Source organism: Varanus komodoensis, unplaced genomic scaffold (assembly GCF_004798865.1).
Source record: "Varanus komodoensis strain SLA01 unplaced genomic scaffold, ASM479886v1 scaffold52, whole genome shotgun sequence".
NCBI classification, from domain to species: domain Eukaryota; kingdom Metazoa; phylum Chordata; class Lepidosauria; order Squamata; family Varanidae; genus Varanus; species Varanus komodoensis.
The window spans coordinates 1656008-1727703 of record NW_025336114.1 but is presented as its reverse complement, the minus strand read 5'-3'; the positions used below and the strand labels follow the sequence as shown (position 1 = coordinate 1727703).

The 71696-nt window shown below is 42.6% G+C and overlaps 3 protein-coding genes across 7 annotated transcripts in view; 1 reads left to right on the top strand and 2 right to left on the bottom strand.

Annotated features, from left to right (window-relative positions):
* Positions 1 to 16619: 16619 nt before the first annotated feature.
* Positions 16620 to 41900, bottom strand: E2F1 (E2F transcription factor 1). Of its 4 annotated transcripts, none has more exons than XM_044447583.1 (7): positions 41621 to 41900; positions 34008 to 34098; positions 32184 to 32403; positions 29075 to 29227; positions 27502 to 27616; positions 25854 to 26058; positions 16620 to 19228 (listed from the first exon to the last, which is right to left on the bottom strand). In XM_044447583.1, exons 1-7 carry the CDS (start codon positions 41846 to 41848, stop codon positions 18975 to 18977), a joined length of 1266 nt encoding a protein of 421 aa, XP_044303518.1. In that variant the 5' UTR covers positions 41849 to 41900; the 3' UTR covers positions 16620 to 18974. The 4 variants fall into 4 exon arrangements, with proteins under 4 accessions (XP_044303518.1, XP_044303519.1, XP_044303520.1 ...); XM_044447584.1 differs by having other exon boundaries at positions 16620 to 19225; XM_044447585.1 differs by lacking the exon at positions 41621 to 41900 and adding an exon at positions 39511 to 39690.
* A 10062-nt stretch (positions 41901 to 51962) lies between these two features.
* Positions 51963 to 62592, bottom strand: PXMP4 (peroxisomal membrane protein 4). 2 transcript variants are annotated; one of them, XM_044447582.1, is made up of 4 exons: positions 62444 to 62592; positions 60360 to 60422; positions 57916 to 58114; positions 51963 to 57119 (listed from the first exon to the last, which is right to left on the bottom strand). In XM_044447582.1, the coding sequence occupies exons 1-4, from the start codon at positions 62554 to 62556 to the stop codon at positions 56856 to 56858; spliced, it is 639 nt and encodes a 212-aa protein (XP_044303517.1). In that variant the 5' UTR covers positions 62557 to 62592; the 3' UTR covers positions 51963 to 56855. The 2 variants fall into 2 exon arrangements, with proteins under 2 accessions (XP_044303517.1, XP_044303516.1); XM_044447581.1 differs by lacking the exon at positions 62444 to 62592 and adding an exon at positions 61060 to 62353.
* Positions 62593 to 69531: 6939 nt separating this feature from the next.
* The window catches only part of ZNF341 (zinc finger protein 341), a 30639-nt gene continuing 28474 nt past the window's right edge, over positions 69532 to 71696 (top strand). The window contains exon 1 of the mRNA XM_044447481.1: positions 69532 to 69596. Coding sequence (XP_044303416.1) covers positions 69566 to 69596 — 31 coding nt within the window. The 5' untranslated portion in view covers positions 69532 to 69565. The remainder of the gene's footprint in view (positions 69597 to 71696) is intronic.

The following is a 71696-nucleotide window of genomic DNA, read 5'->3' as shown; positions in this document are numbered from 1 at the left end:
ATGGAACCATTTGAAAAGCATTAACAGTAAATCCTCGATCCCACTGAAAATCTGCTCATATGCTGTCCGATCCCTGTGAGTACAGCATATCTTCACATGGTGCTGCAAAGGTGACAACGCTGATTCCAGAGGGACCTTCCTGGGCTGAGCATTGCTCAGTCTTGAAGCAACCATGGAGACCCTCTCCCTTGTGCCATCCTTTGAACGTCCCTCACAGAAGGCCCTTGGAGACCCTCAGATGTTGATGGGTGCCGTGTATCATAGTTGCATACTGGGGGAGCTCCATCAGGCATGGCGGTCCCAAGCCATGTAAACTCAAACCCAGCACCTTGAGTTGGGCTTGGCCACCAGTGAAAGCAAATCAGTGCAGTACATTACATTCAGAACTTTCAGTTCCTCTCTGCTATCAATCTGGCCACCCCATTTTGCACAAGTTGCCCCTTAAGAGCCATAATCAAAGGACAGACAACATGGAGCATATTGTACTAATCTCAAAAAGCATAAACTTCCAAAGCCAGGTTTGGGGGTTGTAGTCCAAAGCGAATGGAGGACACAAGATAGGGGAAGGCTGGTGCACAAACACCATTAGCTAACAGTAGATGACAACAGAGGTGCATTAGCCATTAAACAGCAGGGCCTGGGCCTGGGTCTGGGCCTGGGCCAAGTGAATTGCTGCCAAGGTATTAACAGATGTTTGATTGTCATATTGCCAGCAGTGCGGTGTAGTGGCCTTGGGCTTAGGAGATCCTGGACCAGTTACTCCCTCAAAGGTTTGTTGTTGTGTGAAAAAAATGAAGTGGAATGAAAAGAATCATCAAAGTCACCTTAGGTTTCTTACAAGAGGACAAATGGTAGGATATAAAAAGAATGATAAAAATGATATATAATTAAAAGATTTAGGCTGTATATTAGGAAAGATTCCCAAACTAAGGATGGTTAATAAGTTGGAGGATGTTGAATCGCTCCCTTGGATGCTCTCAAGGGAAATCTTACTAGATTTCCATTGGCTCTGACTGTCAGTCTGTCTGTCTGTCTGTCTTTCAGTCTGATAGCAAAACTGTACATTATCGAGAAATATAATAGTAAATTAGCTAAATGTGAACAAAGCAAATGCCCTACAAAGGGAATCTTCGTGATTATGCTGAGTCAGCCCTATGCACATTTACTTAGAAATAAGTTCCACTTACCTGAATGAGAATCAGTGCCAAGGAAGCATATCTGAGCCTTTCAGATGGTGTGTGTAAGTTTAGAAAAGGAACTCAAAGTCCATTCCAATGAACATGGGTTTTATATTTGCATCAAGTGCTAATTGAAAACAAAGGTTATTTAATTCCCACTTTTGAATTCTGTCCCCTCAGTGGAATGAAGGGAAGTAATCATTCAAGACAAAACAGATGATCCTGCTATGAAAAAAGCAAAACAACAATTTTAAAACAAAGTTATATTCTTCAGCACCATTAAAAGCACCAATACGTTCTCTTTCTGACTGACATTAAGGGGTAGTGGCTTGAATACCATACCGAAGAAGCTTTGTATTTTACCAGGGTGTAATGCAGGAAGTCCCAAAGAGCTCCACGGCAACACAATTTGGAACCTGAAATGAAAGCACCTTCTGTTTGGATTCTACTTTTATCAGACCACAGCATGCCTACAGGGATATGATGTCCCATTGCATGAAATGTAATACCTGTAATACAAATTAGTCATTGACAGAACACCTGTCTTGCCATATGCTCCCACATGAGTCAATTCCAGATAGAAGGTATCTTGAAATAACATTTCCCACCATGGAATTCACCCTAGTGCTTCTCACTTCTGTGCCTTTTAGATTGCATATTCGAAGGAGTTGCTTGCATGAGAAATTTACTACAGGTCAGTGACAATTTGAGGAGCATATTTTGTTTGTTCATTCGGTATCACACCTTTTTTCCGTGATGGAACTCAAGGTGAGCTCTGCAAGCTTCACAGGTGGTTTCTCATCCAGACACCAAACCTGCTTGACTGTAGCAATGTCAGCATGGTGTGCCTACAGATCTAGCCAATGGCTAGACAATGATCTAGCCAATGACAAGATGCAAAAGTACTAAATAAGCAGCATCAAATAGCTTCTTCGGTATGGTATTCAAGCCACTGTCCCTTAGTGTGAGTCAGAAAGGGAATGTATTGGTGCTTTTAATGGTGCTTTCAATTGTAAAGCTCTCTGTAAGGGGACTAGGGGATCAGTATCTAACAAAATTTGCCTTGGCAGTTCAAATGCTTAGTTTATAAAGGATGGTGGTGGGGAACAATATTCCTTCTCTGAGTGTAAGCTTACAATGATGCCGGTTATTGCTTCACCCGATACTTAATTGTAAGGCTGGTTCTTCGACGTAAAGTAGTTAAGTTTAGAACACTTGTAATGATCAGCAAATACCAAACAGAAAAAAATGCATATGGATTGTGGGATTCCACCAATGATTCCTCCTCCTCCTCGCCTCCCACCTTCTTAGAGGTGGACAAAGAATCAGGCTAGGCTGAATGCAGGTGCTATATTGATTAGGGGAATTCGGATGCACGGTCTGAGTCTCAGGTGGTTGTGGGAGGAGAACCACTGCAGACAATACTTGTCCAGATGTGTCCTAGGAGAGAAAGAGATTTAAAGTAGGCTTTAGCAAGGACAAAGATTTAACAGACCTGGATCCTTAAAACATCCTTTGCCTTGGCATCTGTTGTCCTGGAGCAAGACAAAGTCATCCCTGGCTTCATCACAGACTCTGCATTAAAGTCTTTCCTTCAAAAGAAGCCCATCTCTTACTACAAAGCTTGGTGGAGGAGGCTGCATCTTGGTTAGGCCTCCAGTTAGGCCTGATTGGGCTAGAGCAGTTGGTTCAAATTCGAGTTCATTGTCAGGATTGGGGGTGAGGTGGCTCTTGGTCCTGCAGGGTCCTAAGTGCCAAGAATAGTTTTATTATTTATATATATATATATATATATATATGTATATATATATGTATATATATATGTATATATTTAGGATATGTCTAGGCTGTCCATCACTTTCATCTCTGGACGGCTTATTAGCAGTGATGATGCACCAGAAGACAGAAGTTTGTATAAGATCAGCTTCTCCTTTTGGGGTAATTCTTCTTATATGGCTAAGGCAGCCCTGCTTGAACAGGGAAGGAGAAATTGGAAACAGAAAAGAAAAAGCCTCCACCCTCAGACTGCACCGTATACACCATCAAAAGCTCAGCTCAGCTTTCAGGCCATATCATCTCAGCTCGCTGAGGCTGCCTGTGCCTTTAGTGCTTCCTTATAATTCTGAGCGAATGCCCAAATCCCTTTTTATCACACTCCCTTTTTTAATTACATGCTAAGCCTCAAGCATACAGACTGGGCTCTGTCAACTGTGTCCAATGCATTGCAGAAAATTGAGACACATTTTGGAAACTGAAATTAAATGACTTGAGTGATGATGAAAAGTGTCAGGCTGTAGGTCCCGAGGCGGACAATCAGTAGTCACAACGGATGTCAGACAAACTTGTGCAAAGGCAGCCCATAAGCATACAAAGCTTGTGTGGCACTGCTTGGGGTGGGAGGGCAAACGCCACTGTACTGCTTCATGCACTTTCCCCACTGGCTAGCCTTCCCATGGCTTGCTTCCCACCCATCCCCTGGCAAGTGTGACAAGACCCGAACTTCCTCCCAAGTCTGAACCGGGAGAGGGAGCTGGGTGTCATCTGTGCAACTCAGGTGCTCTGAGAGACTTAAGAATCACATCTCATCTCCAGCTCCAAGCCTGGTGTAGGGAAAGGAACAAGGAATTCTTGCCAAACCTTTATAACAGTTCTGACAATGGCTTGCCTTGATTCGGTTGCCAAGGCCTCTCAAAGTCATAGGTGCCTGTGCTTTAGGCAGCCACACCAGTGCATCTGGGGACAAGTTGGCCCCCAAACGTGCCTCTGTCAAGTAGCACCTCTCATCACTCAATAAGAGCCTGGGCACATTGCAATGTATGCACCTAGGCAGGCCCCTGTGCAGAAGTTAAGATCACCATATGGAGGTCTGGGATGGAGCAGCTGACCTGAAACGTCCCCTGCATGCTTATGTTTGTGCACACACTGAGCAACTGTAGGAGTCTAAACTCTAGCCACAGAGTTCTTCCACTAATGAACATGGCAGGATGCTTGCCAAGTTCTGCATCCCCTTATTTGACCATTGATATGAAGCTTAGATGTGGTTTACAATCTCATGACATCCCATCCCTTCACTACATCAGACGCTTAAACTTAAAAACTTAATCAAAAACAGATTCATAAAGGCAGGGTATTTTTCCACGCAGATTGACTGCAATGTCTTTTTTTCAGTGTCACACCCATGCGAACTCAGAGCAAAGTATATAAATACATGCATCCCTTATGGATGGCTAGGGAAGTCGACTCAGCATCTTCAAAGGATGGGGAGTTTACACAGAGCAGTAACATTTTGGGACTTGATCTCTGGCTGTCAGGGTCACAGAGAGCCACAGATCTGACCGTGCAGCATCATGACCAGTCGCTAATCAAACAACTGTCATTATGATGCAAGAAGGCAAGGCCCCTTCACACACACACACACACACACACAGTTTATCGTCCATACTAGACTCTGCCTGTAAACATATGCTAAAGGCCTATCAAGAGGAAGTGGGTGGATGCAAGGAGCCTTCCCCAGTTCCCGCTCATAAACTTTTCTCTTCTTCCCTTTTCTACATCATGAGTCATTGTCTCAGATGGAGCAAGGAATTTGTTGTTTTAAAGCAATGCTTACTTTAGAGTGAAAATGAAGCACATTGCTTCGAGATACAGATTTAAAGTATTTGACTTTTGGCCCTCTGAAAACCAGAACAGAGGGGTGGGCTGGTTGTTTTGAGTAAAGCAAAGTTCATATTACCTCCTCCATAGTGGCTTTCCAAAGGCAAGTTGAAACGCGGCAGTTGCAGTGGGCCTTTGAAACGCGGCTCTTCTTTCCATCACTTCCTGTTATTTTCATCTGCACTGTTACAAGTTTCTTCTTATGGTGTTGCATTATTGCCGAGATTAACCACTGAGGTACTTTCATGATGGCTACTCACAGGAGTAAAGAACAGTGGTGTTCTTTTGTGTTAGGGGGAGAAAGATCTAACTGGATTTCCAAGTATACATCTGCAAGCTTCTGATCTCTACTCCACCCAACTCCCCTAAAGACTCTTAGCACACGCTTTCTCAGTAACTTGATCAAGAATGAAGGCATTAAGAAGGGATAGAGTAAGATTAACTAGAACCCCTCTCCTGCCTCAGAAAACCCAGATTTAGGCTGCGGTCCTCTGGTCACTGAGCACTATTAAACCTAGTGGGTCTTACTTCCGCAGGAACATTCATAGTTTTGCAATGCTCTTTAACCAAGAGCTTAGGTTTATTAACAAAACAAAGAAGACAGAATTTAAATCAAGGGCATAAAGGGTGAGATAGCTCCACCATCTACCTGTGCTAGCTGATGGAAGGTTATATATCTTACATGCCTATAGAAGATCCATAGTAAAAGGCAGTAGTTCTGATGCCAAACTTCTCCTCTGCTGTGCTGGCATAAGATGTGACATGGGATCCAAAGAACAGAGCTCCTGGTAGCTGCAGACTGAATAGGCTGATGCATATTTATAAGAACGTTGACTGTCAAATTGACATAACAGCATAACCTCATTTAGGAATGAGCCTGCACTATAGGGCATATGGAAGGGCAAGTCTGGGGGTGTCAAAGCCAACATGTGACAGTTTCTGAGGTGAAACAAAGCTCAGAAGGGTAGCAATGTACAATCTGGTTGCTTAGAAATTGAGACATTCAGATACAGATTTACAGAGAATGATATCCATTCCTATGATTTTGTCAGATCCACATAATATTTAAAAGCAAGGCAAATTGCTTTTAAATATTACACATTGTTCCACCAGTGAGATTTTGTCAGATCCACATTTCATGGAAACCAGTGAAACTGAAATATATACAATGACATTCTTAAGTCTATTGCTTTCAATGCAACATTTGAATAACTTCTTTAGAGTGCCATGTTTATTCAGAGATTTCCTCTGAGTTCAATAGGACTTATTTCCATCCCTAATAAATGCATTCATAAATGATAGTGGATAGAATGAAGTGGGTGGAATGAAGATTTTCACATCAACTCTAAAAGTGAGGACAGCCTTAAATTTTGCTTCTGGAGCAACTGGCCTAAAGCCCTTTAGGGATCATTTCCTACCCAGCACAGCTATCTGGGGAATACTAACAGTTGTAATCCCGTTTTTCTGCCTAAACATGCATGGGATTGCAACTGTAATCTATCGCTGGAGGTCAGCTATCTGCATCAGGAAAAAAAAATGCAGGACAATTTTCCCAATGGGGAAGCTCGGTTTCTGCTTTTGCTGCACACCTGGTATATGCATCTGCAGAAATCACATACTCTTTCAATTCTTTTATGGCTAGAAATTCTATAAAATTGTCCCTAAATTATACATAGAATGGTATGTGCACCAGTTACTTTGTTAGATTAAATCCTTTCAGCTACTTGAAAGGATCCCAATTTTCAGCACTGAGTGGCCTCCCATGATGAGTTCTGCATATCAGACAGAGCCGTGAAGCAAGGAAGATGCACCACAAAGCACTCGTGGTTTATTCATCATCTCAGCTGTCTTTTAGCTTTCATTATTGATGATCACATTGCACAGTGTGCCTTTTGAACATGCAACAGTATCTTCCTGCGAAAGTCATGGGACACAGAGAGCCCTGAAAACTACCACCCAAAAGGCAATGCTTTGCTAAGCAGAATGGGAAATGGATTGCGAACCTTGACCCTGACATTAAATATGTAGTGTGCACTTGATCCCTTCTTTCATGGTACCCACAAGAGTGTCTGAAATTCATTAATCCATGGTTCCAGTATTCACATACCCTATACTGAAACGATACCCACACTTCTACCTGTTGGAAAACAGCTGAATTTTCTCCCTATTATGATCTATTGCAACACTTGAATGTCATTGACATCTATTCAGAGGCAGTGGTTTTGCCATCGGAAAATTAATCATCCAATCTGACCTTCAGCTGGTTCTGTTTGCATAGCTATTCCTTTTACACGACCATTATTCGTTTCAAGTTAAAAGTCCTGGCCCTTTTGCATCACTTTTTGTTTGCAGACACAATGCACCAGTCTTCTTCAACCTGGAATTACCTTTCTCAGCATCTCCCAGCCTGGTTGGGAAAGGCTGTAATGCATTGTGACATGCATAGTCTTACTTCTGCACAAAAGCTGAGTGCAATTCTAAGCATATCTACTCAGAAGCATGCCCCTTTGTATTCAGCAAAGGCACAATCCTATGCAGTCTTTGCCTCCTGGCTCCTCCTGCTCTGCAAATGTGCTAACAGTTCATTTCACATTAATATGGAGACTCAAGGCTGGGTTTTGTTTTGCTTTTGTAATAAAAGTGGCAACCCTCATTTCTTCCTGTCTCTGGCATACCCAAGTGGGTTGGGTCTGCATTGGTGGGTCGGGGTCTCCAAGTGGGTTTGGGTCTGCATTGGTGGGTCGGGGTCTCCAAGTGGGTTTGGGTCTGCTTCAGCCAGAAGAATTAACTATCTGATTATTACCAGTCTTTTCAACCAGGGTAATTGATATAAACAAAATTCAATACATGGACACATAATAACTCTATTATTCTATAATTCTGTGAATAATGATCCATAGGTTGTTTAAACCATAGGTTGTTGGGCCTGCATTGGTGTGAACAACTATGCTGCCTCACCCATGCTCATCATTTCTGCTTTGAAAAATAGCCCAGAAATGGGCATTGTTTGAAGCTTCATCCAAACTCAGCACTGTGAGTTAAGGAACAAACAATGCAGTTTTTACCCATGGTTCTAACCCAAGAACAAACTCTGGGTTGTTCATCACTCAGCATCACTAGAATATTTGGTTTAGATTTGTATCAATTAATCCAGGAATGGGCATTCCTGGGTTGACTCCTAAACTGAGGCCAAAGAAGAGGCAGCTTGCTCTGAAGCAGAGCTGCCAATTCATGAGTTAAACAATTCAGGAATTGGTACTATGTTCAAACCAAGCCAATTTCTCCATTGTTTAACTGACCTCCAGCATTCCAAATTGGGCTGCATGTTTAGACTTGCAAGCAACTGTTACAGCAAATTTTTGATTAATTGCTTGCAGTTCCAGAACTTCTGAATCATCCCTGAAAAATATGAATCATTCTGATACAAACAGCACTTTTAATTATCCCAACATGCATTTGTTGAGTTCTTGGATGTTTTCTTTGTTATCATGTTTGCATTAAGGAACACATCAGTACTTTCATGGTTAAACCTATTCTTTCTTTCTAAACCATCTCCAGCAGTGAGGATTAGAACAAAAGGCTAGGGTTGCAATTCTGTACGTGTCTAGGTAAGCCCCATTCATGTCAGTGGATCTGCTCCTAGATGGCCTTGACATATAGGACTGAAACCTAAGGCTGCAAACCTAAACATTCACTAGGAAGCCCTAAGGCACAGTCCAAATCAAGTTCAGATAGAAGACAGGCCTTGAACTCCTAGCATGCCCATAAGATGCCCCCAGATCTCCAAGTTCTGAGATTTATGGTTTGTGCTGTAAAGGAGGTGGGAATTGTCAAGTGGCAGCACAGAGAGGCAAGGAGGGAGTCTCATGCAGAGGTAGAAAGGATGCTTTGCAAGGATGACTCAGTTTCAGTTTTGGACTACCGTAGTTAAAAGGGTCATTTAGTAGATGATGGGAAAACCATTGCCAGTCAGGATAGAACAGACCTTGGACTAGATGGATAAATTGTCTAAACTGCTCTGAGAGTTTCCTAAAGGTATGAGATCCTTAAAGCAGAAGTTTCCAAAGCATCCAAATATTTTAATTTATAGTGTTTTGATCTGGGCTTCAGGCTTCTTAGGAGATTGAATTAGAAGTATACGGGCAGCCAAAATGCATGCAGTAGGTGCTGCAGTTCATATATACTGCCATTCGCTCAACCTACCTGTCCCCTTCCCTACAATGTTCCTTGCTTCCCTGTGCTACCACCTGCTGGAATTGCCGCTCATTGCACCTGGGTTCCTTGCATTTTACATGAATTTTGCTGTAAGGCAAAGTTTTTAAAAATCCCCTTCAATTCGCATGCGCGTGCACGTGTGTGTGTGTGTGTGTGTGTGTGTGTGTAAGCACCAAAAGTCAACCAATTTTTTGACCTCTCCTTTCTAAAGGGACAACTCTATTCCTGCATTACAAACACACACATACCATATGTATGAACAAGGCTGGATGAAATGTGAGTCACAAACTGTTTTGATGTACAGCCCCCATCAGCCCTAGCCAGCACAGCCGATAGCAAGGGCTGATGGGAACAGTAGGCCAAAACAGCTGGAGGGCTACAAAATTCTTCATCCGTGTTCAAAACAGAAAGCTGAGATGAGGTTATTATTCCTATTCTCAGCATGGCCACAGATAAGCCAGCCTTCCCCAGGCTGGTCTCTGCCAGATGTAGAAGTGTAATTCCCCTAATTCTGAGCCAGCACAAACACTGCACTTTCCTTGCTATTGGAAGCATTCTGGGCTTTATCTGTGTATACTTCTCACTATGTTTTGTCCATATTAGGATGCGATTAAGATGTGGATGTGACCATTTGCACTCAGCACACTTTTATGATCACATTTGTCGTGGGTGCCATATTGCGGCCCAGTTTTCCTTTTTGCTTCTTCCTTACTATAATAATTCTGTTGTACTCACTAAAATACACTTTCATCTAGAATGTGGCTTTAAATGAAAGAGGTATAGCACCGAAACATTTCTTAAAATATATATTTTTCAAAAATGGTTCTGGTCTTAGTATGGCAGCAACAACACCATTTTTAAAAATCAGCATTCCTTTTATGTTATGCCACTATAGCACCATCACACAACATTAGCATAATAGCATTATAATGTTAATGATGGTGCAACACACTATATTAACGCTCCCTTAGAGGGAGAACTAATGTTCTTTTTAGTGTTATTGTGCTGCAACATGGCAATATAATAATGCTAAATGTCAACCTTAAAAAAACCCTGTTCAGTGTCATTTTGGTAGTGACCAGAAATGTTCTTTTTAATCAGTATTTTAATTAGGAATATGGTATCATACCATTATATTTTTAATTTTAAAAGCATCGCTAGAAAACATTATAGTAATAAATATCAATTATAATAAATAGAAATGGGCCATGAAATTGCAACCACAATTTTAGAAGTCCCCTATAATTAAGTTAGTATTTAAGGAAAAAGAAGCCCGGCATCAGAAGCAGCTATTTTTTCAGATGAAGCATCGTATATACTAACAATACACTCTGATGCTGATATCTATATAGTCAAAACAGGGCTACTGACAACAATGTCAATACTAAAGGTAGGTTTGGTTGAAGATCTGTGGAGATCCCACATCCTGCTGGTCTCCAACAACAAGAGGCCCCGGGAGTTGCACCTCCATTACACAATTTCCACCTGCTTGCTCACCTGCCTGCCACTCTGGGCCAGACAACAGAGGTGGTGTGACGGAAACAGAAACAGAAGATGCTGGTACTGGCTGTTTGCCTGTCAAGTGGGAACCATGGTGAGTGAGATTGCAAGCAATCCTGAGATGTTCTGTAGGGGACGGGATAGAAAGCTTTTAATTAATTAATTAATTAATTAATTAAGATGGAGCACTAGGAGGTGAGGTGGCAAATGGTGATGGGAACATACATCTGCCAAGAGAAGGCGTGTTGTGGGTGTCTTGCCCCCACTCAAAAACCTGAGCTAGCTAGCACTGACCAAAGCACGAGAGGGAGAGATCATTGTGATCAAGGGAATTCCAAGGTTGAAAGGCATAGCAAACATGTTTAGGGTGGGCAAACTTTTCCCTGCTGCAGGTCACATGATGGTGGCAAGCACAGCTAACTCAGTGGGCCACTGGTTTCTCTCTTAACCCGTCTTTCTAATGCCGCAGTGGGCTGCCGTGTACCTCTTGCCAAAGATGTGAACGAGTTGCACAGAGAGGGCTTTTGAAATTAGGTCAAGGGCTCTATGTTGCTAGCACTACTTTAGGGAAAGCAAAAAGGGGCAACAGCTTCTCCTTCCCTGAAAACAGCACATGTAGGAATGAGCATGTTCTAGTGCCACAGAATGCTGAATGTGCACATGCACACATATTTGGCACGAGACAGCCAAGCATTCGTAAGCTGTCTGAAAACGGAGCACTTCATTCTGCAACACCTTGTTGCATGTCTCATTTGTAGTTCAGGAGGTTCTCCTGCCCAGGCATTCCTAACTTCCTCTTCATGTACAGCCAAGAAAGGTAACCAGTAGCGCAACCTGCTCAACCTGCTCTGCAAGAACATCACAGTATTAACACCTAATGCAAAAGGATACCATTTAGGATATCCTTTCATTTTCTTTCATACCGTCCTTTCATACCATTCATTTTCTTCAAGATGTCCAGAACAAAGTAAAGAATTGGCTTTCTCTATTTTGACAATATTTGCCTTTTGCACACATTGTGTTATAGTTATGTCCCATCAAGTTGTCTCTGACTTACAGTGACCCTATGCATGAATGCCCTCCAAAATGACAGCCCCGCTCAGCTCTTGTAAAGTCAAGGCTTATGGCATCAACCCATCTCATAGCTGATCTTCCTCTTCTGCCTTTGACTTTCCTTAGCTTTAACAACTGCTGCCATGAGTCTTGTCTTCCCATGATGTGTCCAATTTACAACAGCCTCAGTATCCCTATTTTTTGCTTCCAGAGAAGGTTCTGGTTTGATTTAATCTAGGACCACTTGATCCTCCCTGTTGGTCCAAGGTATTCATAAAGCTCTCCTCCAGTAACATCCTTTGAACACAACAATTCAAAATGAAATATGTTATATTACAGATACTTCACAAGTTCTAGGGCTGGCAGACAGTAAGGAAGGTGAGGGAAGGACGATGCTGCTACACAGCTACATGTAAAGAGCCAAATACAGAAATCACCAGCACTGTAAGGCTAGGGATGTGCGAGGCATCCATCTGGGGGTGAGAACCCATTGGATTTTCTGGGCTCGGCTCCTGGGACTCTAGTGTGCTTTGTTGAGGCACTCGGTAGGAGTCCCTGTTGAGCAAGCCCCACATGCACATTCGCATGAGTCCAGCTCCACGTGCTCTGCAAGCAGCATCCCTCTTCTGGGCTACATGCAGCAGCCTTTGCGCTACTGCATGTGATGTGGAATTAGGCAGTTTGTGCGGATCTCAATGGGAAGAGTGTTCCAGGCAGCCACTAAACCAGGGGTCCTCAAACTTTTTCAACAGGGGTCCAGTTGAAAGGTGCTGGTGACGGGCGTGGGCCAGTGCAGTGGGCCGGTGTGGGGGCGGGGCACGCGCAGAGATCGTTTTCTCTGAGCGAGTCCAAAATGATCTCTGCACGAGCAAGCCGCTGCCTTGCCACAGGTGTGTGTGCACGTGGCAAATCCAAAACCTCTGAGGTGGGCTGGATAAATGGGCATGGCAGGCCGGATCTGGCCCGCGGGCCATAGTTTGAGGATCCATGCAGTAAACAAACAGCATCCTTCTTCTGTGCCTGTTTGTGCTACTGCACCTGACATGGAAAAAAGTTGCCCGTTGCACAAATTCATCCCACGAGGCTTTGCACTTCCTCCCGACTCTTTTTCTAAGACCAGGGATTCCACCAAGTTTCATCGAACCCTACTTTAGACGATGAAGCATGAGCAGACATTCTGCAAGTATGCTGCATCGTGGTACATCAGGTCCACCAAGGTTTCCAGTTCTGCCTTCCAGGAGTCCTTTCCCCATAATTACTGATTATTGGGTGGTTTCTTAGCTTTTGTGCAGATTTTTCTCCATCTGAAAAGGTTGAAATGGCTTTCCTGAGGGCTAATTACTTGGAGTGGGTGCTAAGCTAAAAGATGCTGGGATTTTTAAATTATTTTGCATTTCAGATATGCCTCTTTCACACACCCACTACTAGAATACGGCTCCCAATAGCTTCTTTGAAACTGAAAAGAGCTCAGAAGTTGAAACATGTTCAGCATCCGTTCTATTCCACCACCACAATGTCACAGAACCCCATAAATCCCAGGCAAACCAAATTTATTAGGAATGATCATTTGTTTTCACCTTATTGCCTTTTACTCCTTGTCTCCATGTATGATTTTCTCTCCAGGTCTTTTCCCAGAAGAGGTATACAAAGAAATAAATCACATACAAATGTGCATAGTTTTATAATACACTGAAGAATTTCTCTGCCCTTAGGGAGAGTTTACAGATCCTGGAGAAACTGGCTTTCCAGAGTCATCTGGTCGGCCTCCGAGAAACTGAATGCTGGATAGACAGCTTTTTTGGTCTGTTTCAGCAAAGATCTTCTTATGTCTTTAATCTGGATTAAACAGTCTCTTTCCACAGATGAACCTTGAAGGGAAGCGGAAATGAATGCAGAGGCTTCGACACTATTAGGACAGAGAAGTTATTAAACACAAATAGCTCTGCAGTGGTCACCAAGCAGTCATGAAACAGAACAGGCATTCATGAGTCAAGAGAAAATGGAAGTAGAAATATTTATTAAAACTAAAAGCACAAATCATGAACAAGGCTTGTTATAAAAAAGGCACACACAGAAGTGCTTTTCCCTCAGTGTTCAGGCACTGGGATGTGCAGCAGTTTTTGCAATGCATCTACCTGCATGGATGCTAAAGGACCCAGAGCTCCTGGCTGGGCACTTACAAAAAAGGTGCAATCCTTTACAAACCACCCTGATATCCCAGCAACCTTTAGCCACCCCCAACAAAATACCATCGCTTTCCAGGAGATTCCATTATTCCTCAAATTAAAACATCCATCCTGGGATGTGTACCACTTCTTGGGGTTGAAGGTACCCTTCTCCTCTACTGTGTTTTCAATTTTAATAAAAGAACTCAACAAAAGTCAGTCCCCACTTGGACTTGGTCCAGGCTTTTCAATGGATGTAGTTAAAGAGGCCTACAGAAAGAAGACAACCCATGGACAATTTCCTTGCTCCAGCAGATCAAGGTTTTCAAAGCTATTGGCATTATGTGCTGTACTAAGTGCTGGCCATTTGGGTTAGAAGATCATGATTGATAGCAGCACCCTTTTCTGCAGCTGCTTCTAGGCATCCATGCTGAGATACAACATTCCTGAAATATCAGATCATGGGCTTACCTGGATCCCACGTGTTTCTTCACTACACTAAGAAGCTGAGTCTCCCCCTTGCCAACGGCTTGGAGCTTCAGGCTAATAGTCTGCGGGTCACCACTACAATGGAAGAGGGCCTGCAGAAGAGCCACCTTTCAGTCGATCCTTCCACAATAAATATCAACTCGCATAGCATACACTCTTCTCACAGCCTGCCTGTAATGTGTATCTCCTTTATATCTTTACCCCGGTTGAGCCACTTGTATTTCTGCCTTTCTCTCTTCTCAGAATACAGAGGCTGGGTACAGAATCCAGTGCGCTATTGTTGCTATCACCTGTAGAGCCAATCACTCTCCCTCCCATGAAAGTCTTCATAATACCCATTATGTTCGGGGAGTACTTTAGCATAGAAAATGCAAAACCTCAAAAGGGATTAAAACCTCCTTTTAAAAAGGGGGAGCCTGATTATCAACCACTTGTAAGTTTATCTGTAGAAGCAAAGTGAGTGTGAGACAGTCATCGAGAAGTAATCTGAAAAATAATCCTTGGATACCTTCTGCTGCAGGTGGTGTAAGAGTGAATCTGGAAACTTGAAAATGGAGCACTTTTGATGCAAAAATAAAAAGCTAGCAGCCTTATACCATAGGTAAGACAATTTAATGAAGACCATGTAATATGGGTGGCATATTTTTGAGCATCTGGAGATTTGTAATCCGCAGCTCCATCCCAGATAGCCACGAAGTGCTCCTTACATTTTGGTAACAGTCTGAAAAGCGAAATTCACTTGACAATTACCTAAGTAGTAAGGAGAGCTGCATGATTTATGGCTGCTCACATTTCCTGGAAACACAACATGCTCCGACGGCACAGCATGCGTGCAAGATGTGTGTTTCCACCCATCCATAACAGAATATTCCAATAGTTCCTTCAGCAACACTGAGAAGTGCTGTTCACAGGAAGCATCAGAACGTTCCATTTGGTCACATGCTCAACGGATGTTTTATGGGACCAATTTATTCCAGGTTTTTGTAGTGACCACTTTGTGACTGTGTGCAGGAGCAGGGATTAAGAGAATCACTCTCCCTTGAGGAAAACGGTCAGGCACTTCATATGAACAAGGAAGTGTGTGTTGTCAGCAATGGGGCAAGACCTGGAACCTCCCTAGGAAAAGCAACCGCACACAGAATGGATACACCACAGGGAACTGCTAGGTTCAAAGTTGTTTACAGCAGTGACTAGGACTAAGAGCAGCAGTAACTCCTAGAAGGTTCCAGAAGAGATGGCTTTGGACAGGACAGGAGTTCCCTGTATGTAGCCTAAAGCAGTGGAGGGCAATACATGCCACCCATGGCTTGAATGCTGTCTCATACTACTGAAATTTGGTAGTCCTGCAGAAAAAATTGGCAACATGCCGCTGACATTTGACGGTAAACTTCTAGAGACTTGAAAATGCCAAAATCACTTGCTTTCAAGCAGAACGTGACCCTTTTGAGCCTCCATAGTAGTTTGCCACCAAATTTCTGCACAGCAGCAGCAGCCAATTATTTTGCTTTTGTGGACAGTGTGGTGGCAAGAGTGTGGCCTCTGGGGAGGGCCTGAGAGCTAAAAATCATCCCCTTGAACAGCCCAAGTTGTCCATCCCTGAGCTAGAGGAAAGTGACTTATGCAAGTGCGACCAAGTCCTTGCATTGCTTGTTCTATGAAAGAGAAAAAAAGGCCAACCAAGGGTAAAGATGTAAAGAGACATACCATGTTATCCATTCCAAAGTAGCAGTGGGGAGGAAGAACAAAGCCCTTAGCAGTTGTTCCGAAGAAGCCTCATTACAGACGTTCAGCTTGCAGTATGCTATTATTAAGAACTGGGTCAGTCAGCGGTTTCTCCTTGCACAACAGCGGCACAGCCTAGTCAGTCATTCTGCAGCACTGAAGGCCACAGGGTTACGGTAGGGATCCCACAATCGTACTGAGCGAGTGGGTGGAGTCTATAGGGTAGGCACGCTGCCCACCTCCACTTTTATGCAAAGTTTGCAGCCCGATTGCATTCTGATCTGAGGGCACATGCCTTATTTGACAGCCAGAGAAATTCCAGTCATGGAGAGATCCAATTTTTCTGGACAAGGGAAAACATTTGACCTTCTAGAGCAGTTTAATGTAACCCAAGACCAGTACCACCAGAACAGCTTTCCCATTCAGGCAGGCCCATGTAGCTTTGTTTCCTCCGAGAATAGCCCAAATGGAAAGCGCTGTTCCACCAGCCTACCAATGCCATAAAGAGTTACTAAAGCTCCCCCATCTCGTCCCCCCTCCCCTACACATACACACCCTACCCCCACCCCCATTACAGTTGCCTTTTTGTCAAGCAAGTGAAGCCCCTACAAAACAGGAACACCCTTTGGTGAGTTCCAGTAACTGAAGTAAGCAGTATTTATTAAAATGAGAAGGCACCTAAGAGAGAACAATGAACTTCACCTTGTTATATGCTAGGTACACCTCTCAAGATGCAATTCTATGCATGTTAGACAGGACAAAAAGGCCTACAACTCCCAGCATGCCTCAGGCATTTTTTTCCTATCTAAACATGCACAGAATTGCACCCTTAGTCAAGCTGGCAACCTCCACCCCTTTCATGTTTTGCTAAAGTCCCTTTCCTCTTTGCTTTCTCACATCTACAACTACTTCTCAAAATGGATACATCCAGGACACAGCTACACCATCTTCAGACTCATGTACTAGCCCAGTACATGCCCCCCTCTTTCTCTTTCTTTCTTACCCACCCCTCAACATCCCCAAAAGTTTCTCTACAAGATGAATCTGCAGTCAATTTTCTAACAATAAATAGCATTTCAATACCGCAATCTCATCCAGTCATACTCCATCACACGGATGGGACACTCAGCAAGGTCTTGCTGTTGGGTCAAACAGCTCAACTACAGACATACCAACTACTCATTTCCAAAACACTGTTCTTCCATTCTCAGTTGCTAGGTTAGCTATTCTAACAGGGTACAATATGGCCTTTTCCCACATGTCTGGACATGCAGGAGTTCCACTTCATGCAGCCTCCTCCTCAGATACTTTCCTTACCTTCCAGGAGCACTGGATGGAGCCACATAAATAATAAATAAATAATATGAATTTGTGACATCCGGACAATCCCGCAGTGCTTAGCACGGGGCAGTGTGGAGACGGAAGTCAGTATTTTTGGCTTTGCTTCACAGGGAAGCCTATGAACAGAAGACTTCTTGTTTTGCAGTACAATCCGGGCTAGAGTCCCTCGCACTTATGGAGACTAGGAAGCCACACTGCCCCTCTCCTGATGAAGCAACATGCTCTTGCTAACTTCGCTCCCTAACTCAAGCAATGTCCCATCTGTCTTGTCGACCTTCTGCTCAGAGATAAGGGCAACCAAACACTCTTGGCCACCTAGCCAGCTACTTCTAGAAATAATAATTAAAACCCCACCCCACCTCCAGATATGTACATATTCCACCAGGAGGTGGGAGGATCAGAAACCTTCCAAGAAAATATGTATTGGGGAGATGGGGGGAGCCCAAAATAAATAAATAATCTATACAGAACTCTCCTTAAAGCTTTATCGTGAGAACCTCCAAGAACAAGATTCTCATGCTCTGTGCTAATATCCAGAAACAATTCAAACCACCATTGTTGGGGGCCTTGTATTCAGAAACTCAACTTGCCTTCAACCAGGCATTTAAAAAAATTAAGAAAAAGACCTTCTTCAGCACGTCTGATTATCCATTTTGTTTCATTAACTTAAGCGGCTTCTTTTCATGAAAAACTCTCTCTTGGTGCCAGCCTGCCCGATCCCAGTTGCTTAGCCTCCCTTCCTCAACATGGCTCATTATTTCGTGACTCAACTGCAAATCTCAGGTTTACATCTTGCCAGCAAAGAGAACTTCTCCCATGCCTGAACAACGAGTTGTTAATGCCTCAAGGCCAGCTGTCAGAAAGATCTGATCTCAAGGACGGCAGGGAGTTGGGTTCTTGCTATTCCTCTTGAAAGTACTGTTCCTGTCTTGCTCTCTTGCAGCTGGCTAAGGGAACAGTGTCCCCCTCACAGTAATACCCAGAGTATTGTTGCCTTGCATCCTGAATGAAGCTTGGCTGGGAGAGGGACAAAGGGACATGCATTTCTCAGAAAGAGAGCTCCAGACAGCCATGTCTTCCACAGCAAGAGGAAAATCTTTCACTGCAAGGTGAAAGCAGGTAAGCAGATGACAGGATGGGGGCCTGAAACAATTATGAGTGAGAAATCAGGGAAAGGAGTGGTTGAGCTAGAGTAAGTTAGCTGTTGCTAGGGCAACAGCTTCACTAGTCTACCCCATAGTCAAAGCATGGCACCAGAGGGGCATGGCACCTCTACCCCACTGTCTCCTAGTCACTACCTCTAGGGGCTTGGGTCTGGCAGGCTCAAGGTAGTTGAGCCCCAAGCTGGCCCCTTACAAGGTCACAGAGAGGGGACAGCAACATTCACAGCAGCAATCAGCTTCACAGCCACCTTCCTCAATCACAGGGAGGTGGCCAGAAATAGGCAGCTGCCTCTAGGATCCAAATCCCTCCACTGCCTTCCCAGCCCCAGCCTCCTGCTTGCTCCCCTGGAATCCGTTCCACAGCACGCTGGCCCCAGAGGCCACAGCCGGCCTTGCGATTACATTCAGATGTCAACTCTGAGAGGATACCCTGGAGTGGGGGCAGGGTCAGCCGAGTGGCACTCACTCCCATCCCCACCTCCATCAGAGGATGCTCAGAAATCCAAGGAAGTAAAGTCTCCAAAATCACAGTCAAAGAGCTCGCTGATGCCTTCACCCTCCTCGAGCCCAAAGTGATAGTCCTGGGTCTGGGGGGGTGAAAGAGCGATGAATTCGGAAGGCAGGAAGCTTGAGAAGTCGTCCTTGCCTTGGTGGAGCAGGGCGTCCACGCAGGCCAGTGGCGAGAGGTTCACGTCGTCCCCGGGGCACTTCAGAGGGAGCGTGCTCTCTCCAGGCAGGAATGGCTCTGCTGCAAGAGAAGGAGGCAAAGGGGGGCTGTCAGCTTGCCTGTGCAGTCAGGGCGCGTGCACACAGATGCCGCTCGCTCCGAGTCGGTTAGCCCGGCTGAACTCTTCCACACACAACCACCGCAGCAGGTCTCAAGGAGCCTCGGCCATGCCCTCTCGCTCAACCTTGCAAGCAAGCACACGGAAGTGCCTGGGTCACAAGATTCCTCCTCCTCACACAGCTAGTGTGGTGCAAACGACAGAATGATGGGCTGAGGCTTGTGTGATCTGGGCTCTAGCCTCCACTTTGCCATGCAGCTCCCTGGGTGACCTTGGGCCAGTCACTGGCTTTCAGGCTAGCCAGCCTCACAGGAGCATTGTGATAAAATAGATAGGAGGAGACTCACGTGAGCATCTTGGGCTCCTTGCAAGAGGAAAAATGGTGATGGATTTCTGCAACACACATATATTTGCTTAGGGCATTCGGCAAGCTCACATTCATGCAGTGCCGACTGGGAGGAGGGGCGAGCCTCCCCGACTGCTCCCTCTGCTTTGCATTTCTGTTAGACACTCGCCTAGCCGCAGCATCTCTGAGCAGCAGGGAAGGAGACTGGAGTGGATCTGGGATCTCTCACAGCCTGGCTGTGCCAGTCTCCTCCCCTCACCACCCCTCTCCAAGCTTGCTTTCCTGACCTTGGAGAGTAGCTGGTACAGCTCCTTCCATGCTGGCAGTGAGGAAATGGGGGTCCCGGGGCCAAGAGTGGAGAGCAGTTTCCAACCTTGGATCTGGGAACCTGAAAAATCCTAGGACACCTCAGACAATGTTTACAGGCTGTGGACTCATTCATTTGCATCCTCACTGTCATCACCACCACTGTATGCTCCCTTGGGAGGTTTCTGCCCTGAAAGGCAGCCAAGAAATGTTTTATTTTTAAAAATGGATTTATTTGTTTTTAAGTGTTTAAGTTAATTTAGGAACGGAGAGGTTAAGTGAATGCAGCAGGCTGAGGGACAACACCACCCCTGCAATCAGCAAAAGCTTCTCAGCACACTCACCTAGAAGACATTTTTGGGTGTCACAGGTAGACAAACAAGTAGCTTACACTCCTGCGCGTGCTGCTGACTTTCTTGAACCGTTCATGGGCCAATGTGTTTCCCTGAAGGAACTCAAAGCTCCACGGGCTGCCATGCCCATCTCCCACTATTGCACAATTCCCATTTAGACCAGTGGTGGGCAACCTGGATGCTGCAGGCCTCCAACTCCCATCAGCCCCAGCCAGCATGGCCAGTGGTTGGGAACCATGGGAGCTGGAGTCCAACTCTACTTGGAGGGCCACAAGTACCCCATCACTGGTTGAGAGGCAACTGCCTCTGATATGCAGCCAAGTCTGGCTAGTGAGCCAAGTACAGAGTCTTGCTGTTACCATAAGGCCCTGATGGTTTGGGACCAGGTTACCTGGCAGACTGACTTCCCTGGCACAGAGCTGTGCAGTCATTATGGTCAATGCAGGAGATCTTAATGATTGTACCATGACCTGCAGGTGCCACCTTGCAGCAACCAGCAAGCAAGCCTTCTCCGTGGTGGCACCCATTTTATGGAACAATCTACCCCATGGAGTTCAGGAGTTGCCAAACACCTATTTGCCGAGTTGCCAAACACAGGTGCTTTAGACACCTATTAAATGCCCATTGTTTTACCCAGTCCTTCCCAATGCAGATGCTGCCTAGTGCTGTTTTAAGTGATTTCAATGTTTTTATTCATTTTTTTGCAACACTATGCATTTTGATTATATTGGAATGTACTCTGAACTTCTTAGAGATTTATTTCTATATGCTCAGTGATATATAAATCCATTAATAAATAATTAAGTCTCAAAGTGGCTTTGAGACTCACCCTCTAAAACTGTTAACAGAAATTGCCCAGAGGCAGGTCTGGTTTCCAATACAGACGTCAGCTGTGTGGATTGTACTCTGTTACCAATCTGTTTTTGATAGAAACCCTTTTTCCAAGGGAAAAAGTCAGTCTGCTCCAGATAGCTGCAGCTATGAAAGATATTTGAATTTTTTTTTCGAACCAAATGATTAAGGGGCTGGTGGAAGAAAATGTTACATTGCTTGGGACTTTTTAACTTGGGGTAGGGCGGGGGAAGGGCTAGTATAGGCAGACATATTGTGGGCAGACAGGAATATTTTTTTTTCTCCCTCTCTTAAATATACCAGAACTCCAAGTCATCCTATGAAGCTGAATGATGGTAGGTTCATGGAAGATAACAGGAAATACTTTTTCACACAGCACATAGTTAAACTGGGGAATTCACCACCGCACACTGTGCTGATGGACGTCCATTTGAATGGCTTTAAAATTGAAAAAGACCAGTTCCTGGAGGAGAAGGCTACTAACCATGACGGGGAGAGAGGTCTGCCACTGCACTGGGCCTCTGTATACCAGTAGCTGGGGAACGCAAGCAGGAAGAAGCTAATAGCTCCTAATAGTGCGCTTTGCATGGACAGGATGCCCACTGTAAACACAGAATGCTGGACTAGATAGCTCCGTGGCCTAATTCAGCCTGGCTCTCATGCTCTTCTGTTTTAGAAACGAACTACAATTATTTGGAAGATAATTTTCTCACTTAAAAAAGCTATGTATTGTGTGGTGTAGTGGTTAGGAGCATGGGTCTGGGACTGGGACGATTTGGGTTCGAGTCCCCGCTCAGCCATGGAGCCAACTGGGTGACTTTGGGCCAGTCACAGACTCTCAGCCCAACCTACCTCACAGGGTTATTGCTGTGGGGGATAAGATAGGGGAAGAGAATGATGTAAGCTGCCTTGAGCCCTTTGTAGGAAAAAGGCAGGATATAAACTGGAAAATAAATAAAAAAAATAGAAATAAGGGAAAATGTGCCTGTTTCCCCTTGCCGTGTACATTTTAAAAGCTGTTTGTGGTCCCCTCTTGTTGTGAGGGGCTCCTTTCCACCAAGTCTGCCTTACCAAAGTTGCTAAAATTGTGACAGGTATCTCAGAAGAAGAGTCACATTTCTTCTTCCACCTCTAACCTCCCCAAAAGCTCCAAGAACAGCAGACTACCAAAAGGATGACACAGAGACTAAATCATCTTTTCTCTGTTCCATTTGGATAGTACAACTGGTAGTGACTCATGATTACATAACCTGGAAAAATTACCCTTGAAACACCATAAATGTTCTATCATAGGTACTATGAGGCTGATTAAAGACTGGTGAAAAGGATCACTTAAGCATTAACGAAAGCAAGCACAACCTCATGATTGCTCTAAATGAGTTAACTGACAAGAGAATCTTAGCTCCTTTCTGAGGGAAGTGGATAATGTCTGGTGCTTAAGCCAGGTTCAATTTTTTTTGAAAAGCAGATGCCTCACTGTAAATTGAATTCAGCTATCATAATTTTCAGAATCCATTCGAACTGGAGGTTAGACAAGTTCATCACAAGCAAATGGGTTGCTGCAATCTTAACAACAGTAAGCCAGGAGGATCTGAGCCTTGGCCAACCTGTGAAAATCTTAGGGCCGAAACAGACATCACTTTTAACCCATATGCAGTTGATGAGTCATTTTGGGGAGGAGGCATTTTTACGCTAAAGTAGCTGCAAGGAGCCAATCTGGATGGAGCTGCTCAGGCATGTGAGTACAGGGGATGAGATTCAAAACAATGCTCTATTCCAAGCATAAAGTAAAAATGAAAGTTGTAATTGATGCTGGATAATGGATGCTGTGCTCCACTTTGTTTTATTGTAAGACCATCCAGAGACCATTTGGTAGCAGATGGTATGAATAAGTTTTAAATAAACAAACATAGTTTTATTTATTAAACATAACCTAATTAAAATAATGTCTGTTTTGATCCTTAGCAAGAAGTCATCTAAGTCCCAAATGAAGTTACCCTAAACTTATTCCAGTTCAATTTCTAAGCCTTCAAAGACCTCTTCAGAAATGGACTTTAACCTTTTAACCAGAAATTGCAGGGGATGCCGTATGAGGGGAGACTGAGGGAACTGGGTCTCTTCAGTCTGGAGAAGAGGAGACTCAGAGGGGATCTGTTGGTGACATACAGGTATGTGAGGGGATGTCACATGGAGGTGGGTAGAGACCTGTTCTCCCCTGCAGAGGAAGGCAAGATGCGCTCCAACAGAGCAAAGCTCAGGGAGTCAAGGTTCCATTTGGATGCCAGGAAGCATTTCCTGACAGTCAGGACCCCGAGGGTGTGGAATGGGCTTCCACGAGAGGTCGTTGAGGCCCCATCGATGCGGGTGTTCAAGGATAGGCTGGACGTCCACATGGTGGGCATGTCATGAGTGGAGCTGGCTGGAGCCAGGGGTCAGACTAGATGGCCCGGGAGACCCCTTCTGACTCGCTCCGTTTCTATGTTTCTATACTTAGCGTGGGATCCCAGAGATTCCTTCCCAACTATACCTTACAAAATGATGGTTCTGTCTTCTGTATTTCAGCCACCTTTGTGATGAGCCAAATATTACACACTGCACACGGCCCCTTTATCCATTACTCACTCCTCAATGTAACTATTTTGCATGTAGAAGATCTTAGGTTGAGCCTCTGGTATCTCAACGTAGGGTTCAAAAAACTCCTGCCTTAAACCCTGGAGAGCTGTCACCAGTCAATATTGACTGTACCAGGCCAGAAGGACCAAGCTCTGACTCAATATAAGGAATGCTGTCATGCCTACTTCTTGGACTCAGCCTGCTGGTCACAGACAGTCACAAGGGATCCCAAGCTGAGAAAATTTGATGCTTTATCACTGTGCTGGGGCAGGCTGTTCAGAAAACAAAGACAAGGCTCAGTGAGAAAACAGTAAAGACAGTGGGAGCTGATAGGAAGCAGAGGGACAACAAATCCCAAGATAAGACGACAAAAGGAATCTTTCGACTTATCAGATCTTTAGTGTGCTTCTTGCTCTCTCCCAGAATGCAGCAGAGTAGTTCAGGCATAGAAACCCTGAAGTTACGGAGCCCATTTTGGAAGAAGCATGATGCCTTTTCCTTTAGCATGGCCTATCCAGCAGTATCACTGTCACTAAGGCCTACAGTGATCAATCAAAAAATCCAGGCCAAAAGCACAAGGAAGTCGAGATTCATGGGTGGGTGCTGTTTCTTCCTTCTTTACTGATACGGTTTTTATCTATTTTCTTTTTAGCTCTAAAGGCTACTTGCTGTTTGTAGCAGAAAAGAGTGAAAAATATTTAAGAAATAAGTAAACCTGATGATTATGGTCACTTGTTTCTGGGTGAATGAGGAAAAAGGAAAGCAATGCATTAGGAATGCGTGCAATTATTTAAATAATGAAAAGGGGGAGTGCAAAATTCTTCTCCTTTGACCACTTGAATCCCTAACTAACATTCCTGATCTGGTTACTGAAACTTTGGGAGAAATGTTTATTTTCAAGCAACTTCAATCATGATTGTAACTCTAAGATGTAAACAAAGACACAGACAATGAGAAAAAGAAAAATTCTCAGATTTCTCACTGCATACCTTCTGGATAATTTTTAGCAGAGAACTTAGTACCAGGTGGGGGCAGATTATCAAAAACCTGAAAAGTTATTAAAAAGGGAATGTGGAGAAGGGTGGCTTGCTATGCAGCATAGCAAATATTATTATTATTATAACATTTCTACATTTAAAGAAGTTTCTTCCTTTCTTAACACATCTTAATCAAGTGAACATACTTCAATCTAGACAGGGATGGGGAACCTGTGACTCTTCAGCTTTCATTGGAACTTGACTTCCATCAGCCCTTGCTAGGACAGCCAAAGGTTTGGACAAGAGGAGATGTGGTCCTCCATGATGTCACTGGACTACCAGTTTTCCTGCTGTGATCTAGCCTGAGGCCACTGGCTACTTTTACTGGAGAACTGAAAGTATATCTGTCTTTGTAATAGTACAACTACCAACATGAAACATAGCTTATTTAACTTTTTGTGCCACAATAGAAATATTTTGTACTTTCACACTATTGATTATCTTGTGTGCATCAAGTGGTAGCAATGCCAATTCAGTCCACTTCACTTCCCAGTTGTAACACAAACACAACTTAATGTTGGAAGTCAAACAGAGGGTGAATGCTTCTGCAACACCGCATCCCACCACATCTCCCATTACAGAACCTGAGAACCAGAAAGACTTCTGGGGCTGCTAAGAGTTTAATTAATAAAGTAGTATGGGAAAGCTCCTGCAGCTGAGAACTGGTCAGAAACTAACCTGGGCAGTCCCATTTCTTCTTTCTGTGCTAGAAGAGACAGACAGAGAGCGCATGCACCATAATAGGACCTTCCAGAGTTCACCGGGTAGCTCCCCCAACCCCTCTCCATCCATTTGTGTTCTGGTCCTCCCCCACCACCCCCATTTTCTCTCAGAGAAAACAGAGTGCAGGTATGGCAGCTATTCACATGCTGCTGCTTCCCCCGCAACCAGGGAAGAACAATTTATACTCTTCCTACTAGGTGTACATTGTTTGCAAAGAGGCTATGTCTGAGGCAATTTACTATCACCACAGGAAAGTAGGCAGGTGTCCAATTACAAGCTCAATATGCAGCCATTCAGGAGAGAGCACCACTCTTCAATGCTAAATCCCAAGGAAGTGACCCTGCTGTTGTTCACATACCTTGGTCTCCACCTAGCAATGGCAAATTCATGTCCTGGGAGGGATGGAGAAGCACGGATGATGATGCTTGTGAAGATCCTGGAGAAGGTTCCTCAGAAGCCACTTTCAGTGGACTCTTGGTGGGGCTGCAGACTGCAGAGCTCTCTTCAGGACACAGGAACACATCAATGGGGCCCTGAGTGCTTTTCACAGCAATTTGGAATGCCTAGAAAAGACAAAGAGGTGAGCAGATTAGGAGATACTTAGAAGTCAGCACAGCTTTCCACAGTGATGATTCTCCTGACCTTTTGGTTCTGAAAGACAGCTTGCTCACAACATTTAGAAAATGACTGTTGAATCAAACTTTGGACACTCCCTAGGATTAGTTCACTTTTTTGCAGGTTACTGAACCCTAATTCTAGCACTGACATGAGGAACTAATCATAGCAGCCTCTGAGACTCATGGCTTGTTTCCTGTGCTTGGGTCACTGACTGCCCATGAAGCTGCCGACACCTTGTTTGCTATTGTTCTGTGCTCCCAAGAGGGACTCTGCTGGTTAGCCTTTGAGAGGCTGGTGGGCAGAGGTTTGATATTTATTATACCTTTTTCTCACATTACACAGTAAATTTTCTTCTGGGAGAATTTAACAAGCAAGGAAATTATCTGGAATTTGCTGGTTTATTTCTTATATTTATATCAAATTTTTCTTACAACAAACTCAAAACAGCTTACATCATGCTCCTCCTGCTGCTTTCAATCTTATCTCCACAACCGCAGCCCTGTAAGGCAGGTTCAGCTGAGAGTCTGTGACTAGCCCAAAGTCACCCAGTTGGCTCCAGGGCCAAGTCCTATGCCCTTAACCGCTACACCATGCTGGCTTTCCACTGTTCAAAACACTGCTTGCTTGTTTGCTCATACAGCAAATGAGAGGGATGCTGCTCCTTTCCTGTGCATTCTTGTGCCTTTTGCCAAACAGTGGTATGTGAACCAAGAAAGGCCTCCTAGGACCTGTGCAAACATCAAAACTAGCTGAAAAACAGAGGCTCCTGCATCACCACAGCTCTAACTGGGAGGTAAGTACCTTCGTTGCAGGGGCTAAACCTGAGTAGCATCAGTTTCACCTGCACTATATCAGTGGCTTGCTTTACAATTGCCTTTGTTCTGCCAGACACAGAGCAGTGCAAAGGGTGGTTATTTTAAAAAGCCATAACACGTTCGCTTGGGAAAGCTTAGTAGGTAGATCACCATCTAATGTGAGAGAAGCTGGCAACCATAAATTTTTGTGAACCATCTAGAGAGCTTTGGCTACGGGGATGTATAGAAATTTAACAAACAAGCAAACAAGCAAAATATGGGTCAATCCTGACCCCTGAGAAATGCAGCTGGCTCAGTTGCATGATCCATTTAATGTTGCCTAATAAACTCATTTACTGGGCATTTGCTTTCTGTACAATTATTAAAAAAAGATACATTGACTGGAAATGATTTTAAGTGATTCATGACAGACTACAGCTGGATCAGTCACGATTTACTTGCCCAGAACCCCTTCTGCATAAGGGATGCTTGCACAGCCAGCAGGCTTGGGCTTCTAGAAGCACGGTTGTGGAAGGCACTCTTTACGTACTGGCCTTACGTGGCAGCACAATACTGGGAACCAGGAACTGTTACCTCTGCTGGATCAGAGACTTGCATTTGTGTCTCCTGGGGGGCTTTGATCACCATCACCAGCTGTTCTGAAGGGTCTGCAATGCTGCGCAGGTCTTGGCAAGACACATAAGCTGAAGTGTGTTCAGTCAAGTTTTGCCAATAGAAGGCGACGCACCAAGACATTAAGCTACAATCATACATGTCTAGTTCATACATATAGTAAGCTACATGCCATACATGTCTAAAAACTAGCATTTTATCATTAACAGTCGCTCTTTTTGTTTTTATATAATGTTATGGAATTTGTTATTGTTTTATTGTTTTTAATTGTATGAGTTGTGAGCCGTCCTGATGTGGTGACAGCATATAAAAGTTTTAAATAAATAAATAAAATAAATAGTTACTGGGCTCAAATTGCTAGGACTTGGGAAGAAGAGATACAAACCTCTGCCACTGCTCCCTCAAGCACAGAAGATGCCTTATACTTAAGCTGTCCATCATTGTGGGGAAGAGGGAAAATAAACACACTGCTTACTATGAAATGGCATGCATACATTAAAAGTGGACTCAAGAACCTTTGGAGTTGCAAACAGGCTCACACTTCAAGTTCAAAATGATAAACACTTACCACCTATCAATCACCTAAAAATCTTACTGTGCTCATTACATTTGAATATACATCCATAATCCTCTTTCTCTCTGGATGCTTATTTAGGTAGATGGCCTGTTTATGCTAATATATATATTTGAAATAGAAGTGCCAAATCTTTCTCTCTCGATCTTTCTTTAATAGTATTGTGAACCATTATTGTGAATAAACATGTTTTTTGTCAGTTTTCCTTCCAGCTCCCCTTCTCCATTGTTTTTTCCCTTTTGCCTTTTATTTCTGGTAGCTTTTTGGTGTTGAATGTAATACTTTTCTCTTTTCTGTCCTGGGGTTCAATTTTCTTTTCCACACCTTTCTAGGTACTATCCAGGTCAGGATGGACAAGAAGTGGCTCTTCAGATGTTTTAGTCTACAGCTCCTGTTATCCTTCACCATTGGCTATGTTAGAAAGGACTGATTGGGGACCAAAATATCTGGATGACCATAAGTTGCCCCCCTTTGATCCACTTGATTCTAAATTGCCTCAAGCCCACCAAACTGACCCTGGGTGACATGGGGGTTGAAAAGACCAACTCAACCAACCCTGTCAGGTGTCTTTATGGAAGGACAAATAAACATGCATAAAGCATGGAAGACAGGTAGTGCGACTGCCACAGAGGGCAGAATTCAGCATCTTTGATCAGGAACAGGCTCAGCTCCAGAGCTGCCACACAAAAACAAGAAACACCTGACTTACTCATCTCCTCATACACACACGCCTCTCCATTGAGAAAAAACAGTCTAAACCAGCAAAGAGGTAGTGATTTTCCATCAGCTTACAGGGTGGGGAAGTACAAATTAAACCACCAACACCCAGTCCTGGAATGTCAGGAGTGTTGTTATCATTTGGAAGACAGCACTTTGCTGTTCCTGGCTAACACTGCAGATTTATAGCTATGAACTCATGAAAACACCCAATCCCCCTTTCTATCTTCAAGAGAAGGATATTGCTTGTTCTCAGGGTCCTCGGTAAGGAGTTTGAATTGTGTTGTACACATTTGGATGAGGTTGTCCAGTTGCTGTTCTGCTGCTTGAAGATCCTGGAGTTCCTTCACCAACCCCTGGTTCTTGCTGGTGCCCCCTACAGCAGACCGGCTACCCCTAGGAAACAGAGCAAGTCTTTCATGACTGTTAGTGGCTTGGTGACTCCTAGCACCACGGTATTTATTCAAGAAAACCAAACTGCATTTTTGCATGCTTCCACGTTCTCAAAATTAATCCAGCACATCTAGGTCAGTCATTTTACAGGTAGAATCTGCAACAAAACGTTGCAGCTTGGAGTTGTAGATGTTGAACATTCCAGCCACTTTGTCCCACAATAATCTGAGAATGCTCCTGCCTCTGCCCCTTAGAATTTTCTCCAGAACACTTTCTATAATTTGGGGGAACCTTGGGGGTCCCCATACCTGCCAATATGTCCCCTTTGTGTATGGGTAGGGCCAGTTAGGTGATATAAGTGACTCATAAGCTGAACATCAGAAATGATGGAGTAGCAACAGCTAAGCCATTTTGTACCAACACTGAAGATTTAGTCATTGTAGATGGAAATAGAGATTTATCATCCAAAGGGTAGCCAAGAGTGGTAAATTCCAGGTAACTACATGTTAAGAGTACAAATGAGCAGCCTAAAACAAAGCAGAGAACCACTTAAGAGAACCTCTGCCAACCTGGTGCCCTCCAGATGGTTTGAACATCAGCATCAATCAGCCCTAGCTTAACAGGGCCAAGGATCTGTAATGACAGAAGTGGAAGACCGAAACACCTGGGGGGCCATCAGGTTAGGGAAGGATAGGTTGAAGTATCTATGGAGCAAGCTTTCACATATGCTGGTTGTTCTGTTTCCAACTCAACAGTACATTACTAAGCACTTAGTAAATGCACAGGCATGGGTTCAGTCTGTGGCATACTGACATGTACCAAATCTTGGGAACAGAATCTTCATTCAGAATCTACTTGCTCTCCCAAAACCCTGGACCTGGGACTGCTTACCAGCAGCACTTAGTCCGAGTTAAGTTGGGAGGCACAGGAGCATCGCTCTGGCAAACATAGCTTTCTTTCATCATGCAGGACAGACCACTGTGCAAATGTTTGTTTCCTGGGATGAAGCTGAAGTGTTTGCCCATCACCTGACAAATAGGAAAACAGGCCCTTGCAAAGACAGTAAAGCCCTGCAGTCTTTACAGAGGCCTGTCGCATCTCTTTAAAAATCACTGAAGTTGTAATGAGCAGGTACCCCAAACATAGGAAGCTCCCTTATACTGAGCCAGAACATGCGTCCGTCTAGCCTAACATTGTCAACACTGGCAGTCGTTTTCCAGGGTTTCAGGCTAGATGCTTTCCTAGCCCTACCTTGAGATGCCAGGGATTGATCCTGGGACCTTCTTCATGCAAAGCACGTGCTGGATCACTGAGTTACACAAGATGTTGCAATTTCAAGTGGCCTCCCAAAAGCAGACAGCTACACAACAGAGTGAGGATGAACCGGTGAGTCACTGGTGGATAAGTATCAGCAATTTTGTAGCTCTGCTGGGAGACAGGGCTGCTGCAGGGAAACATGGGCATGCTCTGCTCTCTCCATGTGGCAAGTTTCACTCTCAGCACAGCTACAAGATCTTGCCTACATCTCTGTTACCTCCCAAGGGAACTCCAACACTAGCTGCCATTCACAGGGAAGCTTCTGCAAGCCATCTGTGACAAGCTTAACCTGGGGAGGATTTCTACCACTCCTGCTCATGAAGCAGGTCTGTTCTGTATGCTACCGTTCCTGCACCTCAGATCATCTCCACATCAGGAAAAAGATGTGTATATTGTAATGTACAATGAGCAGGCCACATCACTTTTCTATTGCACATGGCATGAATCAGGCACCCACGGTCTGCATTAGTTGTCCAACCAATAGAAAATAACATGTTTGTGCCACCCTTCATTTTTAATTATATCCCACCTTCCTTCCGTTGTGGAACTTGATGTGGCTACAAGTGATTCCCAGGTGGTCTCTCCTCCAAGCGCCAACCAGACCAAGACCTGCTTGGCTTCAGCAGGATGGCTGCTTCGTGTGTTTGCATATTATATAGAACCTGGGACCATATGAGAAAATATACTTGCTTTCTTGTAAGATCATAACCTCTGTGCAGGAAAGAATGCAGCAAAAGCAACACAGAGAAGCAAGTTTCCAGTTCTTAAGGGTTCAAAGAGAGGCTTGACAGCACAATCTTAAGTGTGTTTATTCAGAAGCAGTTTGCTCAATGGAGTTTGTGGGGATCCTATGCATTCGTACTTGTGCATATACCACGCTTGAGATTTGCTGTTCAATGAGCAGGCTTAAGATTGCATTGTTAGAGCAGGATGTTTGTAAAGGCTAGTGAAACCTCAGAAACACAGATGGAGGGGAAGGTATATGCACACTAACCAGCAGGATTCCCGGGGGTTCAGGAAAGGGGCTTTCCTTACCTGGAAAGCTTTTTGCCCCTCCCTGTGACAAGCAGAAAATCTTAAACATGCTTTAAAAGTGCATGTAAATTTAGTTTGTTAAATGGTAGACTTCAGCTTTCCTGGCATCAAGGATTCAAACTCCTGATGCAGAGTTTAAAAAAAGCAAGCAGTATGTATATAGCACTGGCCATAAGATTCGCTTGTGGAGCAGCACACGTGCATTACAGCTGAAACAAGAGAAGCTGCATTCAGCCCAGTGTAGTTATCATGCCTATTCTCTATTTTGTTCTAACCAAGGATTGTTGCATTAAAGTATTCATTCAGTGCAACACAGAAAGCCACACCCATGCCCATCTTCCTTTCATACAGTTGGAAATGGGATGCAACGGTTTCTTTCTCTTAACAGATACATTCCAAAACAATAACCAGGCAAGTTTCTCATTGCTAACACCAAAACTTGGTTACTTCTAAACTCCAAGAGTAGGCCAGAAAGACACTGGGCTATGGGACAGCATACAAACACAAGAAAGAAGGAGCAGTTCAACAGCCAGCACAACCCAATTGGTACAACCAACCTCTTGCCATCATAGGAATTAGACAAACAAGGCAAGTGACATCTACTTACAGCCACTGGATATGGTTCTTGGACTTCTTCGTGATCAGCTGGATGCCCTCCAGAACATTAGTGATGTCATAGATCCGCCTCTTTTGTACCTTCAGCACTTCTGCAGCCCAGTTGAGATCCACAACTCCATCAGGGGATTGGCTCAGCAGCTCCAGGAAACGCTTGGTAGTCAGATTCAGAGAGGTTTCATAGCGGGATTTCTCCCCAGGAGACTTGACCCCTAGAGAACCAACAAGGGCTTCAATACAACTAGCAATGTTGCTGAAGTTCATAAAGTACTGCCTCAGGTTGCCAACCTGCTCAGCTTGCAATGTCTGGCTACTTCAAGATCAAGTGGCATGGGTGAGTGTTGCTCTTCTTTGGTTCAGAATTTATATCAGGGTTGAGCAGCAGGCAGCTTGCAGTCCGCACTGCACTGAGAATAAAAGCATGGCAATTTAGTGGCCTGTATCACTACAGGGGTCAGATTTAGTGGTAGAACAAGCTAAATGCCACCCAGTCAATGCTCCAAAAAAGTCTGCCACCAATTCTTTCCATGGTGCCCTCTGGAGTGCAGTCTGTAAGGGGAGAAAATGGCTTCCAGATCCCCAAAGTTGTCCATTCCCGATTTAAACTGAGCACCTGCTACCTCCCTGCTGCCCTGAATGCTCAAGCGCTATCTTAGGTACCAGGAAGGGAGAGAGAATGGAGAATACTCAAGAGGGGACTCCAACAGGACTTCCCTAGTGCCCCATGGAAGGCTAGGGTAGACTACAGGGTCTCATGATCGCTTACTATGCATTTGATCATAATGGAAAGGTAGTATTACAGTTCTGGAACTGTGCTCAGAAAACCCAAGCAAGAAGCAGATGGCTTGACAACTGCGTGAACAAACAACTTGTATTTGCCAACCCAAATCTGGATTGTGCAGAGGGAATTTACCTAAGTGGCAAGGAAAGGTGCCCAGATTTTTGAATCCAATGCATGCTTATCCAACTTTTTTGCCTCTTTCCTTTGCTAGGGAATATATTAGGTAAAGCAGGCAAAAAGCTGTACAGCACACTTCAGCACCCACCAATTTCTGAAAGTTCAACCAGTTCTAGGGACTGATTATTTTACAAGAACTTGAATTTACTCAGCAAGAAAGCTCGGATTTCTAAGATGATGCCTTCTGTACACAAAACAAGTCTTGACAATTTATAAAAACCCTAAAAATAAATCACTGTTTCATGTTACTGTAAATGATGTGCAAAGCAGCATAATCACACAATACAAGGCATTCTACACAGCTGTGGCTCATGCAGCTTTTCAGGTCCCTCAATGTCTGCTAGATTTTTAATCCAGATGAACTACCAGTTGCCTCCAAGTCTGCTGAATGAGAGAGAGATGCATGTCTGTTGCTTCAGACTGGGTACCTGCGTGTTTGAAAAGGTCTGAAGCAGTGACATCCATGTACTTTGCAGCGTTCTCTGCTAAGGGCTCTGAATCTCCACTCCAGAGACCATGACACTATGGCAGAAGCTGGTGATCCATCAACACACCCTTCCACTACCCACTGCAGCCTGCAGATATCTGGCTTCTAGAAGTCGAGGCACATTTTCACGTGAGAACATAGAAAATCCCCAAGGCCAATTGCCACCGGGGATCAAAAGCAAGCAGACTGAAGAAGCATGCTCGGAGATTCCCCACTACAGCAGCTACTGCCTGCCTGGAGATTCCCTGTTTCTAGGCATCTGAATGCTCTATCAGCTGAGAAACGTTGCTTTACTTAGCCGCTAAGACAAGGAACCCTGAAAACACCAAAGAGAAATTAAAACATGAGGGTTCCCTACTGCCCACCAGCACCTTTGACAGGGTTTCTCGCTTTTCCTTGGGGTGGTTGGACACTCTCTGCAATATACTGGTGGTCGGTCTCCAGGTTCAGCTTCCGTTTTACCTGGAAAAGGGGCAGGGAGAGAGAGATTTGTAAAGGTCACTGGACTGCATCAGCACTAATTCAGCTCTGTAAGTGACACAGAAAGTTCACAGAAAGTTCCAGTAGCTTAGCAAAACAGATTAGATCTAGTCTGATGCAGATTTTCATAGGCTCCTCCATCAGATGCAGGAATATCAACACAGCATTCTCTTCAAAGGCAGAGCTGTTCGCTTCTTCCAAGCAAAATAATGCAAAAGGCATGGTACAATAGACAGGCCAATGTAGCTATAGTAACAATACTGGCACTACTGGCCTTGGACTGGAGAGATCTGGGTTTCATTCCTGACTCAGCCATGAAGTTCACTTAGTGATCTTGAAATATTCATATAAGCTCAGTCCAACCAACCTCAAAAGTTTATTGTGAGGATAAACTGGGGAAGGGAGGATTCCATGTTTGCCATCCTAAATTCCTTGCAGGAAGGTTATGATATCAAGAGTGAAAGGAAGTCTGTAGGTCCTCAAATCCAACCCCCTACTTGACATAGGAAATCTAAATCTAGAGCATATCAGTGGGTGGATTCTTCAATGAGGAAGAGTCCAAAATCCATTTAGATAATGGGTTCCAATGACAATTTGTTCTTCCTGTCAAGACATTTCTCCTTAAAGTCAACCAAAATTTATCTTCCTGTAACTTAAGCCCATTGAATCCAGGCCAGTCCTGTGGGGCAGCAGAAAACAAGTTTGTGCCCTCTTCTGTATGACAGTCCTTCAGATATTTAAAGAGTGCTGTTATGCTGCCACCACAAACTCAGTCTTCTAAGTACAGAAATTAAAATAAAACAACATCAGAGTGATAGAGCTGCCATGAGACAAAGTTATGTGACCAAATCTACAAGGAATTCTGAGAAATTACTGTTACCATGAGCAGATTACTACAACTGAAATTGCTAGTTTATTCCTTGACACAAAGTTTACTTACCAAAGAATTCCATTCTCAAAAAGGCTAGCTGCTCTTATATAGGTAAGGGAGAACCCAGGAAGTTGACACAACCATTTACTGCTCAAAAAGTCCTCATGTTGCTGGCTTGTTATCAGATGGTATTTTGACTCTGTTTCCTATACAACTTCATTTGCATAGAATGAAATAATGTATCCTGAAGTCTCATGTAAACTGTAATTCCAATATGATTATTGTGCATGAGCATATAGCGGAATGGTGGTTCTAGCACAGTGTCAGGTGACTGCAAATTTCAGTGATACCCCAATGCTCATTGCCAACAATTGCTAAAGCTTGAAACTCTGGTAACCTCTTGCCTGAAGAGCATAGGGAATATGAGAGAGAGGGATATCTGTCAGAAAGACCCTAAATGCTGGATTTGGGCAATCGCAACCCCATCACCCATTGGAAAGTTCTTCAGACAGCAACGCTCCATGAGGCTAGTCATCTAGGGACACAGTGCAAAGAGCCAGAAACTTTGGAACAAGAAGAACTCCACTAGGGACAACTGCAATATAGTGGCTCAAAAATCCCACTTGGAGAACTATCCGCGCAGAAATTGATTTGGGTGGGATGTTCAATAAAGGAAAGAGATAACGCTCCTACCCATGCGAGCTGTTTAAGAAATGAAGACTAGAGATCAGCAAGTAGAGAAAGTGGTAGGGCAGATGGTTTCACAGACAATCCAAGGTTTTAATAATCCAAAGTGATATAACTAACAGGCAACGTGCTTTTGCAGAATTTCTGGGACCTAGTTCAACAAATAATGTACTACGATAAGGTTAAATTTCACTTTGTCAGCATGTCTCCCCCCCACCCATCAAATGATTAGAGATAGAATTTGGTCAGAAGGGAAGACCTACAGTGGATGACCACTACAAAGATATAACTGGATCCATGAAGCAGGAGCAGGTAGAAAGTAGACCAAAAAAAGGATCAACATAGAAAGTGGCAAATTGGCACATTAGAGCAAAACAGAATGCTAACCTTCAGTCATCCATAATTTCTCCTTGCCTTTCACACCAACTTTGATTTTGTTTATAACGTTTCCCACACTGGTCTCTTCAAGCCCAATTTCTCCCAGGTCACTGCGGTGTAAGAACCCATCCTCAGCTACATCCATCCACAAAGACCGCAGCACATGGCCAACTGGGGAGCAAAGCAACACTAGCCTGAAAACGCATTTCTTCAAAGATGTTTTTGCTTCTTCTGGAACAACATAGGAACATGCCCACTGCTGGAATAGCTTTGGGACTGCGAGTGAGCAAGGCCTGATGGCCACATATCTTAAAAAATAAAATATTGTACAGATTATCTGCATAGCAAGTAAAATATATTAGGCACTGAATAAAACGTTTCCCTACCTGAGGAAGACCTACCATTTTATTCTATATGCATTCTCTTGGTGGATCTTAAACAGAGCATTTTAAAACTACTGAAAAAGATGGTCCATTAAAAACACTCCAAGGTAAACCACTGGACCTGAGGCCCTAGATTGCAGGTATTTCCTGCAGTAAATTGAAACATGAACCCAGCATAAGTTAAGAACTCTCTGCATTGTTGTAAAACCAGAATTTCTAGGGGCCCTGGATAAAAAAACAATGGCAATTAAACCAGTTTAGATTCGTAGCGTAGACATGCCCTATGGATGATTCTCGCAAGTGATGCCAAGATTGCCTGTTGAATGGGGGTGAGGGCTGCAACTAGTGAATATAGTTAATGGAGCATACAGTGCACAAGGCTATCATTTTTAATCTAGTTCTGTGAAATATTGCTATTTAATGTGGACAAGGTGTTCAGTCTCTTAAGTGTGTTTTCCTGTTCCTGTCAACAGAGGCACATTTATGCTACAACGAAAGGTTGCATCCAGGTTATCCCATCCTGGTGCAATGGGTATGCAATTTCTAGCAGGGCAGAAAGGCTGCAAACATGCACAGCCCTGCATCATCATCATCACACTGGCATGCAAAGTCTCAAAAGATTTAGAGATCCCAAACCATTAGATCACACCTTTGAAGGTGTGAGAGCATCTGAAGAGTAAATGAGCTTCATGTAAGAGTAGGCAAGCAATGTTATACATGATTACATGAAGTCCCAATGACCTTGCACTGAGCAATAGTATGAGCATGCGCTAAACATGTGCGCATGTTTAGGAGACCTGTGCCTCCTTAATCCTAGATATGCACATTCTTCAAACGGACTCATCGGCTCAGCATTCTCCTCCACAGGAAAGAGAGGTCCCATGCTGTTGTTTTTTAAGGTGTCTCTGAGGACAGCTTCTGGTGCTACCAGACAAAGATTGTATTTCCATCTTTAATAGATGTTCTGCAGTGAGAAAAAAAGATGGAAGTGATGTTAGGAAAATGTGGGAGAGTTTTAAATTGAAAATGATACCGTGGAATTGCCTGTAAACTTTTGTGAATGGGACAGGGAGATTGTACTATAAAGCTTCATGGGGATATGCCTGTATTCAACCAACAACAGAAGTGGAATTTGGTCCAATGAATCAATTCAATACACGTTTGGTTGCATCTCTGGTAAGCTGCCTGGCAACTCCACTTCCTGAGCCAGGTGAGGTACATGATGAAGCAAAGAATTTCAGAATAAGCTCATACTGATCTCCACAGCAAACCCACTCTAAAGATGGAAGACAAGACAGTTGTGCAATTCTGCCTTGAACAAAACTGGAAAATTCTCAGACATCTATTGATCCAGGGTTCTAGAAAAATCAAATACAGCAACTAAACACCTGAACCTAGTCTACAGCCTACCAGGTAGGTGTTAGTGCTCCCAAACATCAAGCCAGTAACTTGGATTTTTTTTTTAAAAGATTTAGTTTGAAAACCTTTAAAATTTTAACTCTCCTTTCCTTGCTTTCCAAATGACAGGCCCCTTATCTGCCAGGAATTAAGCAAACCAGGTTCTGGGGAGCTGGCATCGCAGGTCATGCCCTCAGACCCGCCCCACGGCTTGCACACAGCAATGCTAACAGGATGGGGAAGCTAGACATCTTCAGCTCCTTCCCTGAACAACAGGCACCCCAATGAGACAACACAAAGTGAAAGCTCATTACAGATTCCTGACCCAAACAGTAGACCCTACAGTTAAGACAAAGAATTGACTGTAAAGCAGCCGCCTACTGCAGGCCCCTCAACAGAAAGGGCTTCTGTGGGAGGAGGACGTCAAACTAGCAGAAAGCTTTGTGAGCATCACTTCTGCTCTGCCTGCTGAGAAAGCGCAAGGAGGCTTGCTACCCTGGTCCATCAAACCCCCTGGACTGGGAAACTCCAACAATGGCTTTGGTTTTCCAAAAGTGGGCAGTCAGGAAGAAGATTCCACACAATATAGCAAAGGACAGTAATAGCTCCATATTTTATTTGCAGCATTTATCATCTGCAAGATGAGAGCTGCCAACTCCTAGCATTTCCTAGTTAGCTGGGGAATGCTGGCAATTGCAAGATATTTTTCTGTCTAAACATGCAAAGGATTGTACCCTTAAAGTATCCAAATCCCACTTGCTGTCTTCAATATGCCAGTCTGATTGAAAAGGCAGCGAAAGTGCCTATATTTGCAATCCTTAAATTGGGGAAGACTTCTCTCTAAGGTAATTCTTATAACCAGCAGACTAGGAGAAATGCTGTTCCTTTATACATTCTTGAAGAGCAGGCATATATTCAGTAGGGATAGCATTTCATGTAGCAACAGAAAAGCTTTGTTTGTTGAATGTTAAAGCATGCTAAGGATAACCAATTTAAGCTGAGTGGTGCTAAGACAAGTACCTTAATGGGTCACCCTGGCCCTCCTCTACCACTTTCTTCCACTTGTATATTATTGTAGGGATGGGCAGACAGGAGGCCTCCACATGCTTTGGACTTCCAGCATTCCAGCCATGTGGAAAGGGACTTCTGCAGCATGCATATTTGAATTTCCAAACAATTGCAGATCTACCTTCTGCCCATCCCTGTGCTACTGCTTGGAGGAAGCAGTGAGACCATGTCTTCTGACATTCTGCACTCCACCACTCACCTTCTCCATTGCTTATGCCTGTGAAGCCCATGTAAAGTTCCATGACCCTCAGTCAAGTGGAACCTCTCATGGGTGCAACTTTAAAAATGCAAGCTGCTTGCTGAAGATGTTACTCTGAACATGAGGATCTCAGAGGTGAGTGCTGATAGCCATGGCCACTATCTCTCCTCCACACATGAGCACACATGTGAAAGAGAGTGAATAAAGAACATTTCCTCCAACTTTGCCAAATGATGCTCCTACATTTGGTCAAAAGCATGCATGTGAGGTCCTTTTTTCTCCTTTGGTTTCAAATACCTAGGACTTCATCTTAAATGAAGTCAGGCCTTTGCTCCATCTAGCACAACAGTGTCAATACTGATTGGTAGTAGCTCTCCAGGGTTTCAGTAAAGGCTCTTTCCTAGGATTACCAAGAGATGCAGGCAAATGAACTTGAAACCTTTCACATGCAGAGTAACAGCATAAGAAAGCCATGCTGGGTCAGACCAATGGTCTATCCAGTCCATCACTCTGCTCACAGTAGCAAGCCAGCTGCATACAGGATCCCTCCAGCAGGATAGCTGCAAGACCTCCAACTGCTGAAGCTCCTCAGTAACTGCAGCATACCAGCATGTCACCTCTGGTAAAGGAGATAGCACATAGCCAGCAAAGCTAGCAGCTACTGATAGCTTCCTTCTCCTCCTCCTCCATGAATTTGTCCAGTCCCTTTTTATTTTCTTAACAGTGAGCTTTGGCATTTTCCTACGGACCTCCTGATTTTTATCAACATCTCCGTGCCTGCTAGAATTGATGTACTAAACATGCAATATATATAATTTATAATAGTATATATACTATAGCAACTGATGCAGAACACATGCAGTAGTTCTCACTAGTGCTATGCATAAGTGATCACTTGTACACGTTATGGACAATGCTATGAACAGATCATCTTAGCTTTAAAGGAAGCAAACACTGGCCCATTCACATTTAACCTAACTTCTCTCAGCTGTCTCCTAAGCACCCACAGATGTAACAGTAGCTTGCAGTTCAAATGCCTAAAAGCAAATTGTATTTATCAGTGTGTTATTACACCAATAACTTGTTCTTCCTCCCTCCAATTCAATTTGAAAAAAATGTCTATTTTCTTGGGGGCAAGGAAATCAAGTCACAATATTATAGATCACAATAAATCACACCTCTCTCTGCCAATATACCCCTCAGTAATAACTCACAGTATACCCAGGGTTAAGTTGTTAGCCACATGTTTGAAGCTCAGCTCCTGCATACGTGTCAGCTCATAGGCTCCTCATGTGAATAGACCTGGGGCAGAAGATCTTTTGCCTTCTCCCTGGCTCAAAGCAGCTAGCCGGATATGACAGAAGTGAGTTATGTTGTTGCTGCCACTTGCTTCCTCTGCCTCCCATAGCAAGCTTTTTATCTCGTTTTTCCTTCTGCAGCTCTTTTTGTGCAATATTCTGCTTGAGACACTGCATACCTTGAGGTGTGCAAAAAGCAATGTGCATAACACAACCAAAGCCAAACCTGCACTTTGTTAGACTAAGAACAAATTGCACAGAACCCAGGCCTTAACATCCTGTAACAGGAAGTGAAGCTGCCTCATTAACATTTGCAGGCCACTGTTCCAAAAAGAAAGAGGAGTCCATCTATTGCTATTGAGCTAGATTTGCAATCATATAGAGAAGAATTATAACTATCTAGGTCAGACAGGGCAGTCTTGCAGAATTCAGTGCTACAGTGTAACATTTTGAGGACTAGAACTTCTAGTTAATCATTTCTTTGTATGTTTTCAGGAGCACTCTCTTTGCCCTTCTTGCATGCTTGTTACATATGCCACGTTTAAGAAGCACTATTTCAGCCCCAGCTTAGAAACTCTCCCAACATCCCTCCTGTAATTATAGGCACCAAAGAAGCCTTTACAAAGCCACGTTTTTGACAACAAATTAAAAAGCAGAAACTATATCAGCTCACACATATAACTGAATGAATGTCCTTCTTTCTAAGCATCTACCTGGGCCTTAGAAATCCAGAGTGAATCTGCTCCTAACACAATTACTCTTCTATTACTTTGTTTGTCCTAACAATGCCAGGTGGCTTATTCTGGCAAAATGAACAAGTATATTCCTATGAAGCAGCAGAGGGAGGATCTGAGAAACTGACCATTTATTTGCCACATATGGGTTAAAAATAGCAACACTCTTCATATTTAAGATGATTATAAGATGTTGCATTATCCAGAAGAAAAAAGAATTTTCACTTTTCTGGTGTTCACCTTTGCACCTTGTCCCCTTGCCTTCCTGAAGGCTGCTCAGGAGCTGCTGCAGGATTTAGTGCTAAACAAAAGGCCAAACACTTTGTCAAGCATTAAATAATGCACAATACAGCATCGTGGAACACGCATAAACATTAATTAGGCACACGTGACACTTTTTACACATAAATCAAGCAGCACGTTTCGTTGCTGGCCAAGCTCCTGGCTTCCTGGCAGTCAACAACAGGAAAATAAAGCGGTGCCATTACCGGCGGCCGTTCCAGAGCAGGCCTCTGCGTTGCTGACTGCAATCTGGCGGGCTGTGGCGTGGCGAAGAGCAGCAGTTCCGTGTCGTTCTGTCCTTCGGCCGTGGGGAGCTGGTCTGGGGTGGAAATGATCACGATCTGCTGTTCCATCACATGGATGGCCTCTGCTCCCCTCAGGAGGGCTTCCAGGTCCGCCACATTCTGGGTCACTTCCAGACCCTCCAGAGACATGGTACAAAGCGCTGGGGCTCACATGCCCGAAAACTTGGGAGAAGAGTGGGGTGGGGGAAGCCTTGATTTTGCCCCCCTCCTCCTCACCCCCCACACACCGTAGGGAATCGGAGATCTTCTCCGTCTTGATCCCCTCCTGGGAATCAGAGCCGTATCAGCGGGCCAGTGCCATCGTCCTGGAGGCTGGGGATACAGGATGGCAGCGGCTGGTCGCCAGGAACACGCCCCATCCTCTTTAAGAGCAGAGGCCCGGGAAATGGTGTCCCGCCGAGGAGCAACAAGCCAGGGCCGAGCGTTGGAAGGAAGCAGCCAGGCCGAGAAGGGAAACAACGCAGGCTGCTTTCCAGGTCATCTGCGGGCCCCTAGGAAAACCCCGATGGCCGCTCGATGGAAAGGGAGAGGAAGGGTGGTGGTGACAGGCGCCGGCACAGATCAGGGCTCCCTTCCGCCCACGCTCTCCGTGTCAGTGTCGACTTCCTCGCTGCCCCGCTTCGTTCGGATCTCTCCTGGGCAGATCCACCTAATAAGCTCGGCTCCTCTTCTCGCCGTTCCTACCACTTCGCCCCGATGCCTCTGCCCCGGCGCATTCAGCCAAGCCCCTTTTCAGCTGCTCGCGCTCGGCTCAGGCACTGTTATTGTTCCCAGCTGGTCCCGGCCTCGCACACGTTTGCGCGCCAAATCCTTTTTGCCGCGAAAGCAGCACGAGCAGGCAGCCGTGCTTCCCATTGGCCAGCCCGGGCGCATCAACATTCGGCTTCGGAGGGAAGGCGCTGCTCCATTGGTCGTCCGGCCTAGATTGATACATGACGCCGCCGTTCCATTGGCTACGATCGGGCGGCCGCCGGAGCGCCGTGGTGACGGCCCAAACGTTCTGACAGCCGCCCAATGGCGGCGACCTGACTTGCGGAAGGGGGAACGCTGCCTGGCCAATCGGAGGGGAGGTGCTGGGAGGACGCTGCGGAGGGTGGGCCTTTGTGGGAGGTGAGGCGGAGCCGTGATTATGGCTCGGGGAATGTAGATCGCTGCATCTCGGGGTGCCCTGGCCGTGTCTCGTAGGTTTGTTGTATCCTTACCATTGCCTTGCGCACTTCAGCTCCACGTACGTTCTTTCAGCATAATGGCTCCTACCCTGGCCCCAAACAAATGTATTCACAACTAAGCCCCCTGTGCTCCGCGTACACGTTGTCCTGCCAATGCCCGCTCCGTTAGAAGCCAGCTCCGTTTCCTACCGTAGTACTTCTAAGGAAGGGTGAATAGTTCTGGACAGTTTTGATTTCCCCAAATGGGAGAGGAACGGGGCAAAGCGTGCTTGCAAAATCTTGGTTCTCTCGGTTTTGCCTCGGGATCCCCAATATGAGACGATTAGTTATGATTAGGTAAAGGTTGACAGAAATCAAAAGGCGTTTTGCATATGCTCGAAGATGGTCTGCTAAAGATTTAATTCATCTGGCTCAAGCCTCTGTCCTGCCAGTGAAGATTTTTGAGTGAATACTTTTGTTGAATGGACCTCTTGCACAACCTCTTACCCCTCGTCCCCTACGGAAATCAAGTTTAACTCGGGGTGCACAACATTTCGGCTCCAAGGGCCATGTGATGCTGGCACATGTGTGCAAGCGCCCATCTGTAAGCATGTGCATGAAAGTACATACATATCCCAGCAATCCTGATGCAGCTTGTTCTTACCTTACTGCTTGCAGTGACAGCACAACAGTCTGTTTCTCAGAGAAGGAGTGAAGAGTGCAGATGGGGAAACTGGCAAGGGAATGCATGGAGGATAAAACTCCTTTGGGGCCAGAGTAAAGGCCTTGCTAGGTCAGGTTGTGCACTCTTTTGTGGCCAGGGATGAAATACGGCACACATACATTCACCACATTTTCTATACCTAATTTTCATATGTTTTGAGCTTCTAAAACAGGAAAAGGTATAAGTTCAAAGACATTACCTTAAGATATCATAAAGTCTCACACATTTTTCAATCCCCTCTTTAATCCCTAGTATTTACAGGGAGAGAATTGGAACCTTGGAGAGCTGCTGCCAGTCGATATTGAGAGTACTGGGCTAGACAGACCATTGGTATAAGGCAGCTTCCCATCTTCCTATGTACTGCTGTCAAAGTATGCTGTAAGGCACCTTTTGTCATGCTTTCATGCTGTAAGATCAAGTGTATATACTGCATTGTATTAAAATCCCTCAGGATTCAAACTAGCACTGTGTATTGACTTTTGCTGTTTTCATTATTGATTTCTTTCTGTATTGCCCAATAGTTGAAGCTCTCTGGATGGTTCTTGAAACTATAATAATTAAATGAATAGCATCATAGATTTTGAAATATTTTTACTGCTATGTCTCAGCTTTAAAAATGGTCCTCTAGAAGTCCCAATATGGGGGTTATTACTATCATGTGTGGGGTTCCAACCAAAGGGAAAAGAAACTAATAAAATGCAAAGAGATCACCATGATGAAGCTGTCCATGTGCTGTAACTGCCTTACACTAATTGCAACATCTTTTTTAAAGTCTTAAGGAGTTGAGAGAATCAAAGATTCTCAGCAAATGTAGTGAAGAATTACTCTGTACTAACTGCTGGCAATGCTGCTGAAGCTCACTAGGTCTTTTGTGGAGCCTGGCACCTTATAGGCCATGTTCTCCACTTTTATTTTTATTTTTTTTATTTTTGGATTTATATCCTGCCTTTTTCCTACAAAGGGCTCAAGGCAGCTTACATCTCCTCCTCCATCTTATCCCCACAACAACAACCCTGTGAGGTAGGTTGGGCTGAGAGTCTGTGACTGGCCCACAGTCACCCAGTTGGCTCCATGGCCGAGTGGGGACTAGAACCCAGGTTGTCTGAGTCCCAGTCCCATGTTCTTAACCACTACACCACACTGGCTCTCAAACTTGATGTTTGGGCAAGAAGTAGTGCCTTGAATGGCATCTGTGAATGGCCACTGACAGATAATTTTCTGTATTTCCTTACATCATTTTCCAACAGTTTGAGCTCACATGTTGAAAAGGAATCCATAAAACATACAATAATAAAGTGTAGAAAATCAGGTAATATGTATGCTTGTACAAAGCAGATATGGGTTTTTCAGATGATACATGTTTATTCAATAGTTGAAAAAATGAGTTATTAAACAAGTAGTTATCCATAATGACTTAACCTGCACTACTGCAAACAATGGTGTCATGCTGCACACCTTAATGGGATCATATATTTATATGGGGTTATAATAAAGATATATTTGAGCTGCTCATGTACCAGTAAGGGAACATAGAAAGGTCCAGTTCCCTCCCATTTAGCTTAGTAGTGTCTGCACTGTCAGGCCAGAGCTTTTCAGAGTCTAACTTTTCAGTTTTGAATGAGTCTCTTCCAGCTCTGCTGGAGAAAAACGGAGATTGGACTGGGATCTTTTGCAAGCCATGCATGTTTTCCATCCGTGAACTATACCTTTCCTAGATACACATTTAAAACTGTTAGTGGCAAATTATTTATATTATTTTCTACTGCACTATATTGTTAAAATAATGATACAAATGGATGCCTGTTTCTATTGGTGTCCCTTTTCAGTGTGATTCCTATGATCATTATTATTTAGTCAGATGTTTGTAGAAAAAGGATTCACATCCTTTACTATGCTTTTATTTCAGTGAAAGTCAATACTGTGGTTGGAATCCTATGCATACTCACTTGGAAGTAAGTCCCATTGTTAAACTTAATGGTTCTAAGTAGATATGCTGTTCTGCGTATACATGAAATAAAGCATGCAGAATTTAAAAGATGGAAGAAGAGAACAGTGTTCCCATATCTGTAAATAAGCATTTGGCTTTGAAAATACACCCACAAAACATGGTCTAGATTATGGCGTTCTCTCCATTTGCCTTTCAACGTGCATTAGGATGATAAGTTATATTAGAAGTTCAACAGAGAATAGGAAAGAAAAAAATAGAGTTCTGCAGTTTTAGCAATAGGATGGATCTGCAGTTTCCCATATTTAAATTTTGCCATATTTAAAGCAATGAAAGAGTTTTCCTCCAGCTCATGTTGGTTGATGCCTCTGAAAAAGCTGAAGAGGTTATCTTCACCTGTGGTACAATATATTTTGTTCTATTTTTTTCTTACAAATGATAGACTAGTCTGATTTAATGAGATTCTTGGCATTTAACATCTCTATGCAAGGCTTTCTCCAGAACAAGGTCTCAGCAAAAGGAAGTGTCTGAACTGCCAGATTTCTGCATATTTCAGGCATAAGAGACCTGCTAGGAAAAAATATGGCAGATATAGTAACTGTCATCAGTTCCCTGAGATAACACCTTATTAGGAGGAATCAAACACAGTATACAGTGAAATGGCAGGAAAGCTATTATGGGGCAGAGCTACCTCTCTTGCAATACAATCCTATATATTGCTTACTCGTGTGTGTGTGTGTGTGTGTGTGTGTGTGTTGCTTTTGCTAGTTGCAAAATCGTGTCCACCCCACTGTGACCCCATGGACAACACTTCTCTAGGCCTTCCTGTCCTCCACTATCCCCCGGAGTCCACCTAAGCTCACGCTGACTGCTTCAGTGATTCCATCTAGCCACCTCATCCTCTGCCATCCCCTTCTTCTCTTGCTGTCAATGCTTACAAGTAGGACAGAAGAAAGCACAGACTAGCTTGCATCTGACTTTAAGCTGAGGATGTTGAGCTAAGTTTACTTTGTTCCTGTGTACTGTCTCTTTTGTTTCATGCTCCCCAAACCAGGAACTTATTTTTGGGAAGGGAAAGCAGTGTCTGAGGCAGCAATAAGCACTCTAAGATGCCAGAGAAAGCTTTTTTCTACCATATCATATGGAAATGGTGTTCTTGGTCTGTAGTGGAAAGATGTTCTGCCAAGGACCTGGGGTCACCTGCTGCTTTTCCCACAGCCCCCATGTGCCCCAGAGGTAAGTTCTTTGGTTTGGGGACATGAAAAGGTGGTGGGGAGCCCTTGCAAGCTTTTTTGAGTCTTTTGTAAGCATGTGAATTGAATGCTCCTAAAAAGTTAGAGCTTTTTCAAGTGTTTGAACAAAAAGGGCATACTGTTGACTATAGGAGGCACCTCAGGCAAGAGTTTAACATTGGTATTTTTAGTATGTTTGCAAAATCACCTGAGATCATGCTAAGTGGGCAGCAAGTCTTAGTATGCTGCCCACTTCACAATAGCTTTTTGATTTGTGATAAATATGAGACAATTTTGTGATCAAAAGGGGATGAATACTGAAAAGGTAATGTTACTGCCTGCTAGAATCACAGTGGACCAGTGGAGTCAGTTCACTTGGGTTCCTCAGTGGTAGCTCTGGTTCTTTCGTTCTCTTTTTGTGTAGCCTTGAAGGTGCCACTTATGATTCAGTCCCTGACTACTTCATGGTGTTTACTTTGTGTGTGACAGCATTCAGTCCAGTGTGGCTCTTTCTGCATTACCAGTCTGTCTCAAATGTATGTGGACAACCAAATGGCGAAGTGCTACTGGAACCCTGGCACTTCTTGATGGCTGTGTTTATGGTGTTCTTCCAAAACACTGAACAACTTTGTGGGGAATTTCATGACGACATCTCCACAATGGTGGCATGACCTCTCTATAAGATTTGGGCAGTATACTTTTTGTAAATCATCTACATGCAGGAAGAGATAGACTGCACAAAACTTGTTAGTTTTGCATTTAGTGAGGGATTAATTGCCTTCCCAGCTGTGTCCTTTTTACTCATTAGATTGCCTGCATTCCCTTTACATTTGTAATATCAACCCCTTTTTGCTCATAGCTGCAGTGGCATTCTTGTGGCGTGATACATGGCTGTGACGTGTGTGTGCATGCTGCAGCCACATGGATGAGACCATGCAGTGCTCCCTCTCCCCAGTTATGCCATTCACACACCGCACAGAGCTCAGAGAGATCACACCACAAGGCTATGTGTGAGGGCTGTGTATGTCTCAATGTATACATAGATTGGCCAAGAGATCGTATCGCTTCTATATTCTTATCCATTAAACTGCAGTGATATTTGGGGATTAAATACTACATGTTAAATAATAGAGAAAATGTGTCCTGTTTTAAGTTGATAGGCAATAGCATCTTGAAGTTAAGTGTTCAGTTCTGGTGAGTGGAAGATGACAGTATGTCTACGAATGCTGACTCTGATCCTAACCATTCCTGTTAATTCACACTGAGCAACAGTTTGGCCAGATGGATGCAGCCTATGGCTTGACTCCCCACCCCACCCGCCAGTCTGTGAGAAAGTAGGGCAGAGTTTTGTGGTAGCTCTCTGCTTCTCCCTTCCCCCATGGAGGCTCTTCAACTCTCTTACTGTGCACTTTTTGGACACAGCTGCTGTACCAGCTGTTCCCCTACTGTCACAAAAGATGTCATTTTTTGAGCAAGACAGCTCCCATTGGCAAGAAGCTTAGAAATGCTAAATGGAATTAAAAAGTTTAATTTCAAATTCATGCAGTAAGTTTATTCAGGGTGAACAGATTTGCTTAACTCCCAGACAAGTGGCCCATCAGCCACTTTACCTCAGGGAAAGCAGAGATGTTCTCGTTAACATGCACCATTTTGTCACTCTGCAGTGGCTGTAAAGGGTTGTGTATCGAATTGGGATGAATTCCAAGTCAAATTCAGCAGAATTGGAGATTGACAGTTTGGGAGAGGCAGGTTCCCTCCAAATGACTTTGAAGCAAATCTGGGCCCTCCTAAATTCTTGTAAGCATTTGTATATTAGGAGGCAAAGGGACAGGCAGACAGGGTATCTCCAAAAGCTCAAACATTTCTCTCAAAGTATTCCATAAAGTGAAAACACCAAGCGTGACGTAGGTTTATGATTGACAATCTGGCTTCCAGTTACAGGGAATTAATTTAACAGGGTTCACTAATCATACTGCCCTGTGGAAGGGGTAGTGCAACAATACATTAACTTGTTTCCAGTCTGTTCTATGCTTTTTTTGTAGTTCTCTCTCTTTAGAGCTGGAATGTTGAGCAGAAATGTGTGTGTGGCTTGCATTTCTTATTCTTACTAGTATTTGCACCTGTTTCATTCCATATTCCTTCTCTCTCTTGTATATTATTTGTTAGTAGGGTGATAAAAACAGTGTCAATACAATTCCTGATCCCCTACTTCCCCCTACTTCCCAATTTGGCCTGAGTTGTACATGTTTAAGTTCAATGTTTTAACCTGTGTATATGTTTGTACATGGAGAGCAATGATCCATAGAATGGCCAAGGGTCGGACATGACTGGATGGTTGATGACAATGTTTGTTACTTTTTGCACTATAATTGTCTTTTGTGTCTTTGGTGTGTGCTGTATGTGACTTACATACACAGTGTACTGAGTAGTGTTCAAATACGATGCACGCAAACACTTTATAATAAACATATGGATTTTACACAATGACATTGGTGCCAATTGACTAGAAATGAAATAGCCTTACACTGTTGTTATGTATCATAGCCCCCTTGTTCCTGCACCCAACCTTCTAAAATTAATGCAATATGCTATTTTCTTACCATTGCCTTAAAATCATGGGAGGCAGGACAGGGAAGTGAATCCCTTTCTTTCAGTACAACTATACTGACTCACCTTGCAGAACAATTGCCAGATCCATCCTGACATTTGCAGCACTCTCTTACCTAAGACCATTTACATGTCAGTTTCATAACCACAGTATTAGAGTGATAAGCACACCTTTTTCGAAAGCATCTCAAACATTAAGGCTGTACTTGAACATAAGCCTTTGTACCTATTCACCTGCCATTTAGCAGGTTTCATTCCAATTGCGCGTGCAAATTTCATCTAATTCTAGTAAGAAATAAAGTTATAGGCAGTACCTTTAAAAAAACAAACTAGACAGTTTTCATTAATTCTGAAGGCATTACTATGTGTACAAATTCCATCCATTTCTGTAATGATAGTCCACGGAGAGGGAAACAAAGACTCAGATTTCCCAAAGGGAGATTCTGATTTGGACCCAAGCCAGAGCAGGGATGCTCCAAAACAGTCTGAACCATGTAAAAGTACCAAAGTGGGCTTTGAACCTTGTAGTCAGTTAGCGCTCACCCCAAGTGTTCAAGGGCTACACTACAAATTGTACAAACACAAGCAAAGGCATCTATGTATGACTAAGTAACATTCAAACCTACAAATGAAACTTTATATTTTAATCTACATTTCATTCTTACAGAACAAGGTGATGTATCTTCTTTTAAGGGTTGTAGTAGGGTTAAATAATGACAAGGCTGGTATTCTCATAAAGGCAATCCTGGTTAGGTATTTCTGTGGAGGTTCCTCAGAACTAACTGCCCTCACTTTGTGCTGTTCAAAACTGTACATCTAAAAAATATACACAGAGAGAAAGATTCATATTCAGTGAAGTAACTTGAGAGATGCTCCCCCAGTTCCCCAATAAGTTCTTTCCCTGAAATGCACTAAAAGCCATTGGTGCAAAGTGGGGGGTCTCCTTCCTAATGTGTATTGTCGCATTTAGTTTTAAACCAAACCCATCATGATTCCCGATTGCCAACAAGTCATGCAAGAGTCACTTTCACTACAGAGATGCAGTGTAGTTATAGAATAATAGTCAAGAACTGCCTTGCTCTTACTACTGATAAGGTAGTTTATGGCCTAGAGTTCCAACAAAAGGTGAGCAAGTTGTGCCACTCTGCAAGCTTCGGACTGTAACCTATCAGTGCTAGCCAGCATAATCAAGGGTAAGGGATGAGGAAAATTGCAGGCAAAATATCTGGAGCCCCAAGTTGCCCACCCCGTCCAAATGGATAGAGGCACCTTTCCTTAGTAACGCAACTGTTTAAGAACTGGGTAACCTACGTCTGTTTAAAAGAGATACAAGAGGTGGCAGCAAAAGTTAAAGTAAAACCTATGAGATCCAATGGCCAAATTAGCTGTGGGTAACTATATGGATAGTGGTCTTGGGAAGCTGGCATCTCAAGCAATGAGGGTGCTCAAATCCTTTCTGCTAGTTATTTTTCCCATTTTAAAATCAATTCACCCCAAAGCTGCTGTTCTCCCACATGGATGCCAAAATGCTTTCTGCTGTGGCAGGAACAGGGAATGTGTGGCCTTCCATGTTTTTGGACTAAAATACCTAGCATCTCTCATTATCAATGCTGAGTAGTGCCAATGGGAACTGTAGTCTAACAGCATCTAGTGGGCTACACCTTCCCACCACCACGAGGCTTCGGCGAATGGGGCGGCATAAAAATGTTTTAATAAATAAAATAAATAAATAAAATGTCATGGGGAAAAAACAGGGAGGTGATTTTAAGCAGAAAATGTGGCAGAGCATTAAGCGTTTCTACCATTTCTTGGTAAGTCTGTAACTTGCTGAGCTTGCTTCTCCTTTAGAGAAGACAACATAAAAATCAGGAGTCAGTTACCTGCCTCTATATATATTGCCTTATTTTGTCCTTAAATATTTTTCAGAGATCAAGAGCTGTCAGCTGTAGATATATGTTGTCTACCGTACAACTGTATTTGATGTGCAAACATCTTGTTTTTCATTTTCAGGAACATGAGCTGGGGCTAATGATGGCTTCCCATATGGCATTTTTAAGTATACACAAGACAAAAATAAAGCTAGCATATTAACAAATACACAACATGGATCTGTAATGTGTGTTCATTAAAATCATAATCAAGACACAATCTGGTTCCATTGTTGCCACAGCTAATATAAAAGGACAGTATATTTCAGTTACTGCTTTGGTTATGAATAGCTGTTCAGTTTTATGAAGGGAGGAAGTCTGATTTTTTTAACACCCCCCCCCACCCCAGCCTTTTAAAGCAGACTTCAGTGCTTTTATTAACAAAGCCTTCAAGCGTCCCCTTGGAACCAAGGTAACCAACAATACCAAACATCATTGTCTGTGTGGTTTAACCAGTGCTCATAGCTGTCTATTTTGTTATGGTAACATAAGGTACCAAATGAAAGCAACATTAGCTAATTTATCTTTTCCATGCTGATAGGAATATGTATGTAATGAAGCATCAGTTTAATCAACAGTATCCATCTTTTTTAGAGAAGAGGTAGGCACCCTGATCAATATGGAAGGCCACAGTGGCAAACACATAAGCTGGACAGCTGTAACTAATATGCATATTTAATTGCTCAACGTAATTTGCATATCATTTTAATGAAGATGGCAGATGCCAAATTACAGATGACAGATATATCACATTTGTACAATACCCTTTTTCTGCAATTGTTCTTTTAGTGTGAAAAGCTTAAAATCCATCAAGTGTTGATATAAGACATCTAGAAAAATAAGGAATTCAGGCTTCTTTTAAAATCACCTTTTGCAGCCAATCCTTTAGTGCTTTCCTCATTTGTAAATATATCTTTGTAGCTGTAAGGGCAGAAACATACATTCAAAATAAAAACAGGTATTCTCAGTTCTCATACAAGAATCTACAAGCTGCATGTTTCCATCCAGATTAAGGTAAAATGATGGGGAAAAAACCCCTCATACATAATACAAAAAAAGCATCACAAAGCAGACCTTTCTAATTCACTTTGTTTCTCCTATTCCACTGTCAAACACATAGTATGTGCCAGCTGCTTCAGCTGCTAGGTCTTACTAGCTAGCAATTTAAATTTTCTACTATATTATGAGCACATATGCCTTCATATGAAATAATCTGATCAAAATTGTTAACTATAATGTTAACTGTATGTTTCTCCAGATCTGGTATTGCCACAAAACTCAGGTCAAGGTTTTAATCCTTAACAACGATCAGTTGTATTATCTTCGGGAAACTTTTGTTCTTCCAGTGCCAAATATTCAATAGTCTCTGTGTATGTCCTTATACTTGGAAATAATAGGGTTTAAAGTTTTAGATAATTTTCAAGATGAGCTTCATTTTATAAAGTCAGAAACCTAACACTTACTACATATCCTTTTTTGGATATAACTGGTATAACTGTCCCAGGAAGAATTGCTTCTATGATCTCTACAGCTTTAGAAAATTATGGCTTAAGAGGGTATAGTTGGGATTCATCTGTTATAGGTGTCTTTTGATCTGGTATCTGCTATAAAAATAAAGCAGCACACATGGAACAGCATAGGCCTGGTTTCACCATAAGGAAGGTAGCAAATAAGCACAATAAACCTAGGGAAGATAGTCAGTGCCTGTATTTTCTGTACAGAGCAATTGATATTTCTTGTATGCAAAAATCGAAAAGCACAATTAAGTGTCCAGCAAATTTTTGAAAAGAGAAGCCTGCGTTCACATTGTTGAAATACAGTTTTTCATGGCAGAGCATTTCATTTAAAAGCTTCAGCTGACAATTTTAGGGCAACTTTACACATGACATATTTCCTACATGAATGCAAAGGAATCAAATACATGGTATTATACAAAGAGATTGCATCTATCAAGGAGGTGTATTTGGCAGTTGGTTCCTAATGCACATATTAATGGGAAAATAAGATGCATGCATATAGCACAGCTTAGGTATCTATTTTCCTCCCCACAACCCCAAGCATTAGAGTAGGTAGAGTAATGTGTAAAGTGACTATTAACTGTTTGCCATTCTCAAAATTTTAGAAAACAGTAATAACATGTAAGGAAAAAGTTCACCCAAATGAATGTGCATGTATATCAGAAAGGCACTAAAAGGCTCTTGGCAGCATTCTATTGAATTAGTTACTCTTACATATAACATATATACGTGTAACCCTAACATAAAGATTTGCAGGCATATGTTAGGAAGGTTATTCTAAAAAGCATTTACCAAAAAAAAGTTATGCTTCAAAAAGAAAAGGGACCTTACTATGGTCTATCTTGTAATCAGATTTTGTAGAATATCTGAATTAATAAAGATGATAAAAGATTTAAGATAATTTGAGACTTGCAATTTAAGTTCAACATAATTATATTTTCCTAAACACTGAGTTGGTGCAGCTATTTATGCATTTCCATTCTCTTTCCATTTGCTTCCTACCTTGAAGTATATAATTTAAGTAGCCTGAATGGCATTTCTAGATGTTCCTTGTACTATTTCACCACTTTCGAGAAACAATGTTAGTCAAGCACAATGGAGTCATGGCAAATCAGCTAGGGATGGATAGTTCCTCAGCATTGGGAACCAAGATCTCCTGTTGAACAAAACACAAAAGAGCTAAGCCCTCAATAAGCTGCCACTGTTGGCCAGTTGTAAACACAGCTCATATACAAGTCTGTTTTGATCTTTAGAGTGGGGATGGTTTGGACTTGCTTGGTATTGATGTGATGGGCTGCTTGGGAGGTGGATTGTCAAACGGTCTCCTTATTTCTGTTTATGCTTCCTTCTTATTAGCATGAAAACCAAACAGAACACTTAGCTAGCCAAACAATATGATCTGCAAGAGTGAGGAATGGAACCTACGTCTCCAAGAGTCTTCAGACAGGCCCATTACTTCTAGTTCACTTCCCTAGCACACACTGGTATTGTTCAGGCACATTAGTGGCAGAAGGGATTCAACCTCGCCTATCAGGCTATTGGAACAGTGGTGGATGTTAAATGTTGTTGAAAATTATTCCAGCTACCTCCCTGGGAAATTGACTGACTTTGTAGCATAGCATTCTACCCTTACACAGCGGGAAAGCAATCTTTAAAAAGCACAGTTAATTGCCACAGACAGATATGTAAAGGGTGCTGCTGTGGTGGGATCAGAGTTTGGTTTGTTTTATGGCAGTTTTGTGTTCTGTGAATTGCAGACAGTTAAGAATCTCAGACAGTTTGCTAGAAAAGCTTGGCATTACTGGGAATAGAAACTTGGGGATAGTGGGGCAGCAGATATAAGGAAATTAAGAAAATATACTGCAGGTACTGTTAAGATCATACTAAAAACTCTAGCTGGCAACAACTACTGTCTTATCATTTAGAGAGAGTGCATGAAGATAATGCCATTGCACAAAATTAGCTACTGAGACATGGAAGACACCTGAGATGAATGCCACTGTCTAAAATTATCAGTAATGTTCTGACACAGTTTGTGTATTTGTCCTTTCAGATGCATTTTATGACATGACAGTTTGGTGGTAGAAGTTGTAGTTTGCATGGGTTGTTGATAACTTGCAGAACAGAAGATAGTTGTTCACATATAATCTGATCAAGACAGATGCTCAAAAATAGATGATACATGAATAACGAAGAAAGAAGAATGTGACAAAAGAATAACAAATGCATATAAATGTTGTGCCCCTCTAGGGTAAACACTTCAATAGCTCCCAGGAAAATAATAAACCAGCAAATGCTAATTAGTGATCATAAAAATATCAAAGACAACATCCCGAACAGTAAAGTAAACCAGAACAGTATTTCATAAACCATCATATTTTTCCTGGTGCATTAACCAGCATTTTCCTGTTATCCATGTATACTCCACTAACAATCCATGCCTAAGGTACACACAAGGAAGCACATTTGTTCCTCCCAAATAAAAATGCCTTGGTGAAGTTCTTATAGAATCTATTTTCCCCAGCAGCATTTAAACCTATTGAACTCATTGATTCATTCAAAAGAATCAAACCTATTGATTCTTCTAAAGTAGCATGAGGATTGCAGTCAGACAGCTTAATTCATAAAGCCAGCCGCTTCAGGTTTGTTGTGTGTATATGCAGACATAATGTCATACATCTGCCTACTACAACTGATGTACAGAGGTGAAGGGACAAAGTCAAAAACTGACATTTTGGGGCTTCCTATGAAAAGGAGCTTCTGCAAGATCCTCTCTTACCTTTTCAAGCCCATTTTTCTGTTCTTAGAAAACAAGGATAGTGCAGTAAGGCCTGCTGTAGTTAGTTCAGATGACCACTCTGCACGCTCCTAATGTTAACTGGTTTGTACTCACCTGCTATCTTTCTTTGCATTAAAAAATTCTGTTAATATGATACCCTAACCATATCACTTAGCACTTTTGTTTCTATAACACCAGATAACTGATTGCATTCTAATCGAAGATTCACCTGCCCACAGTATTATCAGAGTTTACCAACTGCAGCCATAGTTGCAGTTATGAATGGTTCTAGGTAGAAGAGGTTGGGCCAAAAACCCCTGTTCAGGTATTTACCCCACAAATGCTGAAGGTATCATAAGAAGAGTATGTTATCTATTTGGCACCATTCCTATATTTCATCCTTCTCTCTACTGCCTTCACTCATCAACCTGAAAAGATACCCCAATGTAATCCATAATTTATATCCAATGAATCCTGAGTATTTTTAATAAGATGGAGATTATAGTATGCTTAAAAGCACCTGTCACAATGCTGAATGCATATCATGTCCTTAGTAAACTGTCTCTCTGTGAACTTTTAAAAATATTTAAACATATTATTCATAAATGCATCTTTACTGGTTTTGGGGTATATAGGAAAAGGCAATAAACAACAAAATTATTGTTTCCAAAAATCCTATAGTTAAGCCCTGCATAAAATTAGCAAATTTGGATAAAATTAACTTATTTTTCTGATACTAATAAAGAAAAAGTGCAATCCTATGCAGGTTTAGATTGGAAAAAAGCCTATAACTCCCAGCAACTCCCAGCATATTCCAGATAGCAAATTTGTAGACCTAAACTTGCAAAGGAGTGGTGAAAGAATTAGCACATATAAGCAGCTAGAAAGTTACTTGTGCCATCTGCTATTTCAACATTACATAAGATATATCCAATGTAATGCTTTAAGTTTTTAGACCAGTGCATTTATAGCTTGTTTTCCCACCCCCGAAGCAATTCTACAGCTGTTAGTGTAGAAAAGGAAATGAGGTCTCTCACAGAGAAGAGGGACATTTGACAAAACGTTTTGCTTGCAATATGGCCTTCTTTCAAGCTCTGAACCAACAGAAATCAGCAGCTCTACAGAGAAAATTGTTACCAGACACAAGTAGAGATTCACACCCAATGTTCACAATAGTAACTTTTCACTAATTTGTTCAGATAAAAACATTTATGCCCTGCTGTTGGAATGTGCCATTATCCAAATATCTTTGAAGTCTACTTAGTAGCAGGTCTTTTGTTATACACAAGAAAGTCAGAAACATCATGCCAGACATTACTGTCATCATACAGGTAGGTCATGGATGATTGCAACGAAGGCTGTAGAGTGTGTCGGTGATACTCAAAAAGCCAGAGAACAATGCCCCAAACCAGAGCTGCAAAAAGTGGGAAAGGATCTTGCTTTGGCTCTGGGATGTAACCTTTCTCCACTGCCAGTCGGGATAAGCCAAACAGGATTCGAGACAACAGGTACATATTTATCTGTATGGGTGGGAAATCTGAATTAATATCAGGCACATAACAAATCCAGAAAGTGTGATTATGTGAAACAACTTTCAGGTTATGAGATCACCATGCTGGTTATTATATCCAGCTGTTTTTCATATTCGTATTCATACTCATTTCATTTTCTACTCTCAACTGGGCTCTCTATTCTTAACATAGGTGAACAGCTTATATCAATTACAAAATAAAGTACATTTAAAAATTAGCTGTGTGTGCAATCTTTATCCAGTTGCAAGATTACTATTTTTATAGCAGAGAAACCTGCATGCAAGGTATACCTAAATGAAGCCAAGTTATCTCTGGAATTGCTTAGTTTTACCTCTTTGTTCTATGGAGAAAAGTCACAGTGAACAGGTGCACTTCCTGCTATTTTAATTTTGTAAAATATCACAGATTTCACCAACTGCAATCCTTCTAAACCTTTGTCCATAAACAAGCAGTATGCTGAAGTAGATGAACCATAGGTTTGCCCATTACAGGAACAGTTAAATTTTGTTAAATGTCTGATCAAAGCATATTACTCAAGAATGCATTGGGTGGTAGCAAGACAGACTTACCAACACACTGTACTTATTACCATTCTCTCTGGAGTTGCACAGTGAGTGGAAAAAAGATTGTGATGTTAATTTTATGATCCATTAAGAGCTCATAAACAGAAATTCAAAACAGATGAATTTTATGCAGCAACACCAATTGTTAACATCACTTAATTTTCATTTCAAATTTGATGGCCAAAAACACATAGCCAACAGAATACAACACAACTGCTTACCTGGCTGTTAATATTATTATTTTCCCCAAACACTAACCAGCCCCCAATACAGGCTGCAAGGAAAGAATGAATCGGAATTTTCTTTCTCTGTATTTGTGACTGTAGGGCCATCAGACCCTTATATGTGAATACGAAGTATGCCAGGTTTCTGGAATGAGTGTAGGTGGCCCAAGCAATTGCTTTCAATTTCTCTCTTAAACTGGAAAGAAGTAAAAACAAACAAACATTATTCCCCTTGATTTGCTAGGTCAAACAGTTACTAAGGATGCAGTCCTATCAATGGTGCCCTCAGTATCCATAAGCCTGCCTATTTGGAGGCTTACAAGCATCCAGTGTAGGGCAGGAGGAATGGTGGAGGTTATCCTTGCCTCTCTGTTATGCCCAGTCTGCATTTAAGCTGGATGGGGAGTGAAGGAGGCTGAAGCACTGTAAGGATGCATTGTATGTTGGCAGTCTTAGTCTCCTCCCCCTGGAATGCTCCCTTTATACCCTCTCAGAGGTCAATTTGCCAGGCCTGAGGAGGTAGCTAGCATGGTTCTTTCTGTGCCAGTTATGAGGGGAAGGGCAGAACACAAGAGGTCTGACCTCAGATCTGGGAATCCACATTACGGCTCCTCATGCACTATGTAGGGCACCAAAAGATCACTTTCCAAGCCATTGTCTGTGATCTGCTTTGGAAAATGACAATGATAACTTATTCCAAGTTCAAAAAGCAATAGAAAATGGAAGGTCTACTGTCAGTCAAATAAATGTGGGCATGAACAGGTTCTCTAGTGAATCTTTGGACTTTCCAAATTAGATAGAAGTCCACAGTTTTCAACTTTAGATAACTGCTTAACATGTCTACATAGGCTTTATGCAAGCTTTCCCTGGAATGTGACACAGCCAATACTGTTACAACTTTAGTGTTCAGCCTTGTTGATTGAATAGTATTTTATACTGTTATTATGTTAAACACTCTGATACTATCAGAAAGTAATGTGCAAATTAATGTAATAAATAAAAAATAAATTCCTGTGGTCAATACAAGAAAGAATATCATGGCAATTTAAAGACTAAGAAACTTATGCCAAAATCAGGGATGGGGATCTTTAGGCTAAGGGCCCAAATTCAGCCTCCAAAGTTCCCCAGATGGGTACAATCCTTTGACCCGACCCCTGTTTATTTGGTGCTTTCCTGTTTTTTGGTGCAGTTTTTTCCTCCTATTTTAAAGGGCTGAAATGTCTCTTTTAGGGATTAATTACTGGCAATAAGAGCTTTAATTATACTGGCATTGCTTGTATTTTTGGCCCTATCCCTCTTGCCTTTTGCCCTGTCAACCAGTGAAATGCAGTCAAGGAGAGCTGCTTTGAAACTTAATTCAGCCCTTAGGTTGAAGTAGAATCCTCAACCTAGCATAATCTTTAATGAACAAGAATCCAGTTCATCAGATGTATGCAGAGTTTTCCTCAGACTAGCATGCATAAATATGTATATATGGTTGGGACAGGGAATTGGGGGAAAGATTGTAAACTGAGATTTGAAGTACGGGAAATGCAAAAAAGAAGCATGTAACAACTGTGTTAAAACATAAGTATGTGTAAAATTATGCCAGCCGACTCTTCTCAAGGTAGTGTTGATAAGACAAACATTACTACTTAACACCTGTACTAGGATAAAAATAAATTATCTTGAATAAAGCTACAGGTATTAGAATCAAAAGTCTAAAGCTATAATTCAGTGGTTTCATGCTGTAGTCTCCATTTCAAATTCATTTGTTCACTTTTTTTAAGTTTCTGAACATTGCAGTTTCTTATATCAGATTTGTGCTTATTATTTTGCATAGAGAGTGCCTTTTGAGCTACACAAAATGCAGAAGGTCATGCTAATATCTAATAGCCCAAATCTATGCATGTTTACCCTGCACAACTGAATTAATGGAACTTTGCTTCAGTCCTATGTACATTTATCTAAGGGTGTCTCTTTAAATTCAGTGGGCTAATTTATTTATAGTAATTGCACTGCTATTTATACATTACACCAAGTTAAGGCTTAACCCACTGGATGCAGTGGAACTTACTCACATGCATGTTTTTATTCTATATACAGGATTATGCCATTGCATTCCCATCCTAAACTCACTTACTAGGAGGTAAGTCCTGCTGAGTTCAGTGAAAGTTTCTGTGAGTAAATATCTGAATTATTGCAATAGAATGTCACTGGTAGCCTTGTGTAATTAAAAATAAATATCCACAGTTGATACATCAGAGAGAGAGAGAGAATGTGCATTTGTCAAATATGTCGCAACAGGTTTGACAGTCTCAGAAGGCATTCATTGTTTCCACAACTCCGTTCTTATGCATTCCGTGTGGGTTCCATAACTCCGTGTGGGTTCCATAACCTGGACATTATGAAATCACACATGCTTATATATAGTTACATTTATGTGACAGAAAGACCAATACCTTCCACTCCTAAAGAGAAATGTCATCACCAAAGCATGGGGGGCACGGATCTTTGCTCCATAGCTGTCAAAAGGAAAATAAAAGATCAATAAAATAAAAACAAGTGCCTACACTCCAAACTCTGTTACCTCAGGGTCTTGTGATACCTGAGTGATACCTGAATAAGCACATTCAAAGAATATAATGATACTAAAACATTTTGAGTCAAGTCTAACATAAGTTCTAAGTAAAGAAGATCCAGTGAAATTATTGGGATACAAGCTAGTTATAACTAATGAGTCTTATTCATTTCAATGAGTTTACTCTAAGTAAGATTTAGCTTATTTTACACAGAATGTTTCAGTATGATTTTATTCTTTGAATCTGGTCATTTGGGGTTAGGATTAGGGTATTTCCGCCATAAAATAGCAGAGTTTAGGGATGCAGCTTTTAGATGGCAAAGCAGTACAGCGACTATTATTTCTCAGGTCTGAAATAATATGCACAAGAGTATAGGTTATACAATGCAGAGGCATTTGCTCTATGTTCAACCTTCTGCACTGAGAGAATGAAAATGAGCTGTGGCAGAATAACATAAAATTAATTGCGTAATACAGTGTACAAATTTGAACAAGCACAGCTTTACAACCTCCCTCAAATACCAAGATCCTTATTGTTCTGTACCATTAGCTCACTGTTTGGTCACAAATGTTATACATACCTACAGATATATAGAAAGCCTGGCATCTCATTGGCACTTTGCTGATAAAAAAAGTTCTCTGACTCCAAACAGATTTGTAATGTAAGAAAAGAGAAACCTAGAAGTATCCTTGAGAACAAAGTGGGTATGGAAAAACCAGCAGAGATTCTAAAACAGGCTGGAATTAGGGAAGTGGAAGCAAAGCTATGATGAGTTTTAAACATGAAGAAAAGAGGTCAAACACAAAATGAAACCATTTGAGAAACCAAACAATGATTAAATGTAATCACATCATATCTTTTTAGAAGCAGAGGGTATCACAATTAGGCAAAAGGTTAGCCAAAAGGAAAAAAAAACCCATGCTGTAGCTGAAGAAAATAAAAAAGTAACAGAGGAAACAGTAAGAAAGGGATGGCTTTTAAAAATATCATCTATAAAGGCAAAAGGATTCAGCAGCAAATCTAGTCTGAGGTATTAAACATGAAAACTAAGTTATTTGCCTGGATGTTACAGGGTATTACCCTATAACCACTGCTGGCTTTGTCCTTTTATTTAAAAATTGTTTTGGGTGAGTATATGCTTTCTAAACACTTTTCTAAGATTCCATTGAGTCTGCCCCCAGTATAAATGCTTCTTATTAATGTTTCTTTGAAATCAGCCACAAATATGGAGTTTGTTTCCAGGCTTATACATGTGTAGAATAGACCCACTGGAATCAACGGACTTTATTTATTGCCATTATTTATATCCCATCTTTCTAGACTTACTTCCAAGATGGCTTCAATTAACATCCAAACACTTAACCCCCCCCCGCCCACACACAGCACAATACACAAATTTCACTTGTAACTAGACATCTAGAATTCCCACAGAGCGGGAGGGGCAGTAACATTTGCCTCCTTGTCTTCCCTGGAATACTTCTCACGGACAGCTGGTAGTAGGTGGTGAGTGAACACATTTAAGTGGTGAAGGTAGTTTCTACTCACCCCATACTAGTAGGGAAAAACCGTGCTTGCACATATGTTTTGACTAACTTAAGCCCTTCTGTTTTAAATGGCTCTGCTCCAAAGAATGACGGTTTGGGTCCAACCCATACAACTACAGAGAGATTGAAGCTGAAAGTCCCACCCATAGCCCTGTTACTGTATTTCTTTTGATGGAGAAGACACCTGCCAGCATTCCCAGGAGTTTAAAAGAATCTTGCGCCCCTAGGATTCTTTCGCCAACAAGCTTATGGGGCGTAGCCAAAGTGTCTCCAACCCTACGGCTGATTTCCCTCCCATCGCTCCCTAATCTCATAATCTGCAAAGGGAACCCTTCCGCACCGCTCCAGGGCTGTTTCGGGTGAGGGCGAGATGGGTTGCAGAGAGATGGTCTGGCTGCAGCTCACGCAGCCCTGGCTTACACAGCTCCGTTGCGGAAGCCCTTGATGGCAGCCAGGGCGGCCTGGTATCTGCGCTGCTGCAGCAAAGAATTGACGGTATACAGCAAGGTCCTGAACATCGCCTCAGCACGCATGGCAGCCACCAAATCTCGCTCTTCGATCCCAGCAGGTTCGCAACCTCGGGAGACGATTTAGTGAGCGCACGGAATGCATAAGAACGGAGTTGTGGAAACAGTGTCCGTGCGGAAAACCAACGCAGGAAGTATGGTTCCGCTTTTGCCCGGCAACTTGTTCAGGAAACTCGCCTAGGAAATATGCAGGGTGTAGAAATAGAAAGTAATTGAGAGTGGTAGGGCTTTTCTACCTCCTCTGCCATCCTGTTTACTATTATATTTTGAATGTTTATTTTAAATCGTTCGAGCTGGAAAAGTTTCTCCCTGCCCAGGCACATACACATAAACGGGCATACATACATACAAACGGAACGCAACGCCTCTACATTCAGTTGAACGTTGGCTGTACCTTTGCGGGGGGTTTTGAAGGGACACAAAGGAGGCAATATAACTGGACTTGTCCCTCTTTAGTTTTTGAAGGTTTTCTCTTGCTGTGCTACCGGTTTTCAACATGACTGAGGAGTTAAGACGATTCACGGTTAAGCCGAAATGAATTCACGTGGTATATCTGAATTAGTTGCTTCTTTTACTCTTGATCCCTACTCACTAGCTGCATTCTTTGTGTATTGTTAGTGGGTGGCCTATATCTGTATTTCAGCTATTAAAAGCGAGACCAGCACCGTACTAAAAGCTGGAAGTGATATTCCAGTCTAATAGAATAAAGAGGGTGATCATTTATGACCCCCGCCCCTATCTGTAACTTGAGATATTAACATTGAACTACATTGCACGGTTGTCAGAAACCATCTTTCACAAATATCGCCCTGTAATACGGGAAGAAACACTAGCCTACATTGCAAGGTTGTCATAAATTACCCTCCACTACACGACTAGCAACAATAAGGATTTCCTCCTTGTTTGCAGTATGCGGATAATAGTTTTTCTTACTTTCGTGTGCAGCCTCACTTTTTTAAACTTGTTTATAAACACAAATTTACCTTGATTCTACATTTCTATTTTACATATCGCTGTGAAGGTGTGTTTTGTGGGAATATATTGCTGCCAATCGAGGCTACAGTCTCCTTCCAACTTTTAACAAGAAAAAAATGTCGTCAAAACTTCCGAGGAAGTCTTGTCTGCAGCCAAAGTAGATTATCTCTGTTTGGAACTTTACATTTTTGTGATACAGAATGTTGTATTCCTGACGCCATCTAGGCAGTTGCACCTGTTCTTCTACTTTCTGCAGTCATAAGAAAAAGTATTTTCCATTCCATCTTTAAAGACAGCAATTAGGATAATTATATTTTCTGGGAAAGAAATTGCACTGCTGCCAATCAGACATGATTCTGACAAAAAACCTAATAGAGAGCAATTTGATGTTCCTTTGCAAGTAAAGGTTATTCTGAAAACGTCGGAGGCACTGGAACCTGTTTTGTCTTGCTTCCCAGCCAGGTTTAGAGTGCCCCCCAGTGGATAACCTGATATTATTTTACAAAGTTGCCAGTATTTGCGGAATGTCTAATTCAATGAGTCTTGCTGGTGAGGTTTTACTGTGCAAACCCACTTTCTCATTCACAACATTTTTTAGGGGTCCAGGTGTTCAATTTGTAGTCTTCCTCTATTTTCTTACCACTTCTGCTTTTTTCTTTTTGAAAAAATCTTTAAGGAAGGAAAGATGGAAAAAACTGCACAATTCTTTTTGACTCTATTTAGAAGCACTCAAAGACAATCACAAGTCTGGCTCAAGACATTTTGTTGCCTGGGGAACTTGAAATTGAAAATGCAAAAGGAGGAAGGGTAAATTGGAATGATTTAAACAATTAAGAGAAAGATAGTAACGAGAGGAGAGGAAATAAAGCAGTGGGGGGAGAAAGAAAGGGTAGAAAAGTAAATGAAGGGGGAATGAAGATGCCTTGAAAGATTATCCCTCCTTAAACTATAGTTGAAAACTGAGACTCTTTCCCACAAAAATAAAATAAAATAAAATAACTGAGTGGCTGAGAACATTCTTATCAAATAGTGGGAACTAGAAGTTCATCTCTCAAAAGATAGTTTTTGTTCTGCACAATATGCTGAAGGTTCTGCATCATATACCAACAATAACAGGTTCTGAAGTTGTCTCAGAATAGAGATTACAGTGGTACCTCGGCTCACGAACTTAATCCATTCCTGGACTCTGGTCATGACCCAAATTGGTCATGAGCCAAGTCAAATTTCCCCATCAGGTTCAGTGTAAATAAGGTTAATCCGTTCTGTAATTATTTTTTAATCACAAAAATTTGAAGCAAAGTGACAAAGAACAACAAAGATCGCAGCCATCTCACCCCACCCCCCAGTGAAACCACGATTGCACCCATGTTCCCTGCATGAGCGTGACCATGATTGCGGCCATAGATGGGCATGATCATGGGCACGCTGGGGGGGAAGACGGGCACATTCACAATCGTCACCCAATGAGGAATTCGTGACCTGAGGCAAAATTTTTCAGAAATTTCTGTTCGCAACCCAATTTGGTCGTGAACTGAGGTGTTCGTGAGCAGAGGTACCACTGTATTCACAAAATGGCGGCTCTAGAACTTCAGAGTTGCATGCTGTTGTTATGTGCTGTCAAGTCATCTCTGACTTATGGCAATCCTATGAACAAAAGCCCTCCAAAATGTCCTGCCCTTCCAGCCCTGGAAAAGCTCTTGTATATTTAAGGTTGTGGCTTCTTTTATGGAGTCAATCCATCTTATATTTGTCCTTTCTGTTAGATTTCCTTAGCATGATTGTCTTCGCCAATGAGTCTTGTTGTCTCACGATGTGCCTGAAATACAACAGGCTTAGTTTTATCGTTTTTGCTTTCATGACAAGTTTTGGCTTGATTTGTTCTAGGTCTCACTTGTTCTGACAGTCCTGGTTATTTGCAAAGCTCTCTTCCAGAACCATCTTTCAAATGCATAAATCAGTACAGCTTAGCCTGCAAACCTGCATCCTTAACCTTCAACTCTTATGTTAAAGGTTTGGGATCAATTGGAGTATGGCATAATAACAATGTGTGCTCTCTGTCATAACTGCTATTGTTATTTATTTATTCATTCATTCATTCATTCATTCATTCATAATTGAATTTATAATCCACTCAACCAATAGTTCAACAATGTGCCACCATCTATAGCTGCTTTGCTAGCTCATGCACCAGCTGCTGACACATCATTCACAGCTAAGCTCTCATCTGTGCCTGCTGATGAACCTCCAGTGTTTGCTGCTATCAATTCAGAAATCTTCTGCAATACTTTCAGCTGCCTTGAGCTCTGCCAAATATCAGGACACTTTCCTCCAATCAGATATGAGGGATAATGATCAAGAATATTTTATTCCTCTGCTAAAGTTCTGGTGTGGAGTCTGCTGATCAAATCATTCATGGCGATGTACAAATAACTGGTGAAGTTGGACACATGATCTGGCAGCCTGAGCACTTTTTGTCACACATCAGGGCTGGGATCCAGAGATGTCTGAGGCACTGCAGAAACCAACTCCTGTCTCCTTACACTCCAAAGCTTTCTGAGATGACGTGGACAGGACTGTATTCTGTCCTATTATCTTGGCATTGGAAGTCTGAGGAAAAGCCACTCTGTGGCTTTCTTGAATTCCTACTTGACTAAGATAAGCTATCCCTTATGTCCTTTCCAGCTGTTGCATTTACAGTCTTCAATAGATACAAAAAGCAGCTGCAAAGAAATGGGGTCAATATAGAAAAGTGGACAATGTTGGTAAAGTCAAAGCTATTGCGACTGAAAGAACAGCATTTACTTGGTGAATGCATCAGAGTTTTCAGGATGAAGCTGTTAGACAGCCAGATGGAACAGTGATGCTGAAAGGAATTCAGTTGGTAAGAAAACACAAAAAGAGATGCAGGGAACACTACCAGTCTATATTTCACAGGACAGATGTTGGTACTATCTGTAATAAAATACAGACTCTCTTGTTGAGTTCTTGAATCAACTTTTTGAAGATGATGTTGATTTATTGTTGATTATGAAGCATTATGATGCTGCACAACATATACAATTGGGGCATGGAATGTGAGAGGTATGAATCAAGGGAAATTGGAAACTGTAAAGCAAGAAACAGAAAGAAAGGACATTGCAGTATTTGGAGTGAGTGAACTAAGATTGGCTGGAATGGGACATTTTCAATCAGACAGACACAAAGTGATTTACTCCAGAAATGACAAACTCAGCAGAACTGGAGTGGCTTTACTGAGGCAAGATGTAGCACAGGCAGTAAGGGGCTCTAAAGAAAAATCTGATGAATAATATTGGTCAGAATTAGTGGAAAACCCATCAACATAACCATCATTCAAGTCTATGCTCCAACATGAGCTGAATAAGAAGAAATTGAAAACTTTTATGCAGGTGTTCAAGAGGAAATTGCCAACATACCAAAATGAGACATGATGCTAATCCTAGGTGACTGAAATATAAAATCAGGAAACATAGAAGACAGAAATGTTGTAGGATTATTTGGGCTCAGAGTAAGAAATGAAGCAGGGCAATGACTTGTAGAATTTTGTGAAGCCAACTACCTGTTCATCGCAAACACATATGTCAGGCAGCAACCACTCATATGATTGCATACCTGGACTTCACCAGAAAGCCAATGCAGAAAATAGATTAGGAAGCATAATTGGAAGTGGAAGGTAGAGCAGCTGTATTCATGCTACCAAAACAAAACCAGGAGCAGTGACCACTGGTAGTGATCATCAGCTCTTCATTTCAAAAATCAGATTCAAGCTGAAAAACATCACCAACAGAACCATAGTGCCAAGATATAACTTAAGTAACTTCGTTGAAGAATATAAAGTCCACATAAAGAATAGATTTGCATTGCTCACCTTAATTGACTATGAGACAGAAGAACTGTAGACAGAAACTAGAGACATTGTTAGGGAAGAATGCCAAATATCTGTAGCAACAAGAAAGAAAAAACCTATATAGATGTCAAAAGAAACATTTACAGTTGTAAAAGGACAGATGAGAAGCAAATGCAAAAAGTGGCAGAAATATGATCAGAATCCTAAATGCAACTTTTCATGTGACAGTGCTCATAGCACAGCTTCTAGAAACTAAGCCTTATAATGTTGATGTTGAACATCTCATTAGCACAAGTGTCATGCTGAGAACCAGAAAGTTTCTCCTGTCCTCACCGTAGGGGTCTCTGCTGGTGGGAGGACCACCAGCACTTCCAGTACTCTCCTACAAAGTGTACATATTGTTACATGTGGTCAAGTCATGGCCTTTCTCCTACAGAAGAACGGCAACGAGGGATTTTCCATTGCATTTTAATATTGTTTTGATTGATGTTTTCAAGCTGCTGTGTTATAAGGTTATTATTCCTGTAACAGCCTTGTTGAGTTGCCAAGTTCCATGTACTCTGGTTTTTCACAGTTTTTATTGGTTATTAATATTATTTGTTCTGCTTTATATTGTGTGCTGCCCAGAGAGCCCTATGGGCTATGGAGTGGTTTATAAATAAAATAATAAACTAAACACCTCTATATGCTGTCTTCCACTAAATGGGGTCCTAGTGCATCAGTCCCCCTATGGATGACTAAACAAGCACAAAAGCAGAGAAAGCTAAAGCAAGAGGGCAGATGTGGTTTGATGGAATTTTCTCAAAGAACTCCAAGCAGCACTGCTCACCCCACCCAGTCACCAATGGTAATGATCTGACCATCTTTTCAAAGAAGGAAATTTGGAAGAGAGGTATAGTGTGAAAGGAGTTAAGGTGTAGTCTTCTTTGCATTGGTACTTGTGTGCCACAGATGCATACCTACATATACTGTTGATAAATGAATTAATTCATGTTTTTGACTATCAAGCAGTTGATCCCAATACTATATGATCGTTATAAGGTTATAAGACTTGATATGAAACAATAAGCATTTTAATATTTTCTTTAAGGAACACACTTGTTCCTTATCAAAGTCCACATGCCCAATTGCACATAACATGACCAGCTTTGTATTAGAATAAATCCTGGGTTTCCAGGCAGAGATGCTTCATTATAGCCAGGTTGCTGTATTGTGTATTGTCATGTATTCTGGGTATAGTTCTAGAACCCAGCATTTGATAATTTCAGTTGAGTGTGTGAATCCGTTCTAAGCTCTCCTCCATGTTTCAAACACATCAATGTTCTTTGTGTCCGCTTTCTTCACTGTCCAGCTTTAACACCCATACAATGCACTTGGGAATACAATAGTGTGGATGGTAGTCTCCCATGAAGCATCCTTACAGTTGATTATCTTTTCTAGCTCCTTCATTGCTGCGCTTCCAAGTCTCAGTGTTCTTTGAATGTCCTGGTTACAGTCTCCCTTTGAATTGATAACTGGGCGGAGGCATGTGAAATCTTCCACCAATTTCTTCCTTCTTAAGGGTAACTAGGTAGTATTGCCTTTTTTTTTACTACTACACCAAATAACATGAACGGTTATATGCTCCTTTTATGCGCTGTATAAACTGCAATTTTACATTTTCAGTACATACTGAGGCCGCTTAACTGTAGATGCTCAATAAATATATCGCCTATTGATCAAGGATTGTTGAATTCCTTTGTTCCATTACCGATCTTGATGTGTTATGTATGATGTCCTCCTTTTTGTTGCCTTTCTTTTGACAACTTCAAAACTAAAACAGTATTTCGTGGGTAAATTAAATATCTAAAGCCCCCCTCCCCAGCTGCAATAACCATTCGGACCGCACCGCTTGCAAATGCTTCACCTGGCCGACTAAGCCCCACCGCGGCTCTTCACCTCCATCCCCCTCGCGCCGCCGCCCCCCCCCCCCGCCCTGCGCGTGCCAATAGGCGATGCAGATGTCAGCGGGCACGCCTCCTTCCCGCTCTCCCCTAGAGCGGCTCTTCCCTCAGCCAGACTCCCCTCCCCACCCCACCCCGCTGCCTCGCGCCCCCCCTGGTGGTAGAGCGGGCCTCCCTTTCCTTCCCACAATGCCCGTTTAGGCTGCTGTGCCGCGGCTGCCTCCGCTCCAAGATGGCGCAGGCGATATTCGAGGCGCTGGAAGGTATATTTATCTATCTATGGGGGGGGGGGGGGGGGAGAAAGAATCGACAAGGCTTCAACCTCGCCTTGTCATGGCGAGAGCAAAGGCGCCACGAGCCCAGGCGTGGCTGTTCCACGCCAGGTCTCTCCTCCCGCCGCTGCGGACGGGACAGGGGCTGCGAAAGCTGCGGGGCCGCCCCAGGCAACCGCTGGGGCCGAGGGAGGGTTCATGGAACAGCCGCGGAAGCTGTGCCTGTCTGTGTCTGTCTCCTGGAGCAGCAGCTGCAGAAGCAGCGTCACTTTGTCTCTTGACATGCTGTGGCAGGATGTTAGGAGGGGAAGGGGCGCTTTCAGTTCTGCTGGAAGGCCTTTCCTGAAACAAGGGGGAAACTCTTCCGAATACCTGAGGTATTCGGCCATTGCTGCCGCCGCCTCTTGGCCTTCTAGGGGATCTTACCAAGAGACCCTGCAAAGAGGAGCTCCCCCCACCCCCACCCCCATTTCTACCTTTTATGTTCTTGAGTAGGGCAGGTAGGGTACAGATCGCCACCTTTCCCAGAGAAAGTCAAAACTGTTTTGTGTTCATTGGCGTTGCGTTAAAATCTGTATTTTTTTAAAAAAGTGTCACTTGTCTCCTGCTAGCAAACTAGATCTCATTTGCTCCACAAGTGGTGCTTGCAGTTTTACATGTTCTTACTTTGAGCTAAAATGGCTTGTCCCAGCTGGATCAGGCCAACAGTCCTGCAGTTTGGCTTTTAATGTAGCCAACCAGATCCTTGTTTTAATTTATGCATGCCAGTAGTGCAACAGGAGCGAAACCATTTTGTCTTGTGAAATCCCTCTAAGGCACCCAGTCTTAACACATCTTCAGCTATAAGCAAATCTTGCTGAGCAGGACTTTGCTTCCAAGGAAGCACTAATGGGGGCTGCTAGGACATGCTCCATAGGGTTTTAAAATAGGCTTGCTGTGCCACAGTTCTGAGATACCAAGTTGGTGGGTGCTTGGTTCCTCAACTGAGGTACCAGATTACCTGTTTTCCTGAAATATGTGTCTTGGGACAATTTATGATAAAGACTAATTCACATATGTATTGATATTACATTGCATGTGCCTGGACAGTGGTAATTTTCTTGCAGAGCACTGATTATGTAGTTATATGAGAATAAGTATGTAGATGACAAACTACAGCTATATTTTGCATAGAAATATTTGGTGCAGGATATTGCACATGAGTATTCTGTGTACACACACTTGATTTCAGACAAAATGGAAAGTAACTGACTAGCTGAGAAGGGTTTTTATTGTTTTCTGACTCCTGAACTTTTGTTCAGAATCCCAGATTGTCATAAATGTTAATGGGATGTTTAGCCATACTGAGTTCTAGAACCAGAGAAAAATCTGACGGATTCAAGTATTTGGGGTTTTTTTTGCTATGAATTGTGTGTGTGGGGGGAGCAGTCTAACTGATTAATATTAAACTGAATAAGGATTTTCCACCCCACCCTGATTGGCCATTGGTATTGATCAATTTCTTGACAATTTGTTCATTTTTGGTTCATGTTGTATTAAGTTGAATGGTGATGTATCTGTGTAGCAGAAATGGGTTAATATTTGTAGAGTTCAATGTTAAGACATGGGCTTGGGCATCAAAGCCCTCCCAGCCCTCCTCATTCTATTGTCACTTACCTGAAATGATTAAAAACATTTGCTTTATGTTAATTCTATGAAGAATTTGATGTGGAAACCAGTGAGGTGTAGTGGTTAAGAATGCTGGGAGTAGGACTAAGAAGCTCTGGGTTCTAATCTCCATTCAGCCATGAAACCCACTAGGTGACTGAGTCAGTCACTGCTTTTCAGCCTAACCTACCATACAGGGTTGTTGTGAGGGTAGAATGGAAATGAGGATAACCTTGTAAGTTGTTCTGGGTTCCTTGTAAAAGTAGACAGGTGGGAAATAAATGCAGTGTGGGAGTAATAATGTCATCAGGTAATCCAACTTTGTATAAATCAATTATATCATACACTCTGATGCAAATTTCATTTTTACTCTGCTGTAGTGTATTGCATAACCCAAATTTTCACTAGAAATCATTTTTGTGGTCAGAAGCTTAGAAAGCTTTT

What these genes read in the sequence shown, in the direction of transcription:
- PXMP4 (XM_044447581.1), bottom strand. Translation starts at nt 61,262, where the DNA reads ATGTTTAAAACTCATCATAGCTTTGCTTCCACTTCCCTAATTCCAGCC. An exon ending in GGCTTTCTATATATCTGTAG is followed by an intron (nt 60,423 to 61,059) that starts GTATGTATAACA and finishes TCCTTTTGACAG; the next exon opens with CTATGGAGCAAAGATCCGTG. An exon ending in TTTCTCTTTAGGAGTGGAAG is followed by an intron (nt 58,115 to 60,359) that starts GTATTGGTCTTT and finishes ACTTCTTTCCAG; the next exon opens with TTTAAGAGAGAAATTGAAAG.
- E2F1 (XM_044447583.1), bottom strand. Translation starts at nt 41,848, where the DNA reads ATGTCTCTGGAGGGTCTGGAAGTGACCCAGAATGTGGCGGACCTGGAA. An exon ending in CTGCTCTGGAACGGCCGCCG is followed by an intron (nt 34,099 to 41,620) that starts GTAATGGCACCG and finishes CCCCTTTTCCAG; the next exon opens with GTAAAACGGAAGCTGAACCT. An exon ending in AAGTCTCTGATCCAGCAGAG is followed by an intron (nt 26,059 to 27,501) that starts GTAACAGTTCCT and finishes TGTCTTTTCTAG; the next exon opens with GCATTCCAAATTGCTGTGAA.